Raw genomic sequence first — 72089 nt, forward strand, 5'->3', positions numbered from 1 at the left:
TTTCTAGCGACCGATAGCTACCATTTAAAATAAGACTGTCATACACATTTAACGTTAGTGTGTCGAACCATAGCTCTCCTAGGATCTAATGCTTATTTTTTGACATTTATATGTATAAGTAAGAAATAAATCACTCATCCGATCAACGTCCCACAATGCTTTTCCCTTATCAGCGCAAGTATTGTTTTCGGAAGCAAAAGTAGACCTGTAAAGAAACGTAATCGACACAAGATCTTCCCAACATCATCATTTCATTCACTATGAAACAGATGATTTACATCAACAGATTACAAGTAAAACCTCTCTACAAAATCACTCACACACTCATATTACAAATCTAGTGTGACAACGACTTATGAACAAACCCTAAACGAAAACCCTAACTCAAGATGAAAGAGAAACTGAGGGAAACAGATGGGAAATATCCTGGTAGCTACAAATGAAACCATTTAACACATTATATACATCGACCCACTAGACTTCAGGTATTACTCATTGATCCATTGACCCGCGTATATCCTTCTCCTGCATAACAACTTACCACAATATCCACACAAATATATAATATAACAATTTTACCCTATAACTAATAAATTAATGTTAAGTTTGAATATCTTTATTAACTCTTTTCAACATGCCCCTCAAACTAAACATTAATTTTTGAAAATATTTTATTACCTTTTAAAAACATCAATCATATTAAGTCGATTCACAATGTATTCATGTTGAACACTACCAAGTGATTTAGTTAATATATCTGCATTTTGATTAGAAGATACTATTTTATTTACTCTTAAAATTTCATTCTCAATTTTTTCTCTGACAAAATGAAGATCAATTTCAAAATGTTTTGTTTTTTCATGAAATACAGGATTTAAAGCTAACTTAATTGAAGATTCATTATCACAAAAAATATCTACAGGTATATTAGTTTTTATACCTAAATCATGAAGTAACTTTAAAATCCATATTAATTCACAACTTATACTTCCTAATGCTCTATATTCTGATTCTGTGGATGAACGAGAAACAATACTCTGTTTCTTGCTCTTCCAAGAAACAAGAGATCCTCCTAGATATACTAGATAACCTGTTACAGATCAACGATTAAACAAACATTTGGCCCAATCTGCATCAACAAACCCAATCAAATCTAAACTACTAGACTTAGTTATATGTATTCCCATACCAAGACTATTTTTCAAATATCTCAACAGTCTGAAAGCAATATTAACATGGGACTTATATGGTTTATGCATGTATTGACTTAATATTTGTACAACATAAGATATATCAGGTCTAGTCACAGTCAAATAAATCAACTTACCAATAAGTTTTTGATATTCAGTAATATTAACTAAATAATCAGACTTTTCCAAATCATATTCTCTTTTGATAACCAAATTAGGTTCAAGTGGAGTTTTAAATGGTTTACATGCTAGCATACCAAACTCATGAAGTAGTTCCATGCAATATTTCCTTTGATTTAAACATATCCCTTTCTCAGTTCTTAATACTTCAATACCCAAGAAATATTTCAATTCTCCTAAATCTTTAATTAAAAACAGAGATTTAAGAATTTTTTTTAACATTATTCAATTCAGACTCATCATTACCAGTTAGAATAATATCATCCACATAAACAAGTAGAACTACAAAAGTATTTTGAAAATGTCTAACAAATAATGAATAATCATTAATACTTTGCTTAAAACCAAAACTAAAGAGAGAAGAACATAACCTTTCATTCCATTTCCTTGGGGCTTGTTTAAGTCCATAAAGAGATTTTAACAGTCTGCAAACTCTAATATCATCTTTAGAATGATATCCCTCAGGTTGACACACATATACACTTTCAGATAAATTTCCATATAAAAAAGCATTGTTAATATCTAACTAATAAAGTGGCCAAGAATTATATACAACTAATGTTATTACCACACGAACAGTTACCATTTTGGCCACAGGAGAAAACGTCTCCTCATAGTCTATTCCTTCCCTTTGATTATATCCTTTAGCCACAAGTCTGGCTTTATATCTTTCTATATCACCATTAGATTTATATTTAATTTTATATATCCAATGACACCCAATTGCTTTTCTTCCTTTAGGAAGATTAGTAATTTCCCAAGTATTGTTCCTATAGAGGGCTTCCATTTCCTCATTCATAGCTTTGATCCAATTTGGATCTAAAGCTGCTTCATTATAAGTCTTAGGTTCAACTGTTTTATTAAGATTAGAAATAAAACAGAAAGACTCATTATTAAGAGCTGAATAGTTTATAGTTTTTCATTACCATAGTTATGCTTACCCTCTACAACATAATCACTAAATTTAACTGGCATGTGAACATTTCTTCCAGATCTAGTGATCCTAGTTGACAAACTTTCAGAAGGATTAGAATTAATCGAATCATTTTCCTCAGTCAATGCAGAAGAACTTGGAAACAACACATCAAAGGGAGCCACATATGCCTCACCAATCCGGTTGCTGACATTAGAGGGACAAGTCTCATCCTGGTCCTGTTCTGCATTAGCACCATCCATCTGATGGCTACTTCTCAGGTTATCTGCTCTAGTATTATCTAGAATAAAACTAGAATCTAAAGACTCATCATAGGAAAATAGGTCATTTGAATTTACAGTGACAACTGAACTATCAGTCAAAGATGAAATTTTAAGCTTGAAAGGAAACACTGATTCATAAAACTTTACATCCCTGGAAACAAAAACAAAATTGGAATCAAGACTAAGAACTTTGTAACCCTTTTTATCAGAAGAATAACCAAGAAAAACACATTTATCAGCCCTTTCAGAAAATTTATCATTATTATTCAACTTAGAGGCAAAACACAAACATCCAAAACCCTAAGCTTATCAAAAACAGGTGCACAATTATAAACAAGTTCATAGGGAGAAGAACCATTTAAGACTAAAGTAGGTGTTCTATTAATCAAAAAAACTGAAGTTAAAATGGCATCTCCCCAGTATTTAATTGGCAAACCAGATTGAAAAATTAAAGACCTAGCAACATTTAAAATGTGTCTGTGTTTCCTCTCCACAACACCATTTTGTTGTGGAGTATGAACACAAGATGTTTGATGCTAAATTCCTTTTGATTCAGTTAATTGTCTCATTCTGTTATTTAAAAATTCTGTACCATTGTCAGATCTAACAACCTTTATTTCAACACTAAACTGATTGATCAAAATATTAAAGAAAACAAGAACAAAATCATAAACTTCATCTTTGGACTTTAAAAGATAAACCCAAGTTGCCTTAGTAAAAACATCCACAATAGTCAAAAAATACCTAAATCCTTCTGTAGTTGTCACTTTATAAGGACCCCAGACATCTAAATGAATTAACTCACCAAGTTTAGAAGTAGTATGTTGACTAACAGGAAAAGATTCTCTAGTTTGTTTAGCCTTATGACAAACATCACAAGGTGGAAGAACTTCATTTCCAATTTTAAGTCTATGTCTCAAAGAACTCAAGGCTTGATCAGAAGGATGACCAAGTCTATTATGCCAAGTTAGTTTAGACACACAACAAACAGAAGAAGAAATAGAGGAATTAGACAGACTACCTGAAGGTGCACTATTAATGTAATAGAGACCTCCAGACTCTCTACCATTCCCCACCATCACCTTTGACTGTAAATCCTGAATTTTGCAATTATGCTCATCAAAAACAACCTCATAATTACTATCTTTACAAACCTTATGAACAGAAATCAAATTAACATTGAAATCAGGAACAACAAACACATCAAACAATGTTAAAGAATTAGATAAATTCATGTTACCAATTTTTTCAATCTTAGCTGATGTACCATTAGGATGACAAACCAGCAAATCTAATTTTGACACATCCACAGTGTCATGGAGTATTGACTCATAGGCAATCATATGTTGATTAGCCCCTGAATCAACTATCCATCTTTGACTACCAACAGAAGAATTAAAAGCTTGAAACAAACAAGTACCTGCCATATTAGTACTAACAGAAGCTTTTTCATTCACTTGCTTATCGCCAATAAGTTGTAAGAGTTTGATATATTGATCCTTAGCAAGTTGATGAAACTCAGAATCACCAATAGAACCAGAAAAATTATTAGTACTAGCACTTCCAGAAGAAGCCGTAGTAGAGTTATTAGAAAAATTCTTAACAAAGTTATTTTGATTATTAGTTTCATTTCTTGACCTAAAATCCTTAGGATACCCAATTATTTTGTAACACTTCTCAATGGTATGAACCTTAATACCACAATTTTTACATTGAACAATTTGACCCTTATTCTTATTAACATTAGTCTTGTTATTAAACTTGCTATTAAAAGCAGATGACTGAGATTTATTTACAAACTGAGATGTTTGAAGAGAAGTCAAAGAACCATTTCTTTGAAGTGATTCTTCTCTAGACACAATAGAAAATGCAGTTTTCACATTAGGTAAGGGATCCATTAATAAAGTGTGACTTTTGACTTGACTGTATGAATCATCAAGTCCAGATAAAAACTGCATAAGCTACATGAGATTAGAATGATCCTTTAGTTTAATAGAAGCATCACATGTACACTCAGTTAAACTAGTAAGACCATCAAATTCTTTCCACAAAGAATCAAGCTTATTGAAGTAATATGACAGAGAAGTACCATTTTGTTAATGGATCCCTTACCTAATGTGAAAGATGCCATTTTGTTTAAGAGAATTAATTTGTTGGTGTATATTAAAAACAACAGATCCATCAGACTTATTGTAAGTTTCAAAAATATTTTCCCAAATATCCTCTGCTACTTCAGAATAAGCTTTACTATGATAAATTGAGTAAAAAATGGAAGATAACAACCAAGAATAAACAATAGCATTAGCCCTATCCCATTTAGTTTTCTTTGACTCATCAACACTGCTCTTTTTACAAGTGCCATCAACAAAGCCTAACTTATTTCTTGCCTTAAGAGCCCTAGAAATGGAACTCCTCCATAACCTAAAGTTTTCATTACCAGTCAACTTGATTGTAAAGTAACAACATTATCAGAAGGGTGAATGTAGAGAGGATCATCAAAATTAATCTGATCATCCTTCCCACTTCCACTAGGTGGATCAGTTGAGCCACCCGTCATAGAAGCAAATGAACCAAAAACAACAAGAAAGAAATCAAGAAAACCTGCCCCTAAACTGATCTTATGTCCAGATGGTCACCACGTATGTCGGGGCCCAAGACAACCAGTACAGAGGAAGAAATAACCAGATATACAAAAGAAATCAACCAATACACACAGAACACCAGGATCTTCACAAGAAAAAATGTGAGACAGAAAGAAAAGAACAAGAAAATGCTCACAAAGCCTTTTAGGATGAGTTAAGTGCAGGGATCGACTCTCTTTGTCCGTTCTCAACTAGGGTTTATCAGTGATGAACTCTGACCCCTAGTGAGTTATTTCAGACTTAGAGATTAATCGATTTGGCTTAATTGTTGTTCACAACCAGTCTTGTAAACAACCTTGATTTGATCTTCACAGACGTAACCTACAAGATCACAAACAATCTCGCAGTACCAAATCCAAAAGAAAGTAGATGTTCGATTTGATTTTCCAGAGAAAACCCTAAATCAAAACGAACATCAAGATGAACACAGTTGATGAAATAGAAGATCTGAGTTCACACGAACTCATGATTAAACAAACAACCGCGTCAATCAAAGAGCAAATAAAGAAAAGAGTTCAGAAATTACCATTACGATCGTGAGACGAACAAACACAAATCAATGAACGTCACAAGAACAACGAAGGAGCCTAAGCTCTGATACCATGTAAAGAAACGTAATCGACACAAGATCTTCCCAACATCATCATTTCATTCACTATGAAACAGATGGTTTACATCAACAGATTACAAGTAAAACCTCTCTACAAAATCACTCACACACTCATATTACAAATCTAGTGTGACAACGACTTATGAACAAACCCTAAACGAAAACCCTAACTCAAGTTGATAGAGAAACTGAGGGAAACATATGAGAAATATCTTGGTAGCTACAAATGAAATCATTTAACACAATATATACATTGACCCACTAGACTTCGGGTATTACCCATTGATCCATTGACCCGCGTATATCCTTCTCCTGCATAACAACTTACCACAATATCCACACAAATATATAATATAACAATTTTACCCTATAACTAATAAATTAATGTTAAGTTTGAATATCTTTATTAACTCTTTTCAACAAGACCAATCCTGTCGTGGCATGAACTTGAAAAAATAAGGCGAAATAATTGTCTAACTTGCGCCTTGTAGACACCTCTCAAGCAACAATCATATCCATACGACAATATGTTGTTATTAATAAGATAAGTAATAAAAAAATTAATTCCAATATAATAAAACTTTATAGTTTAATTTGGTAAGCATTTTTTCACTCTTACCATAGCAGATAACCATCCAAACTCTTCTATCCCAAATAATAAATTCCAAAATTTTGGAGACATCACTTCCTTAGATAATATGTGGTTAACATGGAGGCCTTGATTATAGAAAAATGGTATAGCAGTTGTGCCTTGTTGCATATATGGCTCTAACAAAAGCATTCCTGGCTGTGGACAATCATTGATGTGGATAACTCTAAGCTACATGCTCTCCGTGGCCTCTCTAGGTGTGGGGTCATATGCATCCACATTGGATTGCACAATTCATTAATTACTATTTTAAGTTGATGTTAATATACACTCTGCAAATGTAATTGTGAAATTGAAAAACTTTTCTACCCGAGCATCCAACATGCTGGTCTGGAGGCATAGTAAAACCTTTCTTGTCCATATTTTTCGACGTAGGAATTTCGTCCACATTTTTCAACATAGTTAACATAGGAGTTTCATTCACCGTTTTGTTTAATCTCTGCCAAAATAATAATAATTTTACAATTAAAAAATAAATAAAGTAAACCAACGAAAAAAATGATGGCTATAATAATAATAATAATAATAATAATAATAATAATAAAGTTATTTAATTTATTGAACTATGTGCAACTTTTGGAAACAATAAGTAGGAGTTTTGTCAAAAGCTTAAAAGTTTGGTTAATGTTGCACATTGATGTAAACCAATGGGACCAAAACTGTTATTTGCTCTATGGTATATAGAAGTATTTACCAGTAGAATCGGCACATTTGTAACCAATGTTTTAAAACCCAGATTTTTAGTTGACTCAGTGTGATGACCGGTTCACGGTTGAACCGCCGGATCAACCCGGTTTATGGTCTTTTTCTATTTTTATATATTTTTACTTTCCGGCATAATGCATAAACATATAAAACCAATAGTTTGATGTCCACAAAGTTTAAACATTGAAAAACATTGAAGAAACCACAAGCGGATCATTGTTTTGGCGTTCACTACTTGTATCCAACTATCCAAACCCTATTAAAACGGGTCAATCCGGTTTTAACCGGTTCGACATAAGTGGTCGAACTGCGGTTTAAGGGAAACCCGGTCGATTCGATCCGGTCCGTATTTTTACAGAAAACCGCTCTCAATACCCGTTTCTACTCCGGGTCACGGTACGACCGGTTGAACCGGCCGGGTCGACCCGGGTTTTAAAACATTGTTTGTAACGCATAAAAGGTGGCGCGGTAACTTCAGAATCGTCAATTCCGACACACTGGGTATGCTGCCACACGCTACAAGCCTCTCACCATCATCATCCCTAGCACCACATTTACAATTCACCACCCAATTATACGTCCCACCTTCAAATATGAAATCACTAGTGGTCAAGAAGTCAACTCTTTGACTCGCGAACCAAAATCTCCACCCCTGATTGCAAAGTCCCCCAGATCAACTCATCATCATCCACACCTTTACATCCCTCAATCTCCTGTACTTCAAGGTTCTCCAATCTCCATTATGCAATAAGTGTTCCTCATGACGGACTCCACAACAGTTTTCTAGGTCATGAACACCACCAGCTCCTCCCTGACTGACTGTTTTCATTGATTCCTTTCCTTCGTGGAATACTATTTCCAGGTTCAATTTCGTTAGAATCACCCGATAAATGAAGTGAAAATTATGGTCAACATCCTAAATGACCACTTTTTACTAAAGTTTTTAGTGTCCAGAATAGTCTTTAAAGCAAACCCAACATTGTCGGATTTGGTGTCGAACAAAAGGTGTATATATAGAAAGGTGAGATTGTTTATACACCTCACTCCGGGGAACTAAGTGAACTAGGCTGGTCTCCTCCGATTCTTTTGCATTTTCGAGTGTTTCTAAAACTCGAGAACACGAGTGCGAGAATTAACTGCACGCCGAACCATGTAACCGCCTACAATTATATTATCCAATCTTTTACGATATAATCGATCAAACTTGTGTCCCGGATGTATTCCATAGCTGTATTCCGGACATCCTCTCTACTCATTCCATTCCCGTTTATGGATTTTTTTTCTTTTAAAGCATCCACAACCACATTAGCAACGTGTATGAGGCGTCCTGCTTTCCATCTACTATCTGATAATTCTACAGCCGAAATAGAAAGTGTTTGGAACAAAAAATCGTCAATTATATGCTTAGATTCATGTCATTCTATCACGCAATTAAAAAAAAAAAACAAGTAGGATTTATGTATCTTATTGTATTAAGTGAACTCAAGAGCTTACAACTTCTCAGATGGTCTCTACAAATGAGATTTCCTTCTTATATATAGGGACATTACACCTCCTTATGGGAAGTTTCTAGGTCCCGTATATTCTCGACTATTCTAGAGTATTCTATCAATATCTACATTCTCTTTACAAAACTCTGTATTATGCTACACTATTCTATGATGTTCTAGATATCTATAGGATGTTATGATATTATCCAAGTTATTCTTGCTTGATCTAGCATGTTCTATATCGTTCTCGAGTCTTCCGAGTCATTTTAGTTTCGTCTAGTGTGGTCTTGATTATTCTGGATTGTTCCATCTTGTTCCAAAAACATCTATAATGTTCTAGCATCTTCCAGGGTTTCGTAGAGTATTCATGACAGATTTGGAAACTCCTTGGGTATTCTTTATCGTTCCAACCTTCTATAGATGATCGATGAGACTTCTAAAAACTTGGTTTGTGACACTAAGCCCTAACTTAGCAAAATATAAGGTTGAGCCACCCCTACAAAATTTTCAACCCCTCCTTATGTCCATCTGATTCTAGTTTACCGTTAGATGGAGTCGATGGTACATGGTTGAGGGAGAGTTGACTCTATGATATAGTGGGCAGATCCAATGCGCTTGGGCCGACTCGACAATTACACTAACTATACAAAATTAAATAAATTACAAAATTACATATTATACTAACAATAAGTTTTATAATATCCAAGTCGCATATTATACCAACTATACAAAATTACATAAATGATCTTTGTGGTTTACCAAATATCACTACTTCAGTTCCTTTTTTTTTTTTTTTTTGATGATGAAAATGATCCTTATGGTTTCTATAAGGATTCTAAAACTTGCATGGTTGGTCCCTACAATACATGAAATGACTTTTTTATACTTTGATGTGTTTAATTGGTAGTCCCAAGAGTCTTGAACTGCATTCTTTATCAATCGATCACCATAACAATGGAGTTTGAGCTCCCTTATTGAATTGATTAGCAACTTTACAAGACAGAGAAGAAAAAGAAAGTGATATAACCCTTCCCTAAATTTCCAGTGAATGTTTGATATTCTGAACAATGTAATGAACATTGTTCATGATGGAGCGATGAGCTAAGAAGTTGTTTTTGTATTGTTTGGATTTTCCTTCTGGACTCGGTTTTAGGTTTGGAGACGATTAATTCTCTTTGGGTTTGTTTGTCGTCTGAGATTACCCATAGAAGTCGGCTAAAGAGGGGATAAGTTGGTGATGTGGGTCACTAGCAGAAAAACGAGGGATAGGGACACGATTGAAACACACACAGATATCCTTCATCCCTCACAATCACCACTATCCATCCCCGATAAAGCCCCTTCATCTCTGAAAAGCCCATTCCTCCACTAACACATGTAGATTACAGACCTATAATTGATATATACATACACCTAGGGGTGTTGTTCGGGTAAAAATTCTGAGTTTCGGGTAGTTGAGGTTGGGTAGATCGGGGTTTTCCTTAAAATAATAATACTGGAGACCCTACCTGTATTGCAATTTGGGTTTTCGGGTTTAAGGTAGGTTCGGGTATATCCGAAAATTACTTGAGTATCACTAATTGGATTTTTATTACATTTGGTTTGAATGCAATTTTTTTTTCTGATTAGTTTGGGCATTGTGAAGTTGAACATAAGGTTTAAAGGTTATATAAAAAATAATTTTGTATGCTTTATATTACTATAAATTTAGAAGCATCAAATTTCCAACAACAATTATTTTGCAAGTACTAATTGCTCTATGTAAATTTTTGTAGTTTAATAGCCATATATTAATTACTAGGTGTGAGATCAATGTATTACTGTGGTTTATTTTAAAAAAATTAAATATAAAATTTTAACAATTTGAAAATTTTAAATTTATAAGAAAAATGAGAAATTTTTTGAATTATTAAAATTAATGAGGTTTTAATGTATTGAATACATTACATATATAAATTCTTTCTAATAAATAACTTACATATATATATATATATATATATATATATATATATATATATATATATATATATATATATATTACCTTACATAGTAATTGTGGAATTTTAATTTAATAAAATGAAAAATATAATAAAATGACAAGTGGAAAATAGAGAATTTAAAAAATTTAGAAAATGCCATGTGTCTAAATGAAGGAGAAGATGACATGTGACAAAAAAAAAATCTTTATTTATTATAGTAGATCTATTTCTAAAAGTTCATGCGATGACTAAGAGTTTCTATAATGCTCTAGTACACTCATTTTTAGGAGATTTATGATTTTATTTTGAAACATCCATTTTAATTTTATAAATGCCAATTTGACTAAATAACAACAGAGGGTTAAAATGTAATTATATATATATATATATATATATATATATATGTGTGTGTGTGTGCGTGTGTAGGTGTGTGTGTGTATATATATATATATATATATATATATATATATATATATATAGTCATATGGATCAATTGGTTAATAACATTAGGTGTTTTTTCTAATTGGGTATTTAGGTATACTTGAATTTTCTTAATCCTACCCAAATATCAGGTTATCTGATTACCCGAATTTCCAAACCCAATACTCGATTTACCCGAATTCAAAATGTGTCAGGTCGGGTAATCGGATATCAAGTATTTTCAATAAGCCTACATACACCAGCAAATTTGGAAATGGACACATACACACACACTTAAAGATTTTTACCCCACTAACCACCATTATCTTTTGGCCATCGGAGCAACCTACGCTACCCTCCTCCCTCGGCCTTAACACTGAAAACCCCACCTTTAGCTTCCCCCACTAACATCTTCACCATAAACCCTAGCCTCCCTTGTTGTCACCACCACCTTCGGTTGTTATCGTGAACCTTAGTTAATGTCGCCATTAATCGTTGCCTCCTCTATGTGTTTTTAATTTCATATGGTGTTGGTGGTAGCATCGTCGCCTCTATTGTATTCATCGTAAGGCAGAGATAGAGAGATGGTTGTGGTGGTTGCTTCTAGTCATAGCATGGGTAGTGGCGAACTCGAAAGGGAAAGATAATAGGTGTTTTGTTTTTCTAGAGGAGGGAGGAAGGTGGCGTAGGTACCTCTAGTGGTCGGAAGATATTTGGGTTTAATTGCAAAGGGAAAGCGGTTTAAAGGGTGTGTGCATATCCAAAAATTGCGGCGATTTGTTGTGGTACGGAGGGAGAGGATGGTTGTGACGGTCCGTTACCGACCAATGGGGTGGTGGTTGCTTATGGTGGTGGAAGCAAGTTAGATTTTGCTGGTGGTGACCTGATGTAGGCACGGGTATCTTGTTGTAGAAGGTTAAAAATGGACAAATCTTCCCAAATATTAGGCATTCATGCACCAAAACCCGTCACAAGGACAAAACCGAAAAAACTTGAAAAAATAAGGACTTTTATGTCAATAATCATAATACATATGTTTGTATATAAATAAGAAAATAAAAATGCAAACTTCTTTTTGCAAGTTTTATCAAATTAAAACTTGAGTAAATTACTAAGATGGTCTCTGTGGTTTATGGTTATTTGCGTGTTTAGTCCATATATTTATTTATTTTTTTTAAAACTTGGACGGTCTTTACAATATATTTTTGTTGAGTGTTGGTTCCCTCACAAACATAAAAAGACAAAATTACCCTTTTTTTATTTATTTTTCAATTAATATAATGTTTATTCATTATTTATTTATTAAGGATTAAAGAATTGTTAATAAACAAGTGGGTCCCACCACCCTATTGCTATTCCACGAGACCCACGCTTCCATTGCCTTTTTTTTTTATCTCGTGTCAGCTACTCCGATTTCGGCTACTCTTTCATCTTCTCCAACTAGATTAAGGGGGTGTTTGAGATATCTTTTATACCTTAAAAGTCCTTTTGGTAAAAGGATTTTTGGTAAAAGGATTTTCTCAAAAAGTAGGCTTTTAAAATGTGTTTGGTATGCAAAAGTAAAAAGTCTCAAAAAGATATGAATGCCTGTCTTTTATCTAGCTTTTATTTCCTTCTTGACCAAAAGTTAAAATGAAAAGGATTTTTCAATTTGCCAAATGATTTTTAGGATTTTTTTACTTTTTGAAAAAGATAAAGTCAAAAAGTTGTTTAAAAAGATATCCCAAACACCCTCTAAATCCAAATATGATCCATCTAATTACAGTTAATCCACAAAATGTCTTTACTTATTATAAGGAAACAAAAAAATGTTCTTAGACATATACTCAAAGCAAAGATGAAGCAAAATTATTCCACGGATCTCTAGAAATTCAAAATAGTTAATGAACCCCTTCATCTTATTCGGAAAGGTTGCAAAAAGACCTAGAAGCTCTATGCTCCGTCCATTTCCGTTCGTGAAAACCACCATGCCACCATGGATCTGTGCTTTTTTTTTTTCCATCAACATTCCTATATTCTAGGGTAAATAGAACATGGAAATCTAATACAATAAAGAGCATATTGGCACTGATATTGGAACCCATGGATTTAGACTGCTACTATAACGGATTTAATTGTAAGAAATCACATTGATTTCTGCACTACATATGAAGTTACCTTAAGCCAAAAATTAAACCTAAAACCAAAAGATCCACTTTGTGGAATGTAATGCTTACTGGAACGAGGACCATCTGTCGTTCCACTAACGACAACAAGGTCTGGCGAGTATAGCGTAAGGATACGAGATAGAGTTGGGAAAGTCGTCAATGAACGTTCATGACCAGGTGTGCAATGAAGAAGATGATTGAACCAGAAAGGGGGTGACGAAGAATGGCTTCAAAGGTACTCCTCCTCATCAGAAACTTCATCTGTCCCTTATAACACCCTTTTAGCAGATTGAAATCATAGTCTCCTCCTCAAAATCGATTGACAGTCATCAACATCTCAACTCCTCCCCTTCATCGATCCAACTTTTTTTTTTTTATAATAATTTTATTTTATTTTATTACATTTTTTTTGGAATCGGCAAATATATTATAAAAGGTTGCACTAGTAAGTTGCTAGTGAAGCAAAAGAGTACACGGAGAGGAAATAATTAATAATAACAAGATATCGCCTAATAGCTCTCAACCGCATTTTAGCGGACCCTTCTGCAAAATCAGATATCTAACTGTCATTGCCATCTTTATTACTTCTAGTGTCGTCAAACCCAATTTCTATATTGCCTTGAGTGATTTAGCAATGTTCGACCAAACACCATTTGATGATTTCTTTGCAAAGCAATAATTAAAATTATTCCCCATTTTATGTATGGCCGTGACTATGCGGGCCCATAATTGTGCCGAATTCACCTTGAGTTTCCATAGCCACTTCGATAATAGAGCCAAATTTAGCGTTCTTAAAAAACCAAAATACCATACCTCACACCTGTTTTGGGGCTGTGATTTTTTCCTAGGAAACCCAGTGTATACTCCAATGGTGCAGCAAACAAAGATAGATAATAAGTGAGTAGGTTCCCAAGTACTGCTTTTGCTAATGTTATCCTACTTCCAAAATTTAGTGTATTTGACTTCCATATCGACAATTTTGACTTAAATTTGTCGATTATTTGTTTCCATGCATTTTTTCGGTTCATATTATCTCCCATGGGTACACCTAAATATGTTAAAGGGAGGGTTTATGGTTTACATCCAAGCAAAGTGGACCACTCACTTACCTCACTGTGTTCTCCTCCAATACTATAAACACGCGATTTGTTGAAATTCACCTTTAGACCGGATACCACGTGGAAGCATCTTAGAATTCTCGCTAGATTAGCGATATTTCTTTCTGACCAATCTCCTAGAAACACAACATCATTTTCGTATAACAAATGAGAAATATTAACATTAGAGTTTGGAATTTTCACCCCTTCAAATAATCCCCGTTCCACATCCGAGATCATCATAATCTGTACTTCCTCCATGGCTATTATGAAAAGGAATGGGGACATTGGGTCTCATTGTCTAACACCTTTTGACATCGCAAACTCCTTTGTTGGGGAGCCATTCACCAATACAGAAGCTTTAGATGATTCTAGACATCCCGCTATCCACCTCCTCCATTTTTCACCGAAATTCATCTGAACCATAATTGAATCCAAGTACTCTCAATTGACCGAGTCAAAAGCTTTATTAAAGTCACCTTTAAATAGTAACATTTTTCTTCCATACTTCTGAGTCCAAAAAACTAATTCATTTACAATGAGTGGACCATCCAATATGTTACGACCTTCTAAGAAAGCTGATTGAACTTCATTAATACACCCACCAATGTGTGTCCGCATACGATTATACGATTATCAAGGATCTTCACTATTATTTTGTATAAAGCTCTAATAAGATTTATGGGACGATAATCTTTAAGGGTTAGTGGATCTTTCACCTTTGGTGCCAAAGATATAAACCAAGAGTTGCATCCGCTTGAAAATTTTCCCCATCTTTCGAAATACTTTACAAAATCCACAATGTCGTCTTAAAAAACTTGAACATAAAACCGTCGGGCCCCGGTGCCTTCTCATACCACAGAAACTGACAGAAACTTTAATTTCCTCAACTCCGATCTCTGCTTCCAACATATCTCGAGCTTCTTGGGACAATTTTTTAAACCTGTGATTAATTAGTTTTGGTCTAGATCTCCATCTCTCTTTGAATTTTTCTGCAAAAAAAGAATGAACCTCTGTTTTTATTTGGGCTCGATTAGTAATCCATGAGCCATCAATTGCCAGTCCCTGTATTTGGTTCCTACGGCTTCATTTACAATGAGTGGACCATCCAATATGTTACGACCTTCTAAGAAAGCTGATTGAACTTCATTAATACACCCACCAATGTGTGTCCGCATACGATTATACGATTATCAAGGATCTTCACTATTATTTTGTATAAAGCTCTAATAAGATTTATGGGACGATAATCTTTAAGGGTTAGTGGATCTTTCACCTTTGGTGCCAAAGATATAAACCAAGAGTTGCATCCGCTTGAAAATTTTCCCCATCTTTCGAAATACTTTACAAAATCCACAATGTCGTCTTAAAAAACTTGAACATAAAACCGTCGGGCCCCGGTGCCTTCTCATACCACAGAAACTGACAGAAACTTTAATTTCCTCAACTCCGATCTCTGCTTCCAACATATCTCGAGCTTCTTGGGACAATTTTTTAAACCTGTGATTAATTAGTTTTGGTCTAGATCTCCATCTCTCTTTGAATTTTTCTGCAAAAAAAGAATGAACCTCTGTTTTTATTTGGGCTCGATTAGTAATCCATGAGCCATCAATTGCCAGTCCCTGTATTTGGTTCCTACGGCTTCTGTTGGGCACGTATCCATGGAAGAATGATATGTTCTCATCTCCATTAACAATCCATTTTATCATTGACTTCTGTTTTAAGTCCATGATTGCTAATTTTTCAAATTCAACAACTTTCCTGTGACAGTTAATTCTTATTCCCATTTCATGAGGCATCAGGTCCCGTGTTTCCGCCAAGGCATCAATTTCCTCCATTTTCTTCTTTATTGCTTGTATCTCACCCGTTTCTCTTGTATAGTCAGCCTCTCTCCATTTCTTAATGTTCTTTTTAAGGTATCTTAGCTTAGCTGCTAAGAAAGAATCATCCCCTCCATACCCTCGAAATTCAGACCACGCCTTAGTGACCACCTCTTTAAAACCTTCCCTTATCATCCAAGAATTAAATAACCTAAAAGGTTTTGGCCCAAAGTCCTCCTGCATGGTGGTAAGAATGATTGGGCTATGATCTGATAAATATCTAGGAAGAACCGTAGGTAAATATTTAAGAAATTCCTCACACACGAGGAACCGATCGAGCTTGCTTAACTTTCTTCCTTCCTGCCTGTAGTACATGGAGTTGAAGTCATCCATTCTTAGGTCTTGTAGGGAATTGTTATTTATGAATTGGTTGAAATCATCAACACTGTTAGGACAAAAGCGTGAGTTTAATCTTTCCGTCTACCTGCGCACCACATTAAAGTCTCCCATAATGATCCATCTTGCATTTCTATTGGCCTTTATCAAAGACAGTTCATCCCATGATTTCTTTTTCATAGTCGCCGACTGGGGATCATATACATTCACTATCGCTAAATCTCCACTACTATCGCTACATGGACTGATTACTATTAGGAAGAATCTCGATCGGATGATTTTTGTCGCCGTGAATTGTTGATTATCCTAAATGGTAAGTAACCCACCAGACCTTCCTGTTGCTTCAATAATTTCGAATTCAGGGTAAAATGACGGTTTAGTGGAGGTGATTCTATTGTTATGGTGGATGGATGGTGAATGGGTGGAATGTTGGTGATGGTTGATGTAGGTTAGAAGAACGCAGGGCCGGCCCAATAGAGCGGACAAGTCCAGACCTCATTACGGTTTGTGGGCCCAAATTAATGTTGTTTGATATTTTATTTATATATATATAACTAATTTGTGTCAAAAATTACGGCATTGTTAGCATGCGTTTCACCTTCTTCAGGAGCCCATGTTTGATTCTTTTATATGCAGTTTTTAGATTAACAATTTCTTTAATTACTTGAGGCGCCTAACTTTATTTATTTATTTCTTATACTTTAAAAAACTTATTGCTCATCATTTTATTGAAATTGGAATCTAGAAAAGCCCCCACATTTCTTCCTCGTTATTTACAAATCATACAAGTTACATAAATGGTCCCTTAACTCTCCTTGTTTTTTCAACAAATCACCCAAACAATTATTTCATTTGAAATTTTGGTGTTTTTCTAGCCTATTATCATACATAATTTCTTTGTTTATATATGAGATTTTCTATATTGCACTGTCTTTTAATATATATATATATATATATATATATATATATATATATATATATATATATATTTTAGGTTTGGTAACAATATTAATGCTAACCTATCAGTTAGGTAGATTATTTTTCAAGTTATTTTTTTGAGATGTTTCATTGAAAGATGATTTTTTTTACAAACACTCATATTTTTGTTTTTTTTTCCAAACACCAAATGGGTGGTTTTTCAAAATGGGTTGGTTGTTCTATTGTTTAGTTTTTTATTTTGTTTTGTTATTGGTTTTTTATCACTAACCAAAAGGTTTTATTGGTTTTAATATTTAACTCGCATCCTTTAAATTCATTCCAAAATTTTCACATTATATATATATATATATATATATATATATATATATATATATATATATATATATATATATAATTTAATAACAGATGTTCTCTGGTCTCCATAACATCATTGTATTATTGTTAGCGATTACTAATTTTAATGGATCTTATCTTTTGTTTTCGTCCCGTGCTTCAAATTGACTCGTGATCCTGGAAGAGAACGAAAATGATGGGAGGGTGTAGGTTAAGTTGGGACCTTATTTATTAACTAGATTTTTTAATAAATATATAATAAATTAATCAAAAAAGTTTTTTTTTTTTTATTTTTTTTATTTATTTTTATTTTAAATTTTGTTTTATTTTAATGTTGGTGAGAGACCCAACGTGTATCAAAAATAGGGATAATGACTTAGGAGGGTAATAACGTTTTCTGTTTATCCATTTTAGGTCCATAACGTATTTTTTGTGCGTATTACACCATTAAGGTTATTATAACCGTTTACAAATAGTCCTTTTAACAGGAAGAAGCCGGTAAAAGGATTATTTATAAACGGTTATAACAACCTTAATGGTGTAATATACACAAAAAATACATTGGGGACCTAATATGGACAAACGGAAAACGTTATTACCCTCCTAAGTCATTATCCCATGAAACTATAAACCTCTATAATAAATTTTTACTTTTTAAATAAGAAACTTATAGGTCTTGGGGTTGGTAGTTTGGATGTTTTTAACCTCGACTTTCTTTATAAATTGAAGTGGCGGTTTTTTAATGACAATTGAGCTCTTCGGGTTAAAATTGTCAAATTTTGTCATGAGGAAGGTGGTGGTTTTTTGGACGATTCGAGAATAAGAATTGGAGGGGGTGTTTGGCAAAAGATTGTAAGATCCATTAATCACCTCCATGCGAATGATTGTATTCCTTCTAATTACATGTATAGAGTGGTGGGGGATGAGACTCAAACGAGGTTCTAGAAGGATGTTTGGTGCTACTCGAGCATCTTGATTAAAGGCCTAAGCAAAGAGCCTCCCGAACCGCTCCTTAAGAGGAATATCCAAGCACAAAACATCCTTCTAGAATCTCGTTTGAGTCTCATCCCCCACCACTCTATACATGTAATTAGAAGAAATACAACCATTCGCATGGAGGTGATTAATGGATCCTACAATCTTTTGCCAAACACCCCCTCCAATTCCTATTCTCGAATCGTCCGAAAAAACATCACCTTCCCCATGACAAAATTTGACAATTTTAATCCGAAGAGCTCCATTGTCATTAAGAAACCGCCACTTCCATTTATAAAGAAGGTCGATGTTAAAAACATCCAAACTACCAACCCCAAGACCTATAAGTTTCTTATTTAAAAAGTAAAAATTTATTATAAGAGTTTATAGTTTCATGGGATAATGACTTAGGAGGGTAATAACGTTTTCCGTTTGTCCATATTAGGTCCCCAACGTATTTTTTGTGTATATTACACCATTAAGGTTGTTATAACCGTTTATAAATAATCCTTTTACCGGCTTCTTCCTGTTAAAATGACTATTTGTAAACGGTTATAATAACCTTAATGGTGTAATACGCACAAAAAATACGTTAGGGACCTAAAATGGACAAACCGAAAACGTTATTACCCTCGTAAATCATTATCCCATCAACAATACATTGTAACCTTCTAAGTTCTAAGTTAAAAAAAAATAAAAAAATAAATAAATTACCGTTAACCATAAGACGATTCGTGTAATTTACTCTTAAAAGTTAAAACTTTAAAGATGGAAGTCCTAATTCCTTTAAAACTTTATGGAATCACTGATTCCTCTTCGGATGTAGAATATCAAATTGAGGGGAGGGGAAAGAGCAGCGAGCGACGGCGACGAGAAAACAACGACGGCGATAGAGAATTATAAAAGCAGGTCACAGTTCCACTCCAATTTCATTGCTTCTAATCTTCTCGAGGTGGAAACTTCACAGCTTAAATAACACTTGTCCGAAAGGTAAAATAATGTTTCCCTATTTCAATTTCAGCTGTGTTAGTCTCTAATTGCAACATACGAAATGAAATTACCGACGTAATCGCTATCCAAACCCTAATTTTGGATAGAACTTTCACTCTACGTTTTTATCGTTTGATCAAAACTAGTATTATTGTGGAATTATATATTTGATTGATCTTAGAATCTTTGTTGTAGAGTAATGGATGCTCAAGCAAAGAAGAAGGCACTGTATCGTGCTAAATTGAAAGCGCAGAAGCAGGATAAACGTATTGATTCTCCTCTCGTAAGGTACAGTGTTAATTTTTGCACAAACATTTATTGAGAAAGTAAAACGGGTAGCTGATTAGCCATCTAAAATTGGGAGTTTAATAGTAATTTGAGTAGCTGGATCTTTTTATATCATCTTCATTTATCTTTTCATGTTCTTGTTTAAGCAATCACAAATATGACATGACATAAGCTTTAACATAACAAGGTTTCATGGTGAATATTGGTGTTCCTTAACTGCTTTGTATCTTCTTGGATTGTTAGATTACTTGCTGTTCTTTCTTCAATTCATATTAATGATGAAAATTGCTGTTATAAATCCCATCTCACTTACTTTTTATGGTTCTAGGTACAATGAATCTGATCAACCAGTCTGTAGGGTTTGTGATATTGTCCTAAAATCTGACTCTGCTTGGGGTGCACATCAAATATCTGCTAAGCATCGCGAGGTATATAATCATATATGCACTCTTCTTTCCCCCTCTTTATTCTTTTTATCCCTTTGATTTCAAAAAACACTGGTGATTATAACAGGCGATTAAAAATGTAAAAGCAAATGCTGCTGCAGCTAGTAAGGTTAACAATGTAAAGCCTGGTGGTTCTACAGAATCTGGTAAAGTCAAACCTGTTGACTCAGTTAAAAGTCAAATCGAACCACCTCAACCTAAACCTCAATCTGTACTTCCTTCTAATTTCTTTGATAAGCCTGACACAAAGAGGCAAAAGAATGGTAAGAGTGCATTATATTACTACTTTTCAGTGTGTTTTCTGCTTAAATATCATTCAAAGTGTTTTAAATGGAACAATTGTTTGTCTGCTTATAGAAATCAGTAATGCAAAGTTAATGGAGAAGGATAAAAAGAAGAAGGTGGTGGGTAGTGTTCAAGTTCAATTTGCAAATGTGTCTAATGTGGAGAATAAAAGAGTTTCAGAGACCATAGATGCTGAGATTGAGGGCTCTGAGACACGAACTCTTCCGGAAGGTTTCTTTGATGATAAAGATGCTGATCTACGTGCACGTGGAATTACACCTGTTAAGCTAGATATCAAGTAAGTTTTTTGATATTTCTTTTCAATAAAAGTCATTAAGTTTTAAGCTTTCTGAATGTTCTTGAAATCAAATTGAAGAGCAGTATGTGTCATTTGTTGAATAAATGCTCTTAGATATATTACTTACACTCTAGGATGCTAAAAATTGACAAAGAAAAGATAATTAGTTATTTAGTTTAGTCATACTAAAGAGAAATAAATTGTTAATTGTAAGCTCTTAAACAGACCCCATCAATTTGATTTAGTCAGCACATTGACTCTGTCAACATTTGTTTTTTTTTTAGTGAATTGAAATGCCATAGAGTTTGTCAGTTTAGCTAATAAACAACAAAAAGAAAAGCTTGCTAATACAAAAAGGGACTAAATTTATAAGATTTTTTCAAATTACATGAAACACTTTTAATTTTTAAAATCATGAAAAACTTGAGCAGAGACGAGTACAAGGAGTTTGAGAAGTTGATCCAAGAGGACTTGAAGGAGGTAGACAATCGGCTAGAAGAAGAAGAGGTTTGTATCATTATTCATTTATATGCACATAAATTTGAATTATGCTTCTTTAAATACTTAACATTTTTTATTTTTATATATATTTATTTTTTAATAATTTTATGTAGTATGATGCTGCTGAGATGATCGAAGAGGCCGAAACCGCAGAGCAAAGGTAAATAGTACTTTCCTTGATAGACAGATACTGTATGCATCATGCAGAATATGCTTGATACATACACTATGTCTGTATGTGCCTGATGCATAATATGCATCAGGCACAATGTGTATTATCTGTGCCTGATGTATAACTTGTGTAGCATGTTATTCATCAGGCACAATGTGCTTGATACATATTGTCTGTGTGTCTGATGCATATTGTATGCATCAGACACAGTGTGTCTGATACATTTTATCAGACACAAAATTGGAGGATTGTGTGGTTTTTGACTTGAGATTGAAATTAAAATTGAACTTATCGCAGGAGTTGTAGGGAGAGAGTGGAATTATTCAAGAGGAAAAAATTGGAGCTTAAGGCCACAAGGTCAGACAAGCAAAAGCAAAGTAAAGCTTCACAAGTGGTTGAGAAAGAAAGTAGTGTTGATGAGTCATCAAGTGACGTGGACAGTGATGATGATGTGGACTGGAGAGCTAAACATTTGTAGACACAGTTTCACTTGGTGGTTGGTAACATTCTCCACACTATTTGCCTTAATGTTTTTCTGATAATTCACTTGCATATGCTCAAGTTGACTTTTTTTTTTTTTTTTTTTTTTTTGTTGCAGATTAAAGTTTTTGACCAAATCCTTCAAGTCAATGAGTGAGAGATACTGGTACTTCTTGTTTAGACATCACATATTTTCAAGTTCATCATCATCATCCTTGTAATCCAACCTCCTAATTAGTTACAATTTTACCCCTATGGTGTTGGTATACTTATATCTTTGCATTAGAGGTGTCAAACCATAAAAAGGTTGTAGCATTTTGAAACACCTAACTTTTTAACTATATATTGAACAAAAAAATGGTCATAGGATAAAAGAAGGCCTCTGTTTTTGCCATGCAAAAAGGGCATTTTTAGCATTGTGAGAAGTTGGGGGTATTTAGTCATCTACTTATGTTAGATTTGGTGTAAATTGTACCAGATGCATGTTTTGATTGACACTGCCAAATAAAACCATATAAAATTAAGGGATAAATGACAAAACTACCATCCCAAAGGATCATTTATATACATCTAACCAAATTTTAACACATTTTTCTAAAATTACCTTATAACTCTAAATAATAGAAGGTTTTATAACCAACTAATAACAACACTAAATGGCTATTATATCCGAAATTAATAATAAATAAAAAAAAACACGATTCAGCTTGGAAATTAAAACTGCATGCAAGGAAAGTGATGCAAAAACCACATAGCATAGCCCAAATGCAACACATTTCTGGAAAGGCTGCATGAAAACAATATGATCGAATGTAATAGAAGGGTTTAGGAGCATCATTAACATTAATATTCCTTGTATTTAGTCTTTGAGTATGTGTTTGTGAAACAATAGATAAAAAAAGAAGGCAACACAAACACTTTCAAACCAAGTTTTTCAGTGAATCTCAAACAAACATCAACCTCAAATTCATTCCATTCCACCAAACTTTTTTCTTAACAAGAATGTAACTATCGTTCCAATGTCCTTCCTTACCTACCTACCTACTAAATGCAATAGAAGCCAAATAAATCTACCGTTTGATTATAAGGGAGTTTAATTTATGGTCTTTATCCATCCCAACATATTATTGGTGAGAATGGCAGCATCTTCACACAAACTAGAAAATTTTGGTTGCATGACAGCATGCAGACATATGAGTTATCAATCTTTCAATGCACACATTTCCTTTTTGATGGTTAAATCAACAAAAAAAAATCTTTTAAATAGTCAATTTTCATGTCTTTTATAGAATTGAAAGTTTTATTTAGTAATTAAAAAAAATTATAATAACCAGTGTTATCTTTCTTTTTTGATCTCATCCGCTGAAAAGGATTATGAAGCAAATCCTCATGAGCTGTCATCAAGATCCGGAGAACTTGCATCATAATCAATACCAATAACAAGACATTAAAATCATCATGCCTCTTAGAATTTGTAGGACTAATAAAATCTTGATCATGTCTCTCGGAATCATCAATAAAATCACATAATTCAAAAGGGGCAGGTGACGGCCTATGATCACTATTCACTTCTCCAATAGACGAAGCATCATCTGAGATTATACCCGTTAGATTAGTTTCAATGCAAACGCGGTTAGTAAAAAGGTTCTCTTCCAAATCATCATCCATATACACAATGCTACCGTATTTATTGACAATATTTTGGAAATTTACTTTGCTCCAAGTTCTCAAAGGAACTCCTTCGATGTCAATCCAAATGAGGCGTTCCTTAATAATGAAATCTCTAATCCAAGGGTTCAACTCCTTAAACCATGAGTAGACCACTTTGTGTTGAGTAAAATTATGACTTGGCCTTATCGAAATTCATCTTGATCAGAGAGTTTAGGAGAGGGTGAGCTACAACAAGGAGAGGAACTGAGACTGGATGTAGAAGTATTTGATACTTGATGTTTGGCAAAAGAAAAAAAGGCAAACCACTCGACCATTTCGGTAGTTTACTGATATATTATTTTTAATACTTGATGTTTAAATTAAAGTTTTTTACAATAACGTTAATCCATGAAAAGAAGTGTTGACTTGGCAGAAGCAGTAGAAGAAAAATAGATCTTAAGATATTGTTTGTATTTTAAAAGGTAAAACACTAAACCATCTGCAGTCAGTGGACCACATCTGCAGAAAAAGAGATGGACCAAACGTCTGCATTCTGCAAGCAAAAGACTGTTTTTTTTAAAGTCTGCAAGCTGCTAAAAGAACTGAAGTATATAAAAAGTAATTTCTTTAAGCTTAAAGGATTGCAATCTGATCTAATTTTCTAACGTAATTTGTAAAATTTAATAATGAGATATCAACCGTTGAATGCGCTCAAACAATGCACGCATATCCTCCAACCATGTAACTATGGGATGAGTCTCTAATCCCCTGTGCATAATTTTATATCTTCTCCTTAACGAAGCCATCATGCGACAATTCTCTAGTTCTACAATTACCCTTTGCTGAAGCCTTGCCATCATTTTCCTAAGATTATATTGCAATTCCCATGCCCAAAGCATCATCCAGACTTGTGGTTTGCCATGTTCATCCATATGAGCCTTGTCAGTCTCACTATCTTTATTTGCTTTACACTCCTTTACCAATATCCTCAGGTGTCTCACAAATACCTGTGCTAAATGCTAATGCTATATCCCCCATAACTATAATCTCCTGCAAGTCATAATATATTTCAAGTTTTTGTAATGTTACACTGTTATAAACTAGGAAAAATATATGGCATTGTGTAAATACCTCACGTGAGACCAGGGAAGATGGAACTTGGAGAATTATCATCGTACTTTTTTATTTCATTACACGTGGTTACTTTTTCCAAGTATACTCTTCGGGAATATTTGGTACAAACTTTACTATCTTTGCATTTGCCAACACACAAGTTTTATATGGGCTTACTTCCATGCCTGAAGAAAAACGTTGCACGAAATATAACAAAACCAAATTACATATATGCATGTTTATACTTTTTTGTTTTTTTATGTGCTTTTTAGATTTTTTTAGAGTAAATTACTGAAATCGTCCCTATGGTTTGGTCAACATTTCATGTTTGGTCCTAACTTTTTTTTTTACACTCGGATCGTCCCTGTGGTTTGATTTTGTTGCGTTTTTTCATCCCTATGGTTTGGTCACAATTGCGTGTTTGGTCCCTAAATTTATGTGTGTAAGGGACGAAAAATGCAACAAAAGCAAACCATAGGGACGATCCGAGTGCCAAAAAAAGTTAGGGACCAAACATGTAATTTTGACCAAACCATAGGGACGATTTCAGTAATTTACTCGATTTTTGTTGTGCAATTGGCCTAGGTGGTGTTGGTTTTGAAAAAAAAAATGGTTCTCAAGTTCTCACATACCGTTGATTTACTCATCCTCCGTTTGACATTCCTAAATCTAGGCCGCACCTGCACAGTCAAGAAACCAAACACAACTTGAAATTAAACACAATAAATAGTATGTAATGTCACATATAATAAAAACAGTTTCCTAAACACTGTTGAACGGATATGTCTGTTTTTTTTTTTTTTCAGAATTCTGAATGAACATGTAGTTATGGAGGGTTATTTCATCTTGAAGTAGAGCAGCCAAATGCAACAACTCCTGGTATACCTCTATTGAAAAAAGACGCTGCAGAAAATAAAACAAAAAGAAATTAGATATAGATTAATGTCATCTTTATAACCACACACAAACACACACACACATATAGTTATGGAAGGCTATATCATCTTCAAGTAGAGGCTAGCCAAATGGAAGAATACCTTGTTTTGTGAAAGAAAAATAAAAGTGTATTTGCTATTGTTGAGATTAAAAGATGAAAGAAGCAAATCCAATACCTGGAGAATCTGCAAGTTAAGTGTAAGAAGCTTGACACTATGGAGCTGTTGAAGCAGAGAAACTATTTTATGAGCATCTGCATTCCCTGCATCATAGAAGTAGATACGAACCTTCTCCAAAGAATGGAAACCTGGTTTTGTACAAGTAAAACTCTGGCATGGATGAAAACCTTCTATGACCAAGGAGGTAAGCCCAGGTGCAGAAATCAGATGCTTCACTTCGCACCATTTGATAGTGAGATTCTTGAGTTGAGGTGCAACCACATTCACAACCTCCTCTAATTCCATATCAGGGGGTGTAGATACAAGTGTAAGATCAGAAAGTCGAGGATGACAGATACTTAAAACTTCCATCTCCTCCATTAAAGTGCGTTCTTCTAAGATGAGGTTCTTCAAGTTAGTACACTTGGAGAAAAGGTCATCAGACATGAGTTTGACACAGTGAAGATGCAATGTGGTTAAAGCTGGGAGGTCCCACTTTGGTGTCACAATAAAGGAATATGGGAATCTAATCGAATTCCCAGGCGCACATGTAACACTCAGTTGTTGGAGATTGTGAGAGAATGCGAAGCTGAGAATTCTCGAGACAGATTCATCGTCCTTAACTGTTCTCCCAAGTACCAGACTGACTGAAGAAACTTGTATTTTTTTTTTTATTGCGGTTAGACAAAACATTAGAAATAAATTTGGAGAGGTGGGGCCGATCATTGAGATTTTCAAAATTCAAGTCAGGCATTGAAGTCCAGATAAACTTCCATCTAGACGACAAAACACAGGTTCTGATAGCATCTTTGATGCTCATAAAAGAAAAGATTGTATGGATAACATCATCCGTTAGGCTGCTTAGTCTATCATCGCCTCCTTCTACATCAATTGATTTTTTTTTTCTTTTTCTTACAGATCCCACCAGATCATTGTTATGCATTATTCGCTGCAATGCAACAATCAATCAGGACATACAAAACAAACAAACGAAATTCTATAATTCGCCAGGTTAGTTATGAAGAAAAAGAAACTAGGTTAGAACTTTTTATACTCACAGGAGAATGAGGGATTGCAAAAAAATTCGAGAGCAACAATGAAGGGGAAGACAGCTTGTGTTGAGTCGTATGTCGATAGTGTTTAAACATAAAGACCGAATTGCACAAAGGTTGGGAAGGAAGCGAAGTGCTGGGGTGTCCGCCCGTTAACCAATCTTGGGAGTTTTATAGGAGCAGTTCGCCATGGAAGTGGTGTACATTGTTCACGGATTATGAAAAGAAATCCAAAGGTAACTAGCAAAGGACTCGCGACTTAAAAAATATGGAAAAAATGGGCGAACTTTATCTGTTGAATATGGTGGCAAAATTCTAAATGAGGTTTAAAATGTAAAATTTTTGACTACAAGAACGAAAAGTATCAAATTCATTAAAGATTTGTGGCAAAAACACCAAAATCTAAAACTTTTGACTGTAAGGACTAAAAGTGTCAAAGTTACTAAAGATTTGTGGTAAAAACCTAAAGGCATAAAAGCTTAACCAAAACATAAAAATATAAAAGTTTTAATTTTAGGGACTAAAAATGTTAAATTTAGTAAATATTGTGGGAACCACCGTTACAAAATTAACTAAACTTTTAAAGTAAAAATTAAAAAATATTAATCAATTATTTTAATTAAATTATTAGTTAAGAGATTTTTTTAGTTATATAAATTTTAATCATTGATTTAAATAAATTTGTGAAATTATATCACTTTATAATTTGTATTAAGTTTATTTTAATTTTAATTATAATGCTATTAATTTAATGTAGGGGTGACAATTTATGACACGACACGACAAAAATACACTTAACGAAACGAAATCAGGACGGAATCAAAATTTGAATTCGTTTTCGTGTCAAAATTAAAAAACACGATGTCGTGTCGTGTCGTGTTCGTGTTCATAAATCGACACGAAATTGACACGATTAAGCATGTGGTTGTCGTGTTTCTCGTGTTATATATATTTAAGTATGAATGAAATACACTAATAGTTATGCAATTGTAATACCGTAAATTTCAAAACAAATTTTCTTTTGGAAACATAAAATTCTCAATGCATATTTCACAAAAACATCATTTATTAAAATCACAAAACATAGCTCCATGTTTAATTAAATGGTAATTCAGGATCCTCAAATCATAATTCTTCTCTGGTGTGTACAATCAAGCCGGTGTCGTCCCGCGATTCTGAGAAAAACCTGAAACACATAACACATAACACGGTAAGCATGAAGCTTAGTGAGTTACCCGAAATACCACACATAACACATACTAGCCACTCGAGGCTATAACTCTGTGGGCCCTTGGGCCCTAACTCTGTAGACCTTCTGGTCCTAACTCTGTGAACCTTCCGGTTCTAACTCTGTAAACTCTGATACACACACATCATAAATCACATAGAAATAATGCAGTGCAACAAATCACATAAATAGCATATAATAACTCTGTCATATAACTCTAATTACCACTCATGGTAAAGTATAGTGAGAAGACTCACCTGGCAAGCAGAAAACAGTTATCCTCACATTTGAATCTCGAACTTGCCACCGCCTAACACATAGGGTAAATATCTCTAATTATCACTCGAAATTTCAATTCTAATTAAACCAACGAGTACTCTTTCTCTCTCTAATCAGGAAGTGGGTAAAAGACCATTTTACCCCTCCATGGTCTCTATTACTTATGTTGACCAAAACCCCAAAGTCAATAGAAGTCAACTCAAGTCAACAGTCCACATTTGACCCTACTCGTCGAGTGCACCCTTGCGACTCGTCGAGTCCCCTTGCATCATCTGAATTTTACCCGGGTCTCTCTCAACTCATCGAGTTGACCCCTAAGTCGGTGGGTAAACACTGGGTTAACGCTACTCGGTCAAACCCGCAACGACTCGTCGAGTCATCCCTTGGACTCGGCGAGTTGGCTCCAAAAGATTTCTCATGTAGCCATTTGAGGTCAGATCTGAAACCCAAACTCATAGATCTAACCTCCTACTACCCAAATGTCATGTAAAGGGCCGATCTTGCTGTCCATGCATGACATATTTCGCTCAATATGCCATTTAGACTCCATTAAAGCTTCCTAACTAAAAACTCCATGGTTGCTCAACAAGGGCTTTCTACTTTTTGACTTCCTGGACCTTACAAGGTCTAGCTCTATGCTACCAACTCACAAGAGGGGTTTGATGCATTCAAAACCCCACTAAGAAGACAATAAAAGCCCTAATCCTCAAAAGAAAGATCTACACAATTAGGGAAGAAAAGGGGTCCGAATTGATACCTCCAACTGATGCTCCTAGGTTGTAAATCGCGGATCTACAACCTCCTCTAGCCCCTTTAGCTTGAAACCTCATTCTTCCTTGCATACCATCCACCAAGAAGCTCACAATATCTTTCTCTCTTGCCCAAAGCACTCAGGACTCATTTAGGGTTTCTCTTGTGAAAGATAGCCGAAATAGGAGGCCTTAAGTGCCTTTAAATAGGTCTCAAACTTCAGAAATTAGGGTTTCTCTGCCCAGCACCTACTCGACGAGTCCCTCTTCAGACTTGTTGAGTCCATTCATTAAACCCACGAGAAAACCCGACTTGACTCGGCGAGTTTGACCCTCAACTCGCCGAGTCTCTCCTCTAATCACAAAATTAACTTGCACAATAGTAACCCTGAAAATCCGGATGTTACAACAATATTATATTTGTCATGTCGTGTCGTGTTGTCGTGTTTTAATTGGTTCGTTTTCGTGTTAATGAAAAAAAACACAACATCGTGTCGTGTCGTGTTCGTCTTATACAAAACCTTGTTGTGTCGTGTCGTGTCAGACAAAAACATGACACGACTGCCCGATTTGACAGCCCTAATTTAATGTAATTAAAGTGAGAATTTTAAATTTTAAATTTTAAATAGAGAATTAATAGGTTTATAAATGACATGCATTAATTAGGAGACATAATAGGGTGACAAATGGCAATATATATATATATATATATATATATATATATATATATATATATATATATATATATATATATATAAATTACGAGGCCTAATAGGATGACACATGTCAAAAAGAAAATAAAACTATTCTTTTATTACAATAGGGATATATATATATATATATATATATATATATATATATATATATATATATATATATATATATAGAGAGAGAGAGAGAGAGCTAGGTTCAAATGTATATTGAAATATTTTGTGTGGACGTGTGGATAATGTTGTTCTGTAAGAATGACAAAGAAAATATGTTGTTTGATAATATGAATACGTTCAATCTTACATAACTATTGTCATTATCACACATTCTTACTAATTAAATCGTCTATAAGTTCATTATAAACTTTTTTTTATTATTATTCTCATTCTGTCAGAATGTTGTCGGAATGTTTATTAAATCATATTCTGTAAGAATGAAAATAAGCGAAAAACGATAAGTAAGAACAAAAATGAATAAGAATTAATGAGAATACATGAAAACGACAATAGTTGTGTGAGGTTGAACGTATTCACATTACTAAACAACTTATTCTCTTAGTAATTCTCATAGAATAACATTGTCCATACGTCCGTATATATATATATATATATATATATATATATATATATATATATATATATATATATATATATATATATATATATATATATATATATATATCAAGGTTGCAGAAAACGCTAGACGTTAGCTAGGCGGTGGACTGAGGTCTAGGAATCGGTTAGACGGGGATTAATCGGGGACCATTACTTATTAAAAAAAATTTCAAAAATTTATAAATCTAACTTTAATACTAAGAATATAAGTAAATAAGCGTAAAAGTTTAATAATAACTTAATAAGTTTAACAAGTACAACCATTTATCATCCAAAATAAGCATTAAAGTTTTAGAATAAGTTTAACAAGAATACAAAATCATCATCCTAACAAGTCAATGGAAATTTAATAATAAGTTTAACAAGCACAACATTTTTCTTCTAATATTCTCCACGTACTTCCATTATTTGAGCCCCATCCGACACATATTCATCTTCTCTCTAACACTTGCTTCTCACTCTCGGACTCGAAATCTTCATTGAAAAGTTCCCTCGTTTTTGGACTTTCTTGGGGGTGCTTGACTAACATCGGTTGCAAGAGCTTCATCAACCGTTATAAAAAAATCACATTAACACATTAAAATTGCTCACTCAAATCAATTGTCTAGCGTTTTTTGCATCCTGTAGTTTCTGTAACAAAAAATAAAAGATCAAAAAGGATTAATGAAAAACTGAAGGAGGGTAGAATTATAATTTGGTGTTTACTATGAGGATGTTAATTATAAGACCTGTGACTTTTCCTCAAGCTTAGATACATGATCACCTTTCTCTTCTACAAGCTCTTCCATTCGATAAACCTGTGAAATGCAAGTTAAATATTAACACAAACTTACTAATACTGTGTAAAAAGCACCACAATTAACTATTTTTTTTGTTTAAACAGAAACAATTAATTATCATATAGATAAAAGCATTTTGAAAAGCAAACCTCAAACCTTTTTCTAAAACGACCATAGTTTCTATCTCTATCTCTACCCCTATCCACCTCTACATCTCTGTCATTACTATTTCTTCGAAAATTGTCATGTTCATGCCCAAAGTTTGACCTCCCACCTCTACTTTTGACTTCATTCACCTTAACAACTCCTCCATTAACAGTCTGAACAAGATCCATGGATTCAAAAGATTGAAAAAACTAAAAGAAAGAAAGACATTAAGATATGACCAAATACAAATATACAATTATACAAATAATAAATACCCTGCACACACAAATACTTTCATTTTGTTTTTGTTATAATAGTAAACAAAATCAAGTTCCTACCTAAAAAATTAAACATTTTGCTGAAAAAATTAGAAGAGTAGGGGCTAAATTAACAATGTAAGTGGAGGGTTTTCACTAATTTTGATGAGAGTAGCGGAGATGAAAGTGTCGGTGAGTATCGCGGTTAGATTAAGTCGATATAGGGTTAGAGTTTTGATGGTGGGTTGTTACAGGTAGTGAGAGAGGTGATGGTGCAGAGGATTTCAGATCGATGAGGATGAGAACGAACATTCGAAGATTAAGAGGGTTGGTGTATGAGGGATTCTAGAGGAGTTGATGGCGTCGTTGGAGAAGGAGCGGATGTTCGGAGCAAACTAGCACCGATTTGAGTCGAGAATGAGACAACAAGCTTGGAAGGCAACGACGTACCAGTGTGATTCGAAGAAAAGATGCAGGCATTTCATGGTTTTGGTTCATGATTCTGAGAGAGAATTTTGTTGGCAGTATGAGATAGAATGAGAAAAGAAGGAACGAACCCTAGCAAGAAATTATTACAATTTAACAATTTTGCCCTTAAAGTGTCTTGAATTTTTGTTGACCGCCTTTGACCAATTAAGGCACCAAGCTCTGCCTAGCTCCGACTAACTCCGATTAGCCCCTACTTGGATCGACTTTGACTAACCCCGATTACATAGACCGATTAGCAATAAACCTAATCGGTGGCCGTCCGCCTAGCGCCTAGGCGGCGATTAATCGGCCGCCTAGGCCGATTTCTGCAACACTATATATATATATATATATATATATATATATATATATATATATATATATATATATATATAGGGCTAGGTTATTTTGTTTTTTATATTTATTGTGTGCTAGAATGCACCAATAGAAATTTAGTAAATTAAATAATTATTTAATTAAATAATTATAGATATTAAATGATTTCCATAATTATATATATATATATATATATATATATATATATATATATATATATATATATATATATATATATTAAATGATATCTATAATTATAATTCTCTTTTTATGGAAACTAATTAAATCGGTCGTTAATGCCAACAATAACATTCTTTCAGAATGAATTTGCATTTAGGTTTTCATATATGACTTCGTACTTTGTTTCAAGACTCAATCACTTAAAATACTATAAAGTTATATGAAATATGAAAAACGAGAGTGTATTCTACTAGAATATACTCTCATTCTTCTACATATAAATTTATTCCGAAATAATATTATTGTTGATATTAATGACAAATTTAATTAGTTTCCATAAATATGAGTTATAAATTTGGATAGCATTTAATATACATATAATTAATACTAAATTTCTATTGGTACATTCTAGCACACAATAAATGTGAAAAACATTTGAACCTCTCTCTCTCTCTCTCTCTTTCTCTCTCTCTCTCTCTCTTTCTCTCTCTCTTTCTCTCTCTCTCTCTCTATATATATATATATATATATATATATATATATATATATATATATATATAATTCCACTAACAATTGCTTTTGTTAGCAAAATCAACAATTAGGAAAATTTTCAAACGACTCGGAGGGTATTCTCAGCTTTTAAAGAAAAAATTATATAAATGTTCCTTGTGGTTTCAAAATTTTGCAAAGAAAATCATTTTGGCTTACGGTGTTAACATTTTCAGTTAAGTCCCTTATACAATGACACAGTTGTCCTTCATGCCATAAAGACTATTTATGTAATTTGTTCTAGCCACATGGATCATTTATGTAATTTTGTCTATTATTTTTATTTTTTATTTAAAATATTTATATTTCTATGATTTAGAGTTATTTTTGACGTTTTGTTCGAATGTATTGTTGATGTTTTTTTTAATATTTTGTTTGTATAACTTTTTTCTATCTTTTTGACGTTTTGTTCAAATATTTTTTTAATGATTTTTTTACATTTTTTTGTTTATGTTTGTTAAAAATTTCATGGTCACTATAGTCATAATTCTACTTAATTCACTTACAATCATATTTTTCTATTTTCTGTTCTTTTAATATAGATATTGTTATATAATTATTATTTTTTAATTCAAATATATAACTATATAACACATATAAAACTGTATAATTATTATTTTTGTAAAGTTTTTTATATACATTTTTAAAAGAGTATATATAAAAAAGTTTGTTAAATGTGAATATGATTAATATAGATAGGTTAATCGGAACACATAGACTAATCGGAATCCAAAATTGTTGTCAAGTTATATATAGATTAATCAAAATCTCTATATTCGAAAACAAAAAAAATGTCTAAAAGAATTAAATAACTCAAAAAGACTAAAGTTAGGTCCAACGTGTAATGACATGGTTGTTCTCGTCAAGACTACAAGACAGTCTTAGGTTTGCCTATGTGTACCTAATTTATATTAATTATATTCACATTTAACAAAATTTTTACATTTTTGTACAAAAAATATTTATAAAAAGCTTTATAGATAGAATAATTATACAACCTTATATGTGTTATATACATATATTTGGATTATAAAATAATACTTATAAAACCTTATCAATAATAAATGAACAAAAAAAATGAAAATATGATTGTAAGTGAATTAAGTTAAGAATTATGATTATAGTGATCATGAAATCTTTAATAAAATAAAGAAAAAAATATAAAGAAAAAACGGTAAAAAATATATTCGAACAAAAAGTAAAAAAAAAAAATAGAAGAAATTATTCAAACAAAAAGTCAAAAGAAATATTAATAAATGTATTAGAACAAAATCTCAAAAAATTAGAAAAAATTATACGAAAAAAATATTAAAAAATGTAAACGGAAAAATATAAAAAAAAAACATTAAAGAATATATTCGAACAACATGTCAAAAAATCTAAATCATAGAAATATAAATAAATTAAATAAAAATAAAGATAAATATCTGACTAAGTTATATAAATGGTCTCTGTTGTTGGAACAAAGTACATAAATGGTCCCTCTGATAAGAAGGATAAATGTCTCATTTCACAAGGTACTTAACTGAAAAAGTTAACATTGTTAACTAAAAAGAGTGTCATTGCAAGATGTTGAAATTATAGGGACCATCTATGCACAAAATTTGTCATAAAGACCGGTCAATTGTGTTAACCACAATGACCATTTATGCAAATTCGACGGATTTTTTTTACTCACCAAAAAACCTAAAATTGCGGCTTTCATTATCTTTATTATTCTTATTTAACTTTTTTTTTTTTTTTTTTTTTTACCTTTCACTATCTTTAACTTTTTTTTTTTATTGTTTTGAAAAATATATTTTATATAATTATTATATTTATTTCGTAGAGAATAACAAATGATGAATTTTAATATTTTTTATAATCTTTTATCATACATATAATTTAATAAATATTAAAAAATTGAAAAAAAAAATTGACCAATCAGATAAGAAGAGAGAGGGAGGGGTAGTCTCCCCTTACCATTTCCCCGAACCCCCTAAATTTCACCCCTGGTATGGTGTTCGAAGGTGCGGTTCCCTTTCCCGCTCCATACCTATCGGTCTTATCTAATAAAAAGCCTTAAGAATCGAACTCATGTGTAACGCATGTAGATTCGGGCTAGTCAATTTAGAGATAATAAATGTTAAAAATTATTTTTTGATAGAAAATTATTTAGAATAAATAATCTTAACCAAAGTTATAACATGTCTCACAAGGATTTCATACATATAAAATATGTTGAAATCCAACTTATAACGAAGAAGTTATGATCTGTTGAAGTTTTACGATTTAAACCGGCACGACTCTGCGTAACGTAAAAAATAATTTTTTTCATAAATTACTTTTTAGTCTTAATGATCTAAACAAAAGTCATAGTAGTCCTTAAACCGAGAGTGTACATATAAAAAACGTCAAAATCTGACTTCATTTGAGGAAGTTATGATTTTTTTAAGATTTAGCGTAGCAGTTGTTTGAACTTTTTTAAAATCAACTAGATGGATATCAACCAAATTGCATGAGAGGATGTGGTGTTGTTAGTAATGTGAATGTGGAATTGAAATCAAAATAACATAAGAGGTTTACAAGGAAAGCCTTTGATCCTTGCTAGGATCTTCGACATAAAACTTTGAGAGGTGATAATGATCACCTGCCTTGTATGATCTTATTGATTTGAACGTAAATTACAGAGATGAGCTTGATAATGCAATTACAAATGATAAAATGAGTCTAAATGAGTAAGGTGTCAGAGAATTGTCTCTATTGTGTGTGTTTTACAAATGTATTTATAGTCTAGGTTAAGTAACTAAATGTCCAATATTTTCGGGATCCTACTAAGCTGGTATTTACAACGTGCTTTGGCTTAGTATTTTCGGGTCTTAAGCTGAGCTCGACTGATTCTCCTGTTTGTTTGTTTTTTTTTTTTTTTTGTAAGGACTGATTTCTACACTTGTGCTTATGGTGTGATGTTGGTCTAATATGAGACAGTTCTATCATATACCTTCTTTTGTGAAGGAAAAAAAATCTGTTCTATTTTAATATTTTTATTGTACAAGAGTATTACTATTTGCAAATAACATAACAAAAGATTAGTTTTTCAGTGAACTATGTTTTTTTTTTGAAAAAAATTCAAACTTTTTGATGGTTAAATGGACAAAAAAAGATCCTTTTAAGTGGTTAAACCAAACAATTTTCAATTTTCACGGCTTTTATAGAACTGAAAGTTTTGTGTAGTATTTAAAAAAAATTTATAATAACCGGTGTTGTCCTTTTTAGATCTCATCCGCTGAAATGGATCAAGAAACAAATCCTCATGAGTTGTATCACCAAGATCCGGAGAACTTGCATCATAATCAATACCAATAGCGGAGCCAGACAAATCCGACATTAAAATCAACCCACCTCTTAGAATTTGTAGGACTAATAAAATCTTGATCATGTCTCTTGGAATCATCAATAAGATCACATAATTCAAAAGGGGCAGGTGAGGGCATAACGTTAATCCATGAAAATAATCATCTAGAAGTGTTGACTTGGCAGAAGTAGTAGAAGAAAAATAGATATTAATATATTGTTTGTTTTTAAAAAGGCAAAACGTTTACAATCTGTAGACCACATCTGCAGAAGAAGAGGCAGACCAAACATCTGCAATCTGCAAAAGACTTTTTTATAGTCTACAAGCTGCCAAAAGAATTGATGTTTATAAAAAGTAATTTCTTTAAGCTTAAAAGATTGCAATCTAATCTAATTTTCTAATGTAATTTGTAAAATTTAATAATGACACTCTAACTCAATGACCCTTTTGATTTAACCGGAACTTATAATCTCATCGTCTGTCAAGTTGAGTTTGCGGTCTTCAATATCCATTCACACATATTATCCATAACAATGGCAGCATCTTGACAAACACTAAGAAAAATTGGTTGCAACACAGCCCTCTTTGATGCAGACATCTTAGTTATCAATCGTTCTACACGCTCAAACAATTCCCTCATTTCCTTCATCCATGCAGTCATGGGACATGTGATATCTAATCTCCCCCCATTACTATATCTCACCCTAATCCGTGACATCATGTGACAAGTCTCTAGTTTAACAATTTTCCCATCCTGAAGCAGTTCCATCAATCTCCAAAAGTTCCATTGCAATTCCCCTGCCCAAAACATTTCAACTTGTGGTTCATCTATACGAGTGTCTTTGTCCCTTTTTGTATTTACTTTACACTGCCTTAGCAACCGCGTAAAGTCTACCACAAATACTTGTGCTGATCTAATATCCCCCATAGCTGTAATATCCTGCATGAAAATTCCATCCACTTTAGTACTACATAAACTAGGAAAAGGATTAATAAATACCTCACCTCACGTGTGACCATTGATAGACAACTTTAATATCTTTGCGTTGGGCAACACGCAAGTTTCTGAAAAAAGACGCTACAGAAAATAATACAAAAGGAAATTAGATATAGTTTAATTCCATTTTTATTTGAAAGCATTGAAGGAGGAATATAATATTATATAATATACCTGGAGAATCCCCAAGTTAAGTTTAAGAAGCTTGACACTACAGAGCTGTTGAAGCAGAGAAACTATTCTATGAGCATCTGCTTTGTGTGGATCATACATAAAGAGGTCAACCTTCTCCAAAGAATGGAAGCCTGATGGTGTAGAAACCTGCCAAGGTTGAAAACCTTCTATGACTAAGGAGGTAAGCTCAGGTGCAGAAATCAGATGCTTCCCTTAACACCATTTAATAGTGAGATTCTTGAGTTGAGGTGCAACCACATTCACAACCTCATTAAAACTCATATCCAGGGGTGTATTTTCAAGTGTAAGATTAGAAAGTCGAGGATGACAAATATTTAACACATTGGTTCTCTCCATTCTGCATCCTGTTAAGCAAAGGTTCTTCAAGTTGGTGCACTTGGAGAAAAGATCAATGTCACTGTAATGAGACAGTTTGACATTGTGAAAATGCAAGGTTGTTAAAGTTGGGAGTGGGAGGTCCGGGTCCAATGTTGGTGTTGGAATAGAGGAAAATGAAAATGGGAGTTTAACCATTTTCCCACCCCGCAAGCGGGTAACACAATGTCCAAGTCCAACACTGAGTTGTTGGACATTGTGAGAGAATGCGTAGTTGAGAATTTTTCTTACAGATTCATTATCCCTGACACTTTTCCCAAGAACGAGATTGACCGAAGAAACATGTGTTTTGTTATCGAGGTGAGACAGGACATTAAAAATAAATTTCGAGATGCTGGGCCCACGTTTGAGATTTTCGAAATTCAGATAGGGCATGGAAGTCCAAATTGACCTCCAACCAGATGACAAGACACACGTTCTGATAGCGTCTTTGATGCTTATAAAAGAAAAGATTTTATGGATAAGTTCATCCGGCAAGCTGCTCAGTCTATCATCGCGTCTGTTATGCTTTCTTTTCTTTTTGGCTCCAAAATCCATGTATGTAATTCTTCCAAGAAAAGCTAAGATCCAAGATTACAAGATTTTTCTCCGTGAGGCACAAGTAATCTACGAAAATTAACATCGAAAAAATCTTTCTGTTAATTACTCAACTAATTCATTCTTAACATCACTATATAAAATAAGCAATTAGGTATCTAACAAAGAAATCACAAGCTTCCTCTGTTCCCATGGAAATAATAAACCACGATTTTACGTCAAGCCGATTTCAAAAACCACGATTTCACGAATCAGCTTGATCAAAGGTAGGATTTCAACAGAATCAGATGAAAGCTTAATACGAACCTGTCGATGTTAGGAGTTCGACTTCGTTCCACTTGTTTTCTGTCAACCCATTAGAGCTTCGACTGGAGGAGGCGCGGTTGGAATCAACGAGAGGATTCGTGAGGGTAGATGGAGATGGATAATGTCGTCTTGCTTTCCAGATGATAATGGAGTGATCAAATTTAATTTCAGAAGCTTGCCTTTTAGGCGTGATTGTCAGTGGTCGCTTATTCACCACCAGAAGGCGGGATTTTTTTATTTTATTTTGGCAAAGAGACAAAGAAGGAATGGGGAGCGTCTTATTTCTCAGTCTCAGTCAGCGTTATTTATGTGTATGATTATGACCCACTGACCGCATAAGATTAAGAGGCATGAAATGGGCTTATCAAACCCACTTATTCACCACCAAAGCATTAGTTATGTGGGCCTGTTTTTTATTTCATTAAAACTAATTGGGCTTTATACTTTTGATATATATAAAGATTTTAGACTACGTGTGTTTCTGTGTTTCGATTTTTAAATTAAGGATAGCTTAATTCTTTTTTATAACAATTTAATATATATATAAAAAATTATGAAAGAATTAGGTTGCGTTTAGTTACGGAAAAACAATTTTTATTTTCTATTTTTTGTTTTTCCTTTTCGATTTTCGTTTTCCGTTTTTATTTTTCATTGAAAAATTTAGAAAACGCGTTTAGTTAAACTTATTCATTTTTCATTTTCAGTTTTAGAAAATTAGAAAACGTGTTTAGATGTGTATTTTTCTATCGGATTTCATTTTTAAAAAACGGTAGCGGTGGTAAGGAGTGGGTGGTGGTGGTGACGGTAGCGGGTCGGCGACAGTAGTGGTGATGACAGACGATGGTGGTGGCGGCGGCAATTGTATCAGTGGTGGTGATGGTGGCGGCAACGGTGGTGGTGGTGGTGGTGGTGATGGTAGGTCGGTGATTGTCGTGGTGGTGTTGGGTGGTGGGGGTGCGAGTGTGTGTTTGTGGGGGTAGGTGTAGGTTTGTGTGTGTGTGGGTGTGTGTGTCTGTAAGGGTGAGAGTGGGGGTAGGTGTGGGTTTGTGTGTGGATGTGTGTGTGGGTGGGTATGTATGTGTGTATGTGTGGGTTGGTGTGTGTGCGTGTGTATGGGTGGGTATGTATGTGTGTGTGTGGGGGGGGGGGGGGGGGGTTGGTCTGTGTGTGTGTCTGTGCGTGTGCGGGTAGGGTGTATGTGTTTGTAGGTGGGTGTGTGTGTGGGTGGGTATGTATGTGTATGTGTGTGGGTTGGTGTGTGTGTATGTGTGCGGGTAGGGGTGTGTGTGTGGGGGGGGGGGGGGGTATGTATGTGTGTGTGTTTGTAGGTGGGTGTGTATGTGGGTGGGTATGTATGTGTATGTGTGTGGGTTGGTGTGTGTGCGGGTGGGTGTGTGGGTGTGTATGTATGTGTGTGTTTGTGGGTGGGTATGTATGTGTGTGTGTGTGGGTTTGTGTGTGTGTGTGTGAGTGCGCGCGGGTCGGTGTGTCCGTGTGTGTGTGTGTGGGTATGTATGTATGTGGGTGGGTGTGTGTGGGTGAATATGTATGTGTGTGTGTGTGAGAGTGGGTATGTATGTATGTGTGTGTGTTTGTGGGTTGGTGTGTGTGTGTGTGCGGGTGGGTGTGTGTGGGGGTGGGTATGTATGTGTGTGTGGGGGGGGGGGGGGTGGGGGATGTTAAGGTGAGGGTAGGTAGAGGTGGATGGGGTGGAGTGGGTGTGTTTTTATAGAAAAATTTTGGAATTAGAAAAATATGGAAAACAATGATTATCAGTTTTCCAAAATTTTCCAACTTCTTTGTAATTTTAGAAAACTGAAAATTTTCATTTTCCGTGAAAAATTTAGAAAAATAGACGAACTAAACGCGTTTTCAAAATTCTCATTTTTCTTGGAAATTTTTTCCTGAAAACGGTCCATTTTTCCGCAACTAAACGCACCCTTAGTGTTACTTGAAAAATTTGAGGGATAGCACGTGTTATCTCAGGCTCCCACATTGGTACTTCCCTGCCTTAAAAGATCAAAATTGCATATGTGTTAGGATTTATGACACAAACCAATCTTGAGTAGTAAAGAAACGCACAATCTATAAACTTTTAAATTTTTTTTTTATTAAATAGATTATTTTAGTTTCCAAATCATTATTATCTTTTATTAATTTTCTTTATTTAACATTAGATAATATTTTATTTATTTTTATTAAATTTCATATATTTTTGGCTAAATGCAGAGAATTTAGATTTAATTCATTGTATTTATTATAAAAACATAAGTGCCATCTTTATCATTTGATCAAAACCAGTATTATTGTGAAATAGTACTATTGTGAAATTATATATTTGCTTGATCTTAGAGTCTTTGTTGGAGAGTAATGGATGTTCAAGCAAAGAAGAAGCACTATATCGTGCTAAATTGAAAGCGGACAAATAGGATAAACTATCCGGTATGCTTGAAAATAACTGGTTAGAAGAAGAATAGGTTTGAATCATTATTCATTTATGCACATAAACTTGAAATATTGTTCTTTAAACACTTCCTTTTTTAAGAAAAAACATCATAAATGATCCCTGTGGTTACCCAAAATCTGAAGTTTAGTCCCTGTGATTTAAAAACTTCATAGATGGTCCTTGTGGTTTCAAAACTTTTGACGATTGGTCGTTATTCCTAACTCCGTTAAGTTTTGTCCGTTAATTAATTTCTTTTTCGTCATTTCACTACCACAGAGACCATTTATGATGTTTTATCTCTTTTTCTTTAAATTAAATATTATTATTTAATATATATATATATATAATCTCTCTCTCTCTATCTCTCTCTCTCTCTCTCTCCCTCTCCCTCTCTCTCTCTCTCTCTTCGATAGGCAACCAAAAAGACCTCCAATAGAGGTGATGTTCTTGTGGTTTTCCGGTAACAAAGGAGCAGCAACCCCTCATCCCTCCTTCTTCCTTTTTCTCTCGAGCAAAGCAACAAAACACCCCCAAAATTCATTATCCAGTTCAGCCCTTGTTCTTCCATTTTTTCTATTCAATTTCAATCAAAGAAAACCCCTCTAGAGGTGGAGTTTTTCCGGCAGACAAGAAGGCAACAACCCCCTTGCACCTTCTCTTCTTCTTTCGCTGACTCCATAGCAGCCAAACACCCACTTGTACTAATGTTGTTGTCCTGCTTCCATCGTACCCTCTCACCCTTCTTCTTCATATTTCTTTCTGAGACAGAAAGTGCAGGAACTGCTTCAGTAGCCATTGATGCTTTCGTTTCTTCCTCCCTCTATGAACTAGTGAGGGCACCGGAGGTGCTCGTTCTTTACACAAGAAATCAAACACAGGACCAAAAATCTTTGATGCGTACGTGTTTTTTTTCCTGATTCCGTTCTCCTTCTCCTTTCTTCGAATTAGACAAGAAACGGAGGTGCTCCTTCCTTTACTATCGATTGCCACCACCCTCCATCGATTTCTACTTCCGATTTCTCCTTCCCCGAATCGAATCAGCACCGGATGCGTGTGTTTGTCTTTGATTGAAACTGAACAAAAGATCTCTTCAGATCTCAGCTCTATGTTGCCTTCAACGAGAGTTTCAAATGGGTTTTTTTTCATTTGTGTCTGTATATGTGTTTTTATCTTTTGTGAGATTTTGATTTGAAGGTATATATATATATATATATATATATATATATATATATATATATATATATATATATATATATATATATATATATATATCAAGGTTGTAAAAATCGTTTGACGGTAGCTCGACGGTCGACTAGTGTTAAGGGATTAATCGGTCTTGGCGGGGATTACTCGAGGGTTAATCGGGGACCATAGATTATTAATAAAATATTAATATATCTTAAGAAAAACAAGTACTTCAAAATTAGAAAATAAGAAAAATTGTAATTTGGAAATTTGGAAATACGAAAATATGAACATTTTGGTATAATATTTGAAATTTTGAAAATTTTGGAGTAAAAAAAGAAAGTTGGTTTTTTGAATTTTTTAAAATTTTTTGACCTTTTTTTGACTTTTTTCGATTTTTTTTACTTTTGTTGACTTTTGTTGACCGATTAATCCCGCCAAGGCCGATTAATCCCATCAAACCCGATTAATCCTAAATTCCCGATTAATCCCCTAATCCTCGATGGTTGGAGAATGCCAAACGATTAATCGCCGATTAATCCCGATTTCTGCAACCATGATATATATATATATATATATATATATATATATATATATATATATATATATATATATATATATATATATATATATATATATATATATATATATACAGAGAGAGAGAGAGGGACGTTTTATATACAAACACAACGATGATTGATCGAATGATCACTGCTGGGCGCTGGCTTCAGTTTAATGTTGGTCGCTAGTTTCCTAGTTCTTCTGATGATGTTGAATTGATTGGGAAGTTGGGCTGAACGATAATAGAATTAAAAAAAATGGGCCCTTTAAATTTGTGGGCCCTATTCCATTGCCCCTCTTGCACCTGCCCTAAACCGGGTTGAATGATAAAAAGTCCCTGTGTGTGTTGTGAAGTTTAAATACCATTTTAGAATTCGGTTAATTCAAAAAACCCACCAGTAGAAATAGAAACCGAAAACTGAACCAAATAAGGTTTCGGATATTTGGTTTAACTGAAAAATGAAAAAGCTGTTCGTTCATTCGATTTTAGTTTTTTTCAACACCTATTGCTTCGTACAAGGAAAGTGATGCAAAAACTACATAGATCAAATGCAACACTTTTCTGGAAAGGCTACATGAAAATGACATGATTCAATAAAATAAAAGGATTTAGGAGTATCATTAACATTAATACTCCTTGTATTTACTTTTGTCTTTTGGTGAAACAAGTAAAAAAGATGGCAAAACAAATACCCACAAACCAAGCTTTTCATTGAATCTCAAACAAACGTCAACCCTAAAATCATTCCATACAACCAAATATGTTCTTAACAAAAATGTAACTATCATTCCAGGGCTCTTGAATTCTTCCTTACCTACCTACTAAATGCATAGAAGCCAAATAAATCTACCGTTTGATTATCTGCAACTAGACAATGAGAAATAATAACAAAAATAATAATAATGAGTCTAATTTACTGTCCTTATCCATCCCAACATATTATTGGTGAGAATGGTTGCATCTTCACACAAACTAACAAAAACTGGTTGCAACACAAGCCTCTTTGATGCAAGACAGCTGAGTTATCAGTCTTTCAATGTGCTCAAACACTGCACACATTTCCTCCAACCATGCAATGATGGGAGGAGTCTCTGATCTTTGAATGTACTTTTGCCTAATCCAAGGCATCATGAGACAAGTCTCTAGTGCTGCAACAATTTCTGCATGTTGTATCAGTAGCATCATTTCCTTAAGGTTCAACTGCAATGCCCATGCGTAGTGCTTCCCAACTTGTGATTTTCCATATTCAAGCATATGAGCCTTGTTGGTGTTACTATTTGTATTTGCTTTACACTCCTTTAGAAACACCCTCAATTGTTTCACCAATACTTGCGCTGATGCCATATCCCACATAGCTTTAATCTCCTATAGAATTTCAAGTTGGTAATTGAGCAATAACAATTGAGTTCATAAAACCCAATAAACAATATTTTTATTGGTATTATTTGATTACCTCATGTGAGATCATTGGGAAGATGGCATTTGGTATACTATCATCATTGTTTTTGATATCTGTAGACTTGGTTACCTCTAAGTATACCTTTACGGGAGTTTTTGTTGTAAACTTCAAAATCTTTGCGTTATCAAACACACAAACTTGATGTGGGATTAGTTCCATGGATGATGAAAGACTCTGCAACAAATATAACAAAACAAAATTTCTTATAAAATTAATTAACCCCATCTTCAATACCATGTGTTTGCAATCAAGGCGCAATACCTCAAGAAGATCCAAGTTAAGTGTAAGAAGCTTGACATTAGGGAGGTGTTGAAGCAGAGAAACTATTTTATGAACATCTGCATCGGATGGATAGTGCACAAAGAGGTCAACCTTCTCCAAACAGGGGAAACCTAAACCTAAACCTGGTTGTGTAGAATAAGAAAGCTGACAACGTTGATATAACTTTGTATGCACATTGAGGTAAGCCAAGGTGTAGAAATCAGATGCTTCCCAACACACCATCTAATAGTCAGATTCTTTAGTTGAGGTGCAATTAATTCAATATTTGCACGTATATATTTAAGTGTAAGATCAGAAAGCCGAGGAAGACAAATATACAAAACTTTGGTTCCCTTCATTAATGTGTATGCAATTAAGGACAAGTTCTTCAAATTGGTGCACTTTGAGAAGAAACCACTTCCATCGTTATCATTAGACAGTTTGACATGGTGAAGATCCAATGTGGTTAAAGCTGGGAGGTCCCACCTTGGTGTCGCAATAAATGATGATCTGTAAAAAAGATAATATCCAATAAATTCCAGAAATCTGTTGGACTTCTGAAATTTAGATTCATACACCCTTTCTTAGATAGCTCACATGTGTGTCTAAACAATTTTCAGAACTATGAAAAGGGATACTGTAATCATAGTCTTAATTGTTTAGACTGTTTCCATTTCTCACAAGTCCATGTTAGTGTGCCGGTGAACCACACGCGCTCCACTAACGACTTTTGAAAATGCAAATAACACAATTGATATCTACATAAAATCTACTTAGTGAAAGCGTTTCCTCACCATCATTTTCATGAATCGGAGAGAAACCCTATGAAACTTAGATTTTATAGTGTATGAGTTCCTATCCATGTGAATTTGTCAAAACCATAATCACAAGATAAGGTTAGTGACAAATTCAGCCTTACATGGATTAAACTTGTTCAATCTTAGTTTCTTGTCACCTTGGTAGCACAAGGCCCACCAATGCTTCCAAGTTGAACTCTGATAACTCACATGCAAATTCAACTTATTTGAAGTAGGTACATAAATAAGAATTATGTCAACACGATAGGTTGCAAACCTTAAGTCATGTGCTAGTGATAAATTACAGGTTTTACTCTTGATTAAATCTTGAAACTCTTTCAGGATCTTTAAGGCTCCCACTGTCCCCTTGACATATAAGTTTCCCCAGTCAAGAACCATTCCTTGACAAAACAAATATTCAAGGGATAGTGCGGATTCTTATCAAGACTAACACTTCACACAATTGGTCTTAGTTGGTCTTTGTCTCATCCAAGACATCACAACTTACCAATCTCAAATGTACAAGGGTAGAAACCATTTTACTCTTACATTTGACTAGTGTTAATAAACCTTACTTTATGTCACTCAATGTTACAATCTTGGAGTATGACTCTAAGAATTGTTTTGGAACGAAGTATGACTCATCTTCTTGATTTTAACCAATGCAACAATTCATGACCTCTTTTCTTAGCCATAACAATGCACTAAGACGTCCTTAGAGTATGAATTTGTGATATGGTTTCATAATCATTAAGATGATCGTGAAATATGATACTAAAGTTCTCTCCCATCCTTTCAGATTTGAGAAACTTTTATCTTTCTGCCTAATTTGATTCTTCTCATTTGTTTTGTCATACATTATAACCTTTCCAATGTTACAGAATTATACTTAACCTCATAAGTATAATCATATTTACTAATCTTTACTAAATCATGACAAATCAATCTTTGTGGTGGACCTTGACCAGCGCACACCCAGTGTACCTAATTCCTTAGTCCTTCAATTGACTCACATATACATGTGATCAAAGAATTAGTCTTAATTTTCAAAGATGAAAATTCTCATTCATCATACAATACAACTTGGTATATTTTTAGTATGGAAGCTATTCGAGGTTCAGGATTAGGATATGGCAGCACTGAGAGGGCTGGTCCGAGTGAGGAGGAGATTTGTGGGATCATTGATGCAGAAGTGGCTAAGGCGATCAGTGAGGTTACTCTAAAGTTGTTTGGATTGGTCAAGACTGCCCTGATTGAGCTATTTTACGACCGCTATGTTGCACTTTCTTAGGTTGTTGTTGTTGCAGCTATCGTGGTTGTTGCATTCATAGAGGTTTGAAGGGAGAGAGCTTTTCAGTACCGGGACTTCAACAATAAGAAGCCCCCAAAGTTTGATGGGGTCGAGGACCCAATTATGGAGATGAGGTGGCTATCTGATGTAGAGGGTTGTTTCTTCACGTGTTCTTGTCCCGATGACAAGAAGGTCAAGTGTGCCTTAAACCTTCTCAAGTTGGGGGTGAAGGATTGGTAGAGAATGGTGACTGGTGCTTACACCCCTAAGCAGAGAGCTGTGGTGACTTGTGAGCAATTCTCGAAGATGTTATGTGAGAGATATATTCCCCTGGTGGAGAAGGAAATACTGGGCTAGGAGTACCTGGATATGAGACAGACAATCGAGTCGGTGATGGAGATCACCAAGATGTTCACTGAGAGGGCTCAGTCCTGAGTTCGCTGCTTTAGAACAGTATCAGATGACTCTGTATTTAAGTATGCTTAAGACGGACATTCATCAGTTTGTGTGTACCCAAAAATAGAGAACCCTCATTGAGCTTCAAGTGCTACGAGGAGATGAGAGATTGAGATAGAGACGCAGGTGAAGGAGTAGTGTCAGGATCTGGTTCAACTCCAACATGTAGTTAAACGGTTCAAGTCCACTGGACGGAGTTTGGGAGAATTTGAGGGGAGGTGCATATCTTTTGTATGTCACAGGTGTGGCGAGGAGGGAAATTTTAGTAGAGATTTTAGGTAGAGTGTGCGAGTTTGTTTCCATTGAGGTCAGGAAGGCCATATCAGAGCTCCTTGTCCTTTTTTCGTTTTCAGTGAGGTGTTGGCTCCTACACCATTGGCTTGGAAGTTACCCGACGGTCGTCATGGGACGATTGGAGTCTTGAGGACTGAGATTTGAGTTGGACGATCTTCTATTCAACAATTGTTTTTGTATTGGTATTTATCTACAATTTTGGTTTGTCTTTCAAAGTTTTGTTGTAATCTTGGATGATCATTTGAATGGAATTATCTTAGTTAGCTCATAAGAATTTGATTTCTTGTTATGAATGGATTAATTATCTTGTCCTCGATTGTATGCATATTGGAATTTATGAATGTTATGTGGGCTCAAATTCTCCTATGTATTTGGATATCAGTGGTTGGGATCAAGTGGTGGAGTTCCGGTTAGTCATGGTATTGAAAGATTATGAAGTCGTCAAATTCTAGCATATTTCTGTTGGTTTTGAGCATTCTAACACTCCTATGGTGTACATGCAACCCTAGAAACCTTGGATCTATGTTTGACTAAGATACATGCAAAATGATTTTCCAAGGTTCATAATCCTATCTAGCATACATGGGGATCTTTTATTCTTATAGTTAGTAAGAATTACATACCTCTTTGTAGCTTGGATTCCTTTGAAACCTTGTGAGCCTAGCACCTCAAGTGTGATGCCTCAAATGCTTCACACAACACCAAGTACACTTGGAATAAACTCTAAGAGAATAAGAACACTTGGATTTTCGGCTAGCCCTCTTTGATTCACTCTAGTGGCCGAAAATGGTGAATAATAGCTTCTTTATATAGTATGTTACAATTAGGGTTACACCATGTAAACCCTAATTGTCATGACCTTTCATTTCCATCACCCATGGGTTATGTAACCCCCCATGGAGCATCCATGGAGCATCTTATGAGTTTAACCCAACTTGATAATCCATGGAGCCTTGGCCCACTATATAAGTTATGGATGATTGACACAATCAACCCATATATTTAATTAGTCTTCTTTTGATCACATAATTAATTCTAAATTAATTATTGATCAATACTAACTAAATATTATTATTCTTATTATTAATATATTAGAACTTATAATATATTAATAAATCATAAGTGTCTTATTTCTCTCATTTAGTCTATCCAAGAGCATGATGCCATGCAACCCAAATGGAGCATGACAGGTCGGGTCAAGTATATACCAAATATAGTTATGGACTTAGACACTATATCCAACAATTTCAAGTGGGGGAGGGTAGAACCTCGCAGTAGGAAGACCTTGAGCCAAGGTTCGGTTCTCAGTCAGATTTCTCCAAGTTCAAGACTTCTGCACATTCGTTAAATCTTTCAGCTTCTCATCAAGATCATCTTCAGTTGTTTGATTTCCCTTCAAGTCATATTAGTTTTAGTTGTGGCATCATGTGTAGGGTGTGCTTGTGCTTTAGACTCTAGGGTGTTAGAAGTCCAGGTTGAGGGATGTGATGAGGATTTCCTTGCATATTCTTGTTTGATTGGGGCTTAGAGATCTGATTCATAGCCCAAAGACCTAGTAGGATCAGTTAATTTTTGTTGGTCTAAGTGTTGTTGTTGGACAATGGATCGGGGGGTAGGCCCGAGTGTCGTTTTCAGTTAATAGATCAAGGTTAAGCTTGAGTGTTGTTAGTACATAGCTAAGCAGGGTTGTCAGAGCGAATAAGGAGCATGGCCTAGTTTGGTATGTGACCAGTTGGTTCTTGTAGTGATGGTGCACTTATGTGCGAGATTAGCATGACGGTGTTTGGCGGACGAGGTTTCGAGCCAATCAAATCTTCGGGTTTTTGGTTAGTTTGGTTGATGTGAGGGTTACACCATGAAGTGGAAGTGAGTGCTGATTTTGAGGAAAAAATCTAATTTAAGTTGGGGAGAATTGTAACATCCTGTTTCCCGTCATTGCTTATTTCCGGGCCATGCGCTGAAAGTTGATTGTGAAAATGCTTTTGGCCTTAAGGAGGTAACTTTTATACCTTTTGGAAGGGGGCAAAGATGGTTATGAGATCTAAGCCTTTGAATTGTGTTTTGGGCTGAAGGGTAGAATGAGAAAAGTCATAGGTTGGGTTCTTGTATGAAATATGGATTTTTATTCGAGAAGTTTTTAGTCTCAAGATATTTATGTATTATTTTCGAGCTCTTCAATACCTTTTCGTGCATATAAAGAACATCGAAAACAGAGCCGGAACGAAGAAGTTATGACTGTTTGAAGTTAGGATGATTTTTGGGTTAGCCGCGTACGTTGGGCGTAAGGGGAGTATATCGAGCGTACTAGGCCATCCTTAGTATGTTGGGGGTAAATTGAGTATGCTGGTCGTACGCGATTAGTGCCCAAACCCTATTTTCATAGTTTGAGCCCTATTTAAGCTCCTTAACTTCCCCAAACCCGTTCCATTCTCAGCCTCCTCCTCTCCAACACCCTCTATTGAAAACCCTAACCCTAGATTGAGCCTTATGAGCAAAAAGAAGGTGTTTTTAGGTGCTTTGGAGTGTTCTTAGTGCACCTTGGAGGAGAAGGAACTCATTGAAGAAGTGTTGCTTGCATTGGAGCTTGTAGATCCAAACTTTGTCCACCTTGATCTTTCTTCTAGAGGTATAAAGTTTGAATCTTGATGATGAAATTGTTAGATCTAGCTAATTTTGGGTGCTATGAGATTTTGGTCACTTTAAGTGCATAAGGTTTAGATCTTGAAAGTTTGTGACCTTGTTATGGATAAAGTTGGAAACTTTATCCATCTAAACAACATATTGATTCAAACATGAAGGTTGGAGACATGGACTTAATGAATTAAATTGAAAAAGATGCATATTTGGTCCCTTTGAGACTTAAAGGCTATATCTTGTTTGTTGGGACCATTCTAATGGACGAAGTTGTAAACTTTATCCACCATGGAGCTATTATGAACCATAAAAATGTGATCTGGGTCTTTTTATCCCTTCCATGCAAGAGTTGTGATATCTTAATAGATTAATAAGTTAGGGTTTTAGCTTTTGGACCTTCCCTAGCCATGGAAAGTCGTAAAGGTGGAAAATTTATGACATAAGACAATGTTTTGAGGTTAGATCCAAGTTTGGGTGAAAAGTCCTTAAGGGATTAAGTGCTTAAAGGAAAGGATGGAACCAGCTCTCGTACATTGGGCGTAATTTTTGTACGTTGGGCGTACTAAGCCATCCTATGTACGGGGGGTATAAGTTGAGTATGCAAGGCATACTCAACCAGCCTTGGACTTTGACTTTTGTTAACACCATTGACCGTTGACTTTTGACCAAGTTTGACTTTAGGTCAAACTTGAGGGTTTTGATTGGTGATTAAGATTTTATATGGTTCTTATGTTAGTGGATCCGTGGGAGCAAGCAACATAGCTGTAAGCGTATCATAGTGTTCTCGAGTTTCTTCATTTTAGGTGAGTTTCGCCTCATTGTACCGTACGTCAAAGGCACCAATGTCGGCCCACTAGTTTTGGTTATCTGTAGTAGAAGGATGAGATAGGGATTGTATATAGTCATGTAGGATAGACTGAGGACTCTTGATCTAGGCTCTTTTTACATGTTCCTTGTTTGGTTGTGTTTTCAGAGTAGGATCACCTATCCGGGTGTCTATCTTACCTCTGAGTATATACGGTTATGCATTCCTTATATTGTTGGTATTTGGTATGTTGCTATGTTTTGGTGATCTGTTAGATATGTATCCTAGTAGTTAGTATGTTTCTATGATGTAGTGATCTGTTAGATTTTTATCCTGGTAGTTGGTATGTTGCTATGTTGTAGTCACCTGTTAGATCTATATCATGGTAGTTGGTATGTTACTATGGTGTAGTGACCTGTTAGATCTGCATCTTGGTAATTGGCATGTTGCTATGTTATAGTGATCTGTTAGATCTCTATCCTGGTATTTAGGATGTTGCTATGTGGTAGTGATCTGTAGATATGTATTTCTACAGGCACTTACTAGTTATCATCTAGTAGACTGCCCTAGGGAGTGTATGTAGTCATGTAGGATAGCATGAGAACTCTTGATTTAGGCTTTCTTTCATGTTCCTCGTTTGTTTGTGGCTTTTGAGTAGGATCATCTGTTCGGGTGGCTATCTCACCTCTAGGTACTTATAGTTATGCATTCCATGGAGGTTAGCTGGTAGTGGGATAATGTGCGATGTAAAGACTAGTAGGCAGTAGTAAGTTGTATGATTGTTGTTTGCCTGTATTATGTGCCTACTTGATCCTAATTGTTTATATGTCGACATATGGTAGTAGTGGGTTGAGGCAGTCTTGGTTTATGCTGTAAGCCAAGATACCCGGTGCGGACCAGCTGTAAGATGTAGGCACAGAGGCTCTAGAAGAGCGGTTGGGTTGAGGCGGTAGGCCAACAAACTTTGGGTATTCTAGCCCGATGACTGAGTGGACCCAATGCATGCTTGTATGTATATCGTATGGGGTATTTTGGGGGAAACTTACTAAGTTTTGTGCTTACTCAGTTGTTTATTGGTTCATGTATCATTGGTCATCTTAGGAATGCGAAGATGTGACTGTACACATTCATCAACAATAATGAAGATTCCACACTTTAATATTATTCTAATTTTTATAAATGTATTTTCACAAGACTAACCTAACCAAATCACCATTTGACTAACATTTTCACAAGACTAATTTTTATAAATGTATTATTCTGATTTTCACAAGACTAACGTACCAAATCACCGTTAATTACACTCACACTTTTAATTATTTGACTAACTTTTTTCTACATTTTAAATCAAAAAATTTAATTCGGGCACATAAAAACGAAGTATGAAATTTCACTATGTATTTTCCCATATGATGAATATGGGACAAACACTTTTTTTTATATTTTATTTTAGTAAAATCTTAGCATTTCTAATAGTTGTTAAATAACATATTTATTCTTACATAAAATTGTCTTTCTTTAAATATCATAACCACCATGAGTTTGTTTTATATCTTATTCAACGCAAAAAGAAACTTGTCTACATCTAATGTTCTATAGTGAGAGATGACCTCGTACAATCTACAACATGTGATTGCTTAATTGATGTCTTTGTATTGGAATTAACCATCAAATTTGTCACAACAACGAAAAGGTTTATTTTTTTAAGGTCAATGACACATTTTCTTCTATCAATTTCTCTCTACTTTCTTCAAAAAAAAAATGAATCTCGACAACCAAACCCCAAACTCCGTTAGAAGGAAAAAAACCAATGTTTTGAGTTCGAGCATCCCAAATCGAAACATTTTCGTTATCGATTCATCTAAAAGGGTTTATCGTCCATAGCTCGATGCTACCCTTCAATCTCCATTACAATTTCAATACCAAAATGTTAGACAATTTTACCCGATTCAAGTTCCAAATATTACTCTAAGTATTTTATCAAACTCTATTATTTTTCCTGATCAACTTTCGCCAAATCAACCCCAAACTTAAATCTCACTTTTTCAATCTCAAACTCAAACACAACCCACTCAATCTAAACCACAACACTAAATTTTTGAAGAGTCGGATGAAGAGATTATACGGGAAACTCACCCCCCCCCCCCCCCCCCCCCCCTCAATGTTGGAAAACAACAAGTGAAGGACGGTGTCACACAATCGAGAAGACAGAAGCCGCAAGCATGGACTCCACAAAAAGAAATAATTGCGGTAAAAGCTTGGGTTGACATTTCAGAGGATTCGGCGATGGAAAATGCACAACCGGGGGATCATTTTTGGTTTCACATTATTGAGACATTTCGCAAGCAGATGGGAAAAAGTGATGAGTACCATATCAATCATCAATTGAATTCAAAGTTTTGAGAAATAACGAAGGCCGTTTAAAAAATAAACGGGTTGTACAACAACCTAAAAACCCAACGGAAAAGCGGCCATAAAGATGAAGAAATACTTTAGAAAGCTTTGTATTTTTATCTAGAGGAAGTGGGAAAGTCATTCAAGTGACACAATTGTTGGATAATATTAATTAAAAGTCCTAGGTAGAAACAATACAAGCAAGACTTTATACTTGCAACACAACAGTCAAAGCGAACGAAAACGGACTGTAGTGATTACACAAGTTTCTCCGATGCTCGGGTCGTTCTGGATTTAATGAGGAGGACGAACTCGAGGACTTCTTCGGGTGCATCGGATTTCAGCATGGACGCAGACGAAATGAGAAAAATTACGAAGATATTTGATTGATATAATCTTAATTTCGCTGAACGTTTGGTGTTCGACAAAAAAAAAAAAAGCGCGCGGAAAGAAAGAAATGGAGGATATGAGGTTCTTGATGGAAAACACTGACCATCTTTCGGGACCAGATTTGGAGCTCGTTTTGAAGAAAAATGAGAGGATTATGCAAAAATATTTTCCGTAGATTGTTGTTCGATTTGTTTTTTTTTTTTCTAGTTATTTAAATCTTAGGTTTTTTATGCAAATTTTATTTTAATTAATGTAGCGGTTTTTTTTTAATTAATTTTATGTTTATTACTCATTTAAAAAATTATAAATCATAAATATCAATTATTTTATTTAAAAAAAGTGAATGAAACTTCTCAAACACACCCTCACTTTTGGTGACAGAAATAAGAAAGTGAGCGAAGCTTCTTGCAACTCCTGCCTTACTTTTAACCGCATACTACGACACATGGTTTTAGATCCTCGGCCGGGTAACGTCCACATTTTTTTTTTCACATATATGAATCCGTAACAATTGTTATATAAATTAATGTTTTTATTTATGAAAATCTTTACAAATGGTTTAAATCCGTGGGTAATATTTGTGGGTGATAGCCCATTGTGTAGCAGTGATAGTGCAATAAATATTTGAAATGAAATAGAAAATGAGTATGTATAGTGGATGAATGATCGTGGTTTTATTTCATAGTTTTAGATGCCTCAATTTAATATTATCCATTAGAACAGTTTCTTAAGTCGTATTGAATGGGCGGTGATGGTGGTCAAATAAACAAATATTTTATAACATCAGTTGCTATCTCCAATTAAGCTTTGCCGAGTCATAATTCTCTATCAGAAAGTGCACGCAAAACCCGATTATAAATAGATTTCTAAGGCTTATTTATTGGTGTTGCTAATTCTTCCAATAACATATATGCTAATAGAAAAAAGTGAACTTTAACTGATTTATATATATATTAATCTAGTATACTTAAAAATTAAAATATATATATATATATATATATATATATATATATATATATATATATATATATATATATATATATATATATATATATATATATATATTAAAAAGTAACCTTTAGAGTTTAGAGATAAAGGGGACTTGGCTACCACATGTTTATCCATACACTAAACTGAGTCAAAATCATGTCACTTCATATTAAGTAAGACTCCTGGTTTTGCTTTAATGTAGATAGATGTTTCACAAAACTCACCCTTGGACCGGTTTCGGGGTGAGTTTTAATTGGCCTTTTGTCTTCTGCCGACATACTATATTACTTATTCCGTCCCAATATTATTGTTCACAAACAAAAAACATACAGATTAAGAAATCATTAATTACCACTAACTTTATATAATAAAATGACAGTTTTACTCTTATTTTACATTTAATGTTCCATTAAATGCTTAGTTGGTTAAGTGATAATGAGGGGGTATTTTGGTAAAAATATTATTTATTTTTAAAAATTGACTATTATTTTGGGACAAACCAAAAATAAAAGATGAACTATAATTTTTGAACGGAGGGAATACTTTTTAATTGGTTATGGTTTCGGTTCTAATAAAAATTTGAGATAATGGTTCTCAAGCCGATCCCCTTTTAAACTATGTTTTTTGTTTATGAAAAAAGCTAATAAAGTCATATTTGTAAACAATACTTACACTCCAATCAATTATATGTTCATGTTTATATATTTATTTATTAAGTTCTTACTCCAAACAAATTACAACTAGTGACAAAATTGGGTCGCACCGGTCATTGAATCGGATTTATGTAACCCATTAAGAATAACCTTTGGACCGATTCCCACCAATATTAAACTATCAATAGGCTGGATTATAAAAGGACCGGATCAGATCAAAATTTTTGGAAAGGTTTCATATTGATTTTCAGGCCAAAATAATTTGACCATAATGTAAAACTTTGATGATGAGAATAAAATATCTTCTCTAATAAATAAAAGTTTTTTCTATCATTTGTTACACTTTCATTCATTTTTGTTACATATCATTTTGTGGTTATTTTAAATTAATTTTTATTTCATATATAATTTTGTGGTTTTCCTATTTCATATGGTATTTAAAATTAATAATAAATACATATCAATTTCATTAATAAACTTTCCTTATAATTTCAAAATTTTATAATAAAATGTGATTAATTTGTTTTAATTATTTTATCTAAATGATTTGTTTAAATTAAAAAAAAAAACATTTTAATTTTAGTAATTTAATATTTTTTTCATTTTTTTTTATAAATTTAAATTTCTCAAATAAATATAAATATTTAATTATTTTAAATACACTCATGTAATACATAAAACTTACACCTAGTATTTCAATAACTAGAAAATGAGAATACTCTTGCATTATACATCAACATTATTATATATAATGATAAGCATCCTCTTATAAGTAATATAGTTTTGTGTTTTCGTAATTTGGCCACAAAAGTTTTTTATTTTATACTTCGGCCACAAATCTATTTTTCCATTTCATATTTTGGCTACAAAAATTTCTTATGTGTGCAGATTTGGTACCTAGATTTTCGTATAATGGCAATTTCATCCCTCTTATTTTGTAGAATGATGCTTTCCACCCCTTATTTTATAGAATGACACTTTCCACCCATTTACTTTAAAAAATGTCACTTTACCCCTTTAAATTTGAACAACGATATGTATGTGGGTATGGTCCCTAGACTATGGTATGTCGACAAGTATGGTCTCCCCAAAAACCGTACACACAAAACGATAAATTGACGAATAATAATATTTTTCTTTTGTATGACTAGCACATAGTAAAAGGTATCACGTGCATGCATCCCCACGAAAGCAAGATATGGAACAATTTTAGTTTATAATAATTAGTAGATTTAGTTACATAAATTTTCTCTATTGTGTAATGAATATTATTGATATCATCCCTAGCTTTTTTTTTTATCACACGGAAGTACATTATGATACATGATGATCTTCATAAGTCTAGTTTTACGACTCAACCGTTTAAAGTCATGAAAACGATAATCATACCATCATCTTATCAAAAGGAATATCCATGTGATAAAAAAAATAGTTAGTGGCGATATACATAATATATATTGTACCATAATAAATATTTTATTAAATAAATACAATATTATAGTATTTTAAACTAAAACAGCAATTGGTGTGACCATTTTCGATCACACCCATCCACAAGTTGGTGGCCAATGAGATATAAGTGTGTTTTCTATTGTTTTAAGTGGGCAACATTTGCTAAATATGACACCATAAGTTTGAAAGGTTTGTTTTATGCAATTGCCTCTAAATATATAAACGAAAAGCAATGCATTTTAACTTTTAAGAGTATACAATTATTTTAAATTTTAAATTCGATGTGGATTATGATTTTTGTTAGTTTAGTCATGAAACAAATATAATTTTATTTTTATTTTGTTCTTGACAAAGTTTCTGTCAGCCAAATTCGAGGTCTACTTGTTCCCTTGAGGTACTAGTTCACTAACATCTTCACTAAAGACTTATCATCTCTCTTTTTCTCAAAGTTTATGAGGGACATATTAGTGTGTATTGTGTTTGATGTATTTCATATATCGTAGACACATATACTATATTCATCAAAGCTCTAAATAACGTTAGGCGTGACTTGACGGTAATGTCAAGCCGTACGTAACATCCCAAAAATATCGAGTAAATTTTTTATTTTAAATAAGTCAAAACCATTCATATATTATCCCAAAAGATGATTAGAGTAAAAGTATTCTCAAAACTTTAGAGTAAAATTATAAACAATCATTACGGAATAAATCTCCAGGGGATGCAGCGTGATCAAGTCAGGTTCTTCCTTTTGAAACTATAACTACTTGGAAATGTTTAAACCACAAAACCATGAGCATAAAGTTTAGTGGGTTTTCCAAAATACCACATACCATACATATAAGTGTCATGAGCTACCCCCATGGTTCTTTTTCCTGGAATGTCATGGGCTACCCCCAGGGTCTTATAACCAAGTGTCATGGGCTACCCCCATCGTCTTTTCCCTGAAATATCATGGGCTACCCTCATAGTCTAGCATCCAAGTGTTATGGGATACCCTCACGGTCTTTCATGCAATTGCCATGGGCTACCCCCACGGTCTTTCATACAAATGCCACGGGCTACCCTCGGGGTCTTCCATGTAAGTGTCAAAAAGATAACTAGCATCCTACACAGTCCAGTAGGTCGACATTGGTGCCTTCGACCCATACGTATAGTGAGAAAACTCAACTGAACTACTCAACAAAATCCCAACAATTACCTCCGCATCAGAACAACCAAACCAAGCTTCCTAAAACGAAACCGAGACCAGCCCTTAGTTAAAAACTCAATTTTACCCAAGTTTGACCAAAAGTTAAACTGGTCAAAAAGTTAACGGTCAAAGTTAACGTCAAAATTGCCAATAACATCCCTCCACGTCATGACCTTCTTTGGCCTTGTCGTGGGCACAAAATGCCAAAACACTCAATGATTTCCCAATCACCACGTCGTGGCAGCCTAAGGTCACGCCGTGAGGACTGGTCTAAATAGCTCAAATGAGCTTAATCTATTTTCTTCTAATTTCAAGAGCTCCAAACATAAGATCTGATCCTTTCCAATGCCTTAATGGATAAGGTTTCTAACTTTATCCATTCAAAAGGTCTAAACCACCAAGATGTAGACTTTAAGTCTCAAAGGGACCCAAAATGCATCTTTCATAACTTTATGCATTAAGTCCAAGTCTCCTACCTTCAGATCTAAATCAACATGTGTTTAAATGAATAAACTTTCCAACTTTATTCATAACAATGTCACAAACTTTCAAGATCTAAACTTTAATACACCAAAATGACCTAAACGACCATGATAACTTGCATGGTTATAAGAGAAGGCAAAAGATCACAACTTTCCTGATACATAAGGTCCATGAAGCATTCCATACTGATAAAAAGATGTTGGAGTCCCCTCGACTCCAAGATCACCCACAAAATGGACCAAAAGTGCCAAAAAATCCAAATGACAAGATCTAAAGAACTAGATAGCAAGATTGGAACTTTATACTTACAATAGTCCAGAAATGTAGTGCTTTTGATGGGTCCATACTTAAAAGCAGCTTTATTTCCACCTATAAAAACCTTATTGATATTTAAACTTCATCAAAATAACATAAAAGACATCCAAAAGAGAAGAGATGATAGAGGATCAAATCTTGAAGATAAAGGCTAAGGTTTCTCCCAAGGGGTTCTAGATATGATGGAGGCTACTAAAATGACCATAAATACAGAACCTTATGATTATATACATTGAAAACCCTAAAATTATGGGCTCGGGCCTGACAGACTACCACTTTGTGGCCTACCATGACATGGGTTCTGATCTCCACTCTGTGCTGATGATTTTTACCCAAATCCATTCTAGCTTCAATTAGCCATAACTTCTTCGTTCCAACTCCGTTTTCGGCGATCTTTATATGCACAAAAAGCTATTGAAGAGCCCCACAAATCTATCTAATTACTTTTGATTTAAAATACACCAAAATAAAATCCTTAATTCATGAAAGAAGTCTGGAACATCACTTTTCACATTTTACCCTTTGACTTCAAGACACAAACCAAGGGCTTAGATCACATAACCAATATTATCAACATCCAATAGGGTCTAAACCTTATTACCTTGAAGCCTAATGCCTTTACTTGATCCGTTTATTGTCCACGATCGTAAAATAAGAAATTTCTCGAGATATGATGTTATAACTCTCCCCCACTTAAACTGGATTTCATCCTCGAAATCCGTCTTGGTTAGGATCTCTGAAACAAACGCCAAACATATTCCATAAGCTTCCTGTAACCACTTCAAAATCAAGGCATATTGTAAGGAAAACTCTAAAGACCACTCAGAAACCCATAGATTCCAACAAACAACCCAATAACTTGAAAATACTCAACCACAACAACTATCTTTCTCTCCATAACTGTAAGACCCAACTTCGAGTAAGAACGACTCAAACCGGGAACTCTCAAGACTACAACCATAAACCAAATCCATTCAATATACTTCCAAAAATCAGGAACCCATCAGTCTAAAATTTAGAAACCATACCCTAAGACTTATGATCATTAATTTGCCTACCTACCCCTAGTTCTCTGACTAGGAACACCACCAAACCATGTAGAAAGAATACTCAAAAAAATCCCAATCGTGAATTTCACCCAATCCTAAATCCAAAAATTGTGCCAAAAAACCTTAAATACACATTTGACTTCCTGACAAGTAATCACGAACCCGCTGCTCCCACGAGCATAATGATGGCCAATCCAAGAACTTCACGTTACATCCAAATCCCTCATCAAATCAAGTGTACATCCACCTAAAAAATCACTCGAGACATTTACAACGAACTACATGACTTGGGATTTCAGAACCGATACCCAATATTGGTAACCAAACTCCTAATAAACAGCCCACAAGAAAACAAGGTTCATAATTTAAGCATTAAGCAAGAGAATTTTGATGCACAATTAATACTCCTAACAACCTTTTACTGTCCACATGATCCAAACCAGCTGGTTACTAAGTCTGTTGGCTCCTAACAATGCACTAACACCTAAACATGCCAATAAGACTAACGATCCGAGACCTAAGAGTCTCAAGCAAATGACTATCGGGTCCTACCTATATGATCATGCAACCATTGGTTCATGATACACCATGACACCTTCTAACCACTAAAACACTAATATCACGGTACTATGTCGATCTTGTCGTCATTCCATCATTGGCCTGAAGACTCACGACCTACACCACAGGGGCCTAAAGGTACTCAACCATTAATCCACCAACTTGTAGGAACCCAATCAACATCCCTCTTAACGCTAACTGAAGACAACATGAACCATACCCTTCTATCATACATATTTCCTTTCTCAGTGAAGGTTGCTACAAATGCAAAATTGGACGAAAACATGGTCGTACACAACCAAAGAATGAGATAAGAGGTCGTACTCTTGTTCCAATTAAAAAGCTATAAACTACATAAGAATCATACCAATAATTTCATACCAATTGTTCTCATGCCATATTACTCAGTCTACATACACCCCTCGTGACAATATTAGAGGCATTACTACAATATACATCCCCAAGGAGAGACATATAACTACCCTAGATCCTATGCATTCCTTCTTTCTCACAACCTTACCCAAAGGGTAAAGTACCAGAAGATCTAATGAAATTACAAACCTCAACCGTTAACAAAACATCCTCATGAACAACCGATACAAGATCCCCCGCCTTGATTAAAGCCAAACAGATCCTACCAATAGATAACTAGCTCGATAAAACTTTCAAAATTATTTAGAAATGCTATCAAAACCCTGGTCGGGTCAATCCAGATACCAACCCTGTCAACACGACATGTCAAAATTTGATTCTGCATAAATCCAAACACACACTTGAAAAACTAAACAATGCTGCCCCAACACCCGAACTTCCAATAACCAAGGATATTTGCCAAACTCGAGCCTCCTATGAACAATAATTCCACAACCAACAATTGATGGTACCCATACCAGAAACCAAAATGTACAATGTACAGATATTGACGATAGGTTGACGTATCCATTAAACTTCAACTGATAAAGCTCAAAACCTTTGAAAAACCTCATCTATTGACGATGAATGAAATGACCAATGATCGAGAATACTGATAACTAATCCAATTACCCAATACACTACTTAACAAAACCTATGTGGAACTACATATACCCAACTCTGAAGCTGATTTACCGATCAACAACTGTCCAACCTAGACTATAAATAGCAATCTATACAATGAGCTGACAAATCCCTCGATTACCGATACTCAACCTGAGTGACACAAACGCATCTTGATCTATTCATCGACATCCCGAAAGGAACCACTAGATATAATGAGCCCCTTGTCCAACAACTTCCTGCCGCGAAGACAACTCATGCATTCTTGAGCACATACATCTGATGGCAACTTGCTCTGCACCCCCGACTTGACCAAATTTTGAACCAAAGTCTCGCATACCCGAATCGCAAGTTCCTGTGACCCATTATTCTGAAACCATAAACTTGAACAGTTCGATTATCCTCCAAGCAGAATACTCGGTTCTCCCCTACTTAGGGTTTGAACTACCACCAATTGACGTTGCAACAAACCAATACTCAAATTGGCTCAACCAGATACATATCATCCCTGATTCTCGGCATGTATATTACAATGCAAGATGATCCTCTAGATAAAGACCAACCAACCACAAAGAGATTTCGAATCTCAAATGGACACCTTAGTAACTTCCTAAGCATAACTACCTCTAACACCAAGAATCCCTTGCAGATGCACATGCAATAATTTTGATAGTCCATTCATAGCATCGATTCTCTATCTAGAAACAAATGAACTACCACACACCATGCCTGTAAATCCCCAACCATTAATTCATCGTGAGAATCATTCATAAATACAAGATGCATCATTCTCATAGTCAGGATACATAAGAGACAACCAAAGTTGTTATTCTCGATTTACTTTCCATGATCACCTGAAACAATCAACTAGCACCTGACCTAGCTAAATTCAAAGCAAGCAGAACCTTGATCTCGTCTCAAGGCAACCATACCATAAGAACCCTCTTGTATATTCCCACACCACCATACTTGCTGCCAAAAACGACAACCATCTAGCCCCATGATAGGTATACATCCCAACTCCTAAAATCACATGTATTCCCTCTCTTTCCTCGGATCAAGGAAAGTTGGAAGAACATAACCCCCGTTGTAGATATTGACATTCCAATCCATCTGTCAATCACTATGACTCCAACTGCAATCCTCAAGCCAATCATCATAATCACTTCCTTCTTGAGTCTCGCGACTCAAATGGAACTACCTCAAGCAAGGCCCTGGATACCTCAAATCAACTAACCCACTGATGTTTTCACTATTTAGACCTTAACTGACATAGACACTAAGGTCCAAAATCACCAAACCCATCCCCCTTCCGAATAACCAAAACCGAAAGGTCGATAAAGATGGGAATACATTGCAATGAATCATGGAGGCAACCATGTTATCTACCCCCAAACAGCTTCTTAGAATACCCATAAAATTGCCTTGATTCAAGTACATATCATGTGCTTTCAATAGTACGAGCCCAATACTACCTTCCACACATATTCGTACTTTCCTAAAGAATTGTTCTGGATCCTCTAAGTTACTACTCATGTCTACTACCGTTCGATCCAACCACAATACCCGCCCTCAAATGAGTACACACTACTAATCTTCATAGTTTCTCCTTCTAGGATCCCTCTTCCGAAAAAGCTCACACAAGCACATTCTAACATTCTTCCTATGATGTCCTAGGGTTCCCTTCACATCACTCTCGACCATCAGCTATAGAAGAGACTCCCTCTAATACCTTTTAACTACCTCACGAATATAATTACATGCCATATGTATTAAATAATTCTTCTACTTCAAGTTCTCACACTACAACGGTTGGACTTAAATAAGAGTTGTGCAATAGATTTAAACCTAACCTTATAAAATTATCTAATCCTTGCAACATGTAACCTAACGTATTTGGTTAATAGTTAGTTGATATTATTGGAGGTCTCTAAAAGAACAAAGCAAGCAACATTCGAGCAACGAGAAATCTAAGCCAATGCTTCACTTAATCAGGCCACAAATCACAAGAGACATCCTCCAACTCACTTGCTTTTGCGATGCTAGGAACTTCTACCAACACTATCAGTTGCCTTATGCATGCAAATTATATATAATACTGGATCAAATATATTGTTGAATAAATGATTCTAACCTAAGCCCACAATCAGACGATGAATATGAAATAAGGCTAAATAAGTCATTCTAGGGCTATATGATCCTAACCATGTATAATTTTTAAACATACACTTAGAAATCATTTCCACCAACATAAATTCCAAATCTAGCATAGCATCCAATTCCTCCTACGCTACAAGGCATCCCAATTTAGGCCATTCTACCATGAAATTCCTGAAGGTATTCTTAGCCATACTCTAGCATGCAATTCACATAACAGGCGTACTAGTCATATACTTAGATGTGGGTATTTCGGGAATCACTTACTTGAGCTCGACTAATTACATGTATCATGCCCCTTTTCCTTATAAAAATCTTCTTAGAAAATTTATTTATTTTTTAAAAAGATTACCAAATCCTCAGTTTGAGTTCAGACACACCCGAGAGTATGCCCGAATCCCTCGAACCAAGGCACTGATACCAACTTGTAACGTCCCAAAAGTACTAAGTAAAATTTTCATTTTTAATAAGTTAAAACCATTCACTCATTAACCCAAAAGATGACCATAGTAAAAGTATTTTCAAAAAATGAAAGTAAAATCATAAAAAATCATTACGAAATAAATCTTCAGGGGATGCAGTGCGATCAAACCAGACTCTTCCTTTTAAAACTGGAAGTACCTGAAAATGTTTAAACCACAAAACTGTAAGCACAAAGCTTGGTGAGTTTCCCAAAATACCACATACCATACATACAATTATCGTGGGTTACAACATGGTCTTTTCCCTGGAATGCAATGGGCTACCCCAAGGGTCTTACAACTAAGTGCCCTAGGCTACCCTTATGGTCTTTCTTTGTAATGTCATGGGATACCCTCAAGGTCTTAGAACCAAGTGTCATGGGCTACCCTATGGTCTTTCATGCAATTGCTATGGGCTACCCTTATGGTCTTTCATATAAATGTCATGGTCTACCCTCAGGGTCTTCCATGCAAGTATCATAAAGATAACTAGCATCCTACATAATCCAGTGGGCCGACATTGGTACCTTCGACCCATGCGTACAGTGAGAAGACTCACCTGAACTACTCACTAGAAGCCCAATAGCTACCTCAACATTAGAATAGGCAAACCAAGCTTCCTAAAACCAAACCGAGACTACCCTTTAGTTAAAAACTCAATTCTATCCAAGTTTGACCAAAAGTTAATCTGGTCAAAAAGTCAACAACCAAAGCTAAGGTCAAAATAGCCAACAACAACCCTCCATATCGTGGCCTTCCTTGGCCACTTCATGGGCACAAAATGTCAAAACACTCAATGATTCCCTAGTCGCCACGTCGTGGCAGCCTAAGGCCACACCATGGCGATTGGTCTGAACAACTTAAATGAGCTTAATCCATTTTCTTCTGATTTCAAGAGCTCCAAATCTCAAATTTGATCCTTTCCAAGGTCTTAATGGATAAAGTTTCTAGCTTTATCCATTAGGAAGGTCCAAACCATCAAGATGTAGACTTTAAGTCTCAAAGAGACCTAAACATGCATCTTTCTTAACTTAATTCATTAATTGCAAGTCTCCAACCTTCATATCTAAATCAACATGATGTTTAGATGGATAAAGTTTCCAACTTTATCCATAAGAACCTTCTTGATTTTTAAACTTCATCAAAATAACATAAAAACATCCAAACAATGAGAGATGAGAAGCTTAAATCTTGAAGATGGAGGCTAGGGTTTCACCTAAGGGGTTCTAGATATGATAGAGGCTGCTAACATTCCTAAAATTATGGAACCTTATGCTTATATACGATGAAAACCCAAAAGAATAGGCTTAGGCCTGAGAGACTGCCACTTCGTGCCCATGTTTCTCTACTCCGTGGCTTGCCACACCATAGGATCTAATCTCTACTCTATACTGATGGTTTTTCACCCAAATCCATTCCAGCTTCAAATCAGCCATAACTTCTTTGTTCCAACTCGATTTCCAGCGATCTTTATATGCACGAAAAGGTATTGACAAGACTCAAAACTCTATCTAATTACTTTTCAATTAAAATACACCAAACTACAATCCTTAATACATGAAAGAAGTCTGGAACATCACTTTTCCCATTTTACCCTTTAACTCCAAGACACAAACCAAGGGCTTAGATCACATAAACAAATATTATCAACATCCAATAACGTCTAAAACCTATTACCTTGAAGCCCAAGGCCTTTACTTGATCCATTTTCAGTCTAAAATCTCGAAATAAGAAACTTCTCAAGACAAGATGTTACACCTTAAGCTTTTTTCGATCCGTGGCTAGCCACGTTGTTTGTAAGATGTGACTTAAGGCGAAAATTTTGTATATAATTAATAATTTTATGTATATTTTCTACTATGATTATTTTTATATACATATATGAATTAAGGAAACATTTTGTTAAAGCTTAATGGGAAGTACAAGCCCATAACGAGCTTTTTAGAACCTTGATATTTATACTTCCCAAGTATTGTATTTAAATGACCCTATATTATATTGAAGTATCCAAGATGCAAAGAAGAATGGCTTTAAAAGGAAGATCATAGGTATTGTTACACGTATTTTGTATACTAGTTTTTAATATATATATATATATATATATATATATATATATATATATATATATATATATATAAAGAGAGAGAGAGAGAGAGAGAGAGAGAGAGAGAGAGAGAGTTAGGTTCAAGTATTATAACTAATTATTATGCGGATGTGTGGACAATATTATTCTATGAAAATTACTAAGAAAATAAGTTGTTTAACAATACGAATATGTTCAACCTTACATAAATATTGTCATTTTCATGCATTCTCGCTAATTATTATTTATTTTTGTTCTCACACATCGTTTTTCACTCATTTTCATTCTGACAGAATATGACTCAATAAACATTCTAACAACATTCTGACAGAAATGAGAATAATAATAATAAGTGTATGATAACCTTATAGACGCTTTAATTAGTGAGAATGTGTGTTAATGACAATAGTTATGTAAGATTGAACGTATTTATATTATCAAACAACATATTTTCTTTATCATTCTCAAAGAATAGCATTGTTCATACATCCGCACAATAATTAGTTAGAATAGAATAACCTAAGCCTAAATATATATATAACCTATCAAATCTAGACTAGTTAAAACAAAATTAAACCATGTACCTAGTTGCGAAATAATATAGTTTTCGGTAAGAAAAGGTTGTTGAACACTTAGGGAACATGAATGATTCTAGATTAAAATATCTACTAAAAGTCAAGTAATTAAGTAAGTAAAAGTAAGGGTGGTTATAATTTTGCAAGTTCAAAAAGCTTATTAACAATTAGCCTTTGAATAACTTAAAAAAACAATTACTTCAACTAAAAACGAAGCAGATAAAGGTTTTGAAATAAGATTTTAAGAGTACCTTCATTTAGATTCGATTCACCTATTCCATATGGTTGTTTTTATGGATAGTCCAATGGATATAATTTCGTTGATTATCGATTCTTAATATGACTAGCAATAATGATCAAATTACTAATCCTTTGATTTAATAAGATTATCTATTCATTGATCAAGTGGACAAATAATCCAAGAAACTAATGTTCGGTTCGAATTATGCGAGACTTGAATACTAAACTGGTATTTGTAACAGCCCGGATTTCCAGGTATCTTCTATTCACATAATTTTTGGTGTTTTGTGAGGGGACTCGGCGAGTTGGAGCTCAAACTCGCCGAGTAGGATTGCGGTTCTGGACGCGGGTTCGCGCCTAGACTCGGCGAGTCTGCGTTGTTTAATGAAACCCTAATTTCCCGACCCTAAGCTCTATTTAAAGGACCTTATGGCCCTTCATTGCGGCCACCTTGATCCTTGAGAGCACCAAAGCAGCTAAGGGTTCCTGTGAGTTAGATAAGAGGCTATTGTTCACCAAATTTGTGTGTATTTGCAAGAAAGGAAGGGGGAAAGTCAAGATAGAAGAGTTGGGAGCTTGGATCTACTTCCATTTTGCCAAGGGAAGCTTCTTGAGGTATCTTTCAGAGCTTATTTTCGTGTTTTTGTTGATATGGTCAAATCTAGGGTTTCTTCTTGCCTTATTTGCTTTGTAATTGAAGTGTGAGAGGTCCCATGGAGATATGGTACCTAGATTTGGACCTTAGTAGGTCCAGAAAGTCCCAAATGCTATGCTTTATGTCCTTCCTTTTGGGTTGGAGACTAGGGTTGCCATATTAGAGGTCATTTCCCCAAAAAGAGCCTTGTAAGTGTTGCATGGTAGCCAAGACTGTGACTTTACGTGATAAATAAGCTTGGGAGGGCCAGATCTATGAGTGTATGGAGCGGATATGACCTCAGAAGCAAGATTGAGTTGATGCATGGCATGGACTCGCCGAGTCTGAAGAACAGACTCGGCGAGTAGCATTAAAATTATCCTTAACCACTCAGTGAGTGGTCCTGCCGAGTTATGGTTGACTCAGTGAGTCACGGAGAGTTAGAGAGGGATTGAGAGGTGGACTGAGTCGAGCTGGAACTCGCCGAGTTGTCCTTGCGACTCGGCGAGTTGAGTCGCGGTGGCCCCGCGATTCATGACCAGGTGGAACTCGTCGGGTCAGGGGAGTACTCGACGTGCCAAAAGAGAATCCTAGAGAGTTGGTGAAAATGCTTAAACTCGCCGAGTCGCTATAGTACACTCGCCGAGTCCGGCCAAATTGACCGTTGACTAGAGTTGACCAGTGTTGACTTGGTAGGGGTAGTCAACCTTAGTGGTAAAGGTATTAATTAGATATATATGATGTCATAGGAGGATTATAGCTCGGAGGATTGAGCACGAGTGATTTCCAGGATTCGCGAGTTATCGAGATATACGAGGTGAGTCTTCTCACTATACTATACCCGGAAGGGTTTGACTGTGTAACCGGAAGGTAGAATATGATATGAGATATATGCATTATGTGTGATAAGTTAATCGTTATATGTGCCATGTATGATATGCTTGATATGGACCGGAAGGCATTGTGTTATGGGCTGGAAAGCGAATATGTTACGGGCCGGAAGGCGTTGTAATGTGGACCGTAAGGTTGACGTGGGTAGGACCGGAAGGTTTACCCAGTCGGGACGGAAGTCCCCTGAGACACATGGACTGGAAGGTCAGGGCCTGGAAAGGCGTATGTGCGTAGGTTGTATTTTGGGGAACTCACTAAGCATTTATACTTACAGTTGTTGTGTTATGTGTTTCAGGTACTAGCGAGGACCGTGGGAAGGCGCCGGCGTGATCGTACACATACTCGAGGAAAATTATTTTTATGATATTTGTGATGTATTCAGTCGTGACAATATTGTTTACATTGGAAATTAAAATATTACTCGATGTTTTGATGTTTGCAAAAATGAAAAATTGGTTTTAAAATTTACGTCGTTACAGTATTAGTAATAGTAAATGTCAACTTTAAATATGGATGTTCATCATATATTAACTCACATATTAAAGTTACCAACATATCTATTTAATCCTAAGTTTTTTTTGTCAAAACTCTAGTCCTACAACTTTATACTTTATAAAATCATACGAAACACATCAAATTAGATAGATCATCTAATCCTAACAATTCTCATCAATAAATAGAAATGTTTGAAACTTTAACACATATTGATCCATATCAATCAAGCATAATAAATAAACAACTAGATTAAAACTAAAATCTTCAAATCAACACATAGGTTCAAGGTTTATCTACTCTAAACGAATGCAAAGGGTTTTTAGCTCATAACTATTACTAAAAACAATAAAAAATAAACTCAACTTTGAAACACATGATTAGATCAAAGCAAACCAAATGGGTGCTCATATACAGTATCTTACAAAGTTTGGCAATATTAAAAAAAAATTGACCAGATGGATTTAGCACAAAAAGGAAACATTGGCGAGTTGTTATTTGATGGGTTTTAATAGATGGAGAGTGAAAGATAGTCCCTACAAGGGTGAAATCATATATTTTTTGGTATTACTCCACTAAATTCATCCCTTTTACACAGGTTCGATTAATAATGAATGTCAAATTTTTTGAGAAAAATAATTTTTGATCAACAAAGGGTTTTGGTTGAGCTTTTTTTTAGAGGAGGTGAAAAATTAGTTTGTGATTGTTGTGTGAATAAAGCGTCAGATGCTGATGGATTCATTTTTGAGTTAATTAAAATGTATTGTCACTTGTATGAAAACCACATGTTGAAGTTGGTGAAGTGTTTTCAACAATTGTTATCATTCCTAAAGGCTTTAACCCTTCGTAAATTATTTTAATTCCTAAAATTAATGACCCTAAACATATTAAGGATTATCGGCCTATTAGTCTAATAGGCCGCTGATATAAAATAATTGATAATCATTTAACTAATAGACTTCGAGAAGTAATTTATGATGTGACAAACCTTGTGTAATCAAATTTTCTAAAGGTTTGTCAAATCTTGATGGGCCTATGAACTTAAACGATGAAGTCATGGTTTGGTATAAGAGACGTCGTAAAAAAACTCATGGTTTTTAAAATAGACTTTGAGAAGCCATGCAAATCTCTTTGTTGAGAATACTTAGAGTAATTTCAAAAGAAATTGGAGTTATGTGACACTTAGTGACATACTTCTACTAAGATAAGAAAATATCATATTGGTCGCTAACAATAGAAATACCCAGAAAATAGTTCAGAGTCCTCAGATATGTTATAGATACTTCTTAACCAAGCTCATAGATAATGTAAAACAGTAGAGAAAGGGAAGAAGCTTTACTGATGATGTCAGATTGGTTCCAGGAGATAGTTCCACTTGATAATCACTATTAGTTGCTTCCCAGTAATATTTAGACATTCCATCGCAAAAATAAATTAAAATGAGGAGAAAGGATCATATAGTCGAAGGTCATGCTTAAACTGAACCTCTAAATTAAGTTACTATAATATCCTCGATTTTGGCTTAGAGTTGTAGTCCATATTTAGTAAAAATAGAACTTATTTTTTAAATAAAACAAAATAAAATTTAATAAATTTAAATAAGTAATAAAAATAATAATTAAATGAGTTAATAAAAAATATTTAAATAAACATTTAATTGTTGATAGTTAAATAAGACTTCATTTCTAATTATTGGAAGATAGGATAAATATGAAAGTTAGCTAAACATGTAAATGAATAGCTTAAAATGTGTCATTGATCACTTTGTCAAGGAAATGTGAGTTATGTGGCTAAAGTATCAAATTTAGAACTTCATTAAAAGGTTTAGTGTCATGGTAGTCAAAATGAAATATTTAGAATTATGAGCATTATAAGAGTTAGATTATCATAATTAAGAAGCTAGACACTCTTCCTTTCTCCTAATTTACATAAAATTGATTCCAAAGAGAAATAAGGGAGAGAATGGCAATCTCCTAAAAAAGAAGACCATTTGGAGTTTTAGATTGGAAATTGTCTAGAGAATTGAATTTTGGAGTGCATCAATGAGTTCAAAAAGGTATAGACTCTTCCTTATATGATCTAGAAATTGCTTTAGGGTTTGGATTGGGCTTTAAATCCAATTTTTTTGTTTCATTAAGAAGTTATTAATAGAATTCAGTAATTTTTACAACATTTAGATTCCTAAACTCCATGAGATCTTCTCTAGTTTGCTTTTTATGAAGTTTAGTGATAGTTGAAACCAGTGTTGTAAAAATCCTGATTAGGTCCCGATTAATCTCCGATTAATCCCTAGGCGCTACTTGACCGATTGGAGAGTGCCTAGCAATTAATCCATGCATACAAAATGACTGAAACGGTAGAACCCGATGAAATTTCAATTCTTTGAAGAAGTTATATCTTAATAAAAACTATTTGAGTTATGATTACTATTGTATTTATCATATTAACCAATTTCGTTATGATATTAGTGGTATTTATGAACTTTTATATGATATTAGTCATATTTAATTTTTTAAAATTTAACAAATTAGCAACTAATGGTTCCCTGATTAATCCTCCGATTAATCTCCGTCTAGCCGATTAATCCCTTGACCCAGTCCACTTACTAACTAACGTCGAGCGAGTTTTACAACCTTGGTTGAAACGTTGGAGCTCTAATCATGGTAAAAAGCATGT

At 34.5% G+C, this 72089-nt stretch overlaps 3 protein-coding genes and 1 long non-coding RNA gene across 6 annotated transcripts; 1 reads left to right on the plus strand and 3 right to left on the minus strand.

Moving 5' to 3' along the window:
• Positions 1–15559: 15559 nt before the first annotated feature.
• Positions 15560–16519, minus strand: LOC145035606 (uncharacterized). Its single transcript, XM_078984127.1, has one exon. It carries the CDS (start codon positions 16517–16519, stop codon positions 15560–15562), a length of 960 nt encoding a protein of 319 aa, XP_078840253.1.
• A 3099-nt stretch (positions 16520–19618) lies between these two features.
• Positions 19619–22484, plus strand: LOC145036699 (zinc ion binding protein). Of its 2 annotated transcripts, none has more exons than XM_078985169.1 (9): positions 19619–19759; positions 19955–20047; positions 20376–20475; positions 20561–20756; positions 20851–21076; positions 21508–21583; positions 21691–21737; positions 22047–22249; positions 22348–22484. In XM_078985169.1, the coding sequence occupies exons 2-8, from the start codon at positions 19959–19961 to the stop codon at positions 22225–22227; spliced, it is 915 nt and encodes a 304-aa protein (XP_078841295.1). In that variant the 5' UTR covers positions 19619–19759; positions 19955–19958; the 3' UTR covers positions 22228–22249; positions 22348–22484. The 2 variants fall into 2 exon arrangements, with proteins under 2 accessions (XP_078841295.1, XP_078841294.1); XM_078985168.1 differs by having other exon boundaries at positions 22047–22245.
• A 1946-nt stretch (positions 22485–24430) lies between these two features.
• Positions 24431–27383, minus strand: LOC145036700 (uncharacterized). Of its 2 annotated transcripts, XM_078985171.1 has the most exons (6): positions 27145–27383; positions 26105–27035; positions 25878–25895; positions 25625–25672; positions 25011–25177; positions 24431–24929 (listed from the first exon to the last, which is right to left on the minus strand). In XM_078985171.1, the coding sequence occupies exons 2-5, from the start codon at positions 26810–26812 to the stop codon at positions 25166–25168; spliced, it is 786 nt and encodes a 261-aa protein (XP_078841297.1). In that variant the 5' UTR covers positions 26813–27035; positions 27145–27383; the 3' UTR covers positions 24431–24929; positions 25011–25165. The 2 variants fall into 2 exon arrangements, with proteins under 2 accessions (XP_078841297.1, XP_078841296.1); XM_078985170.1 differs by having other exon boundaries at positions 25625–25895.
• A 9574-nt stretch (positions 27384–36957) lies between these two features.
• Positions 36958–39459, minus strand: LOC145036701 (uncharacterized). The gene is made up of 4 exons (XR_013678513.1): positions 39180–39459; positions 37941–38942; positions 37775–37847; positions 36958–37709 (listed from the first exon to the last, which is right to left on the minus strand). It is a non-coding gene; the product is annotated as an uncharacterized LOC145036701 (long non-coding RNA).
• Positions 39460–72089: the final 32630 nt, after the last annotated feature.

The sequence above is a fragment of the Lactuca saligna genome, chromosome 3 (genome assembly GCF_052625555.1).
Source record: "Lactuca saligna cultivar CGN05327 chromosome 3, ASM5262555v1, whole genome shotgun sequence".
Taxonomy (NCBI): domain Eukaryota; kingdom Viridiplantae; phylum Streptophyta; class Magnoliopsida; order Asterales; family Asteraceae; genus Lactuca; species Lactuca saligna.

Coding starts and splice junctions, on each gene's coding strand:
- LOC145035606 (XM_078984127.1), bottom strand. CDS start 16,519: ATGGATGACTTCAACTCCATGTACTACAGGCAGGAAGGAAGAAAGTTA.
- LOC145036699 (XM_078985169.1), top strand. CDS start 19,959: ATGGATGCTCAAGCAAAGAAGAAGGCACTGTATCGTGCTAAATTGAAA. Junction 20,048..20,375: donor ATTGATTCTCCTCTCGTAAG/GTACAGTGTTAA, acceptor TTATGGTTCTAG/GTACAATGAATCTGATCAAC. Junction 20,476..20,560: donor TATCTGCTAAGCATCGCGAG/GTATATAATCAT, acceptor TGATTATAACAG/GCGATTAAAAATGTAAAAGC.
- LOC145036700 (XM_078985170.1), bottom strand. CDS start 26,812: ATGATCGGCCCCACCTCTCCAAATTTATTTCTAATGTTTTGTCTAACC. Junction 25,896..26,104: donor TTAACTTGCAGATTCTCCAG/GTATTGGATTTG, acceptor TATTTTCTGCAG/CGTCTTTTTTCAATAGAGGT.